Source organism: Apium graveolens, chromosome 9 (genome assembly GCF_009905375.1).
Source record: "Apium graveolens cultivar Ventura chromosome 9, ASM990537v1, whole genome shotgun sequence".
Lineage (NCBI taxonomy): Eukaryota > Viridiplantae > Streptophyta > Magnoliopsida > Apiales > Apiaceae > Apium > Apium graveolens.
Window position 1 is genome coordinate 187,911,591 of NC_133655.1, and position 72,089 is coordinate 187,983,679.

The following is a 72,089-nucleotide window of genomic DNA, read 5'->3' on the forward strand; positions in this document are numbered from 1 at the left end:
TCTTATTTTATTAAATTAAATAGAATGACTGGCCGAAAACTAAACCAACAGAATTTTAATATTTTGGCTTTACTGAAAATAAGTTTTATTTAGAAAAAGTGTTAAAGGTAATATGTCTTGGCTAAAAAGATAATTTGGTTAATTATTATTAAGTATAATTTTGTGGGTTAATACCTTGATGTCTTTGGTCCATGGTTACGGTTAAGTGCATGAGTTTTTTGTCTGTGGATTGAACAAGGGTTAGAAAGTCTGTTGTATCAATGTTCATGATTAAGTTATGACAAGTATGTGTATGTATGTTTTTTGCATTCTGTACATAAATTTGGTTCCAATGTGATACACATATGATATATGATTAAATTTGGTATCTAAGCATGATCTGCATTTTTCCTGGTATCACTTTGGTTGTCCGATTATTAATTTGTTTTCTGTTTTGTTTTACTAGTGCCAGGGCAGAGGGCAGAAGTTGCCTGGAGAGATGGTGGAGGAAGATGGAGACAGCCATCAAGTGTAGTTCTAATTTATGTTTTTATTGTGATATTTGATATTGTCTTTAAGAACTCTTGCATTTTGGTGCAGTTTTCTAGTTTCGTTGAAGTAAATTTCTGAAGAATTTGATGTGTGGTTGTTTTAGATACTTTTGGTTTTGTAAACATTAATATTTTTCCGGTGCTGGAGCTGAAGTAAATGCTTTAAGTTAATGTTAAATTTTCTTGTTTTGTGCATTTGAATTCATTGCTCTTTGATTATCTGTGTTTTAAACTCTTTAATCCGATTTAGAAAAAGTGTGTTTTCATGTTTTTCGTAGCACTTTGCTACAATGGCTTTTAGATACATTTGTATAAAAATCTGTGGTCAAGGCATTCACTCTTCTATGTTTTTTAGCACTCGCCAGTTTTAGGCAATTTTGGCCGGAGTTATGGTCAAATATGTACATTTGCAATACTAGGATGGTTAAACCGTCCACTTTTTTCTTTAGTGGTTCAGTGTGTATTTTGGATCTAACTTTGATGGTTAGACCATGAATAAGCCTTAACATATCCCATGGAGTATTCAACACTGTTTAAAGATTTGAAAGGAACTTGTTTGGATGTTACAGGTTGCATTTGAGTTGTCATGGAAACAGCGTTGCTGAAGTTGTCATTTGGCCTAAATAGGAAAATTAAGAATATATCTCAACCTGCACATAAAGATGGGAAAGCTAACCAGAAGGATAGTTGTACGAGGGACTAATGCTTGTGTTATTTTATAAGTAACTTATAAGTTGAAAAGTGTAGGTAATTTTCAGCTTCCAAGGAACTTATACGAGTTGTTAAACATGATATATTAATGAGTTCATACACTAGTTTACCTACTTTTGTTCTAAAAGTACGTTTTTATCAATTAATGAAGTCATTTCAGTTCGATGACTGGAAACAGCTCAAATTGAAAAGTCTATTTTGTCTAAATATTCTTGCCTCATTTTCTGGATGAACTTGATAGGGATAGCTGATACTTTATGTCTAAGGGCTGCACTTATCTTATGCGCAGTGGTTTTAGTGTGCCGATCATTTATAATTTTCTTTAATCTTAATATATTATGTGAAGAACATTAATGTTTGTCTTACAAATTGATATATGTTTTTAATCTCAGTAAGATATATTTCTACAAGGTTTCGTTTTTTTTTTGCAGAACTTGATTCGTCATACAGCCGCAGCTTCTGCGACAGCTTGAAATGTAGTTGTACAAAATCTCGTGGCAGCTCCAACCAAGGTGTTGGTAGATTCTAGCAATTTTTTTGGTTTGTGGGGGGTCATGAAGTTAACTCTGAGTTTGTATATCTACTCGATCTCATTATAAACAAATACCCAGAAACCTTTGAGCACTTCATCACCATAAACAATAAATTGTGTACAATGAACAACTCAGAAATGACTTCACCAAACTCTCTATGCCTAGGTTGACACTGAGATGACCGCTGAGTGCAGCCGTGCAGGAATGTATTTGCCGGCTTGCAGAAACTTGAGTTTACTGTAAGTTGGCTTGTCAGCCGTCTGAACTATATAGAACAGGTCCATAGTTTCACAGGTCTCATTCACTGAGCTTCATGCAACTGACTGTTATCATATTGATGATGTTAAAAGTACATTGCAGATTCGTATTGACGATACTAAAACTAAATTGCAAGATCTGCAGACTCGATCTTGGCTACATTTGAGATGATTTATTCTCTCGTTTTACTTATTGATAGTACATATGGCTGGCTCCTAGAAGGCGTAGGTCCGGACCCTGACTCCATACTCCATCTAGTCCCGCATGCTACTAGTCCAGAGTATCTGTTCCCGGTGGCCCAATCCTTGGAAGCCCCAGAACCCGAGGCACATGCCCAAACGCGTGATAAACACAGCTGTCATTAATCAATCATGAAAATAATCAGGGCACGTGTTTAAAAATCCTTAGAACATTTCTCGGCCATTCCCATACACGTGTAAGGCATCCACCCCAGTTGTCCTCCGCTCCTAAAATGGACACTACTATTCAAAGGTATCAACCCCTACACCCCATCCTACTATTATACACATACAGTCACCTTGCATTCCTATCTATTTTTATCTCCCCAAAAATCAGTTTTTACTCTCACACCGAGGCGCCCCTGGACACAAACCCCCTTCCAATATTATACAACAGCTATATGGCGATAGTGAAGGATCCTGGCGCTACGTAGAAAGAGCAGCCTGCACCCGGGAGTCATTTATACTCTTAACTATTTTCTTCTAATTGTCACAGCTATATGACTCATTATTTCAAGTTGCCACAAGATATAAAGAATCAATACTCTGGGGATCTACTTGCTCATTGCCAACAAACCTAATAGCTTGGTTCATTTACTCAAAAGGGGCCACAAATGTAACGGATAGCCTTAAGATCAAAGAATGGTTCGGTTTCTTATATTTGTAGGCAGATAGAGAGATAAAAGTGATGATAAATGCAGTAATATTTTATTTCATGTAGTAATGAGAAATTATTATACCACTCTCGTATCTATTAAATGTTTTTCAAACTTATTAAATGATGTTTTGACTATTGTTGTTGTTAGTTATTTTTAGTATTAATGCTAACAATTATATGTTATCAAGTGGCTTATATTATTGACTTAATTTTAAATTTACTTTAATAATAATAATTTATTATATAAATAAAATAGTTTTGAATTTAAGGCTATTTTGAAATCAATACTAATATATTTCTTTATAAAACAAAGATGTTTTATTAAAATTATATATTTTAAGTCGATAATTTATAATTTAAATTTAAGATGTTAATATATGCAAGTTCAAGTTTATACCGATAAAAACTTTAAATACAATATATATAATACTGTCTCATAATAATTTAATATATGTTTTCTCCAACATTTTCCTTTATATTTACACTTAATTAATTTTTCTATTATAAATGTAGGTTGAATTCTTATTAAATAAAATATAGTGTCGAGAGAAATAAATTATTTTGATAAATATATTTAGTAACATTTTTAAGATTGAGCATCCCCAACCTATTATATTATTTTGGTTTAATTTTTACACCAAGATAATATAAAAATTATACTATTTTCAAATTTAACACCAACCCACCAAAACAAAGATAGATTATTATATTACTAAATTACAAAAGTTAGGTTAAAATAATAAAGTGATTGATAAAAATGAAAAAAATTATTTTAATAAAAATGTAAAATGATAACATAGAAATAACAAAAACTCTATAAATTTTTAGTGTTGCACCAAATTTGATGTAAGTTTTGACGGTATAATTTTTAAAGTTGGGTGGGAGAAATGGCTTACACCAAAATATTGTAAAATTGGGTTGGGGATTTGGTTATATGATACTTATCGCTTAGACAAACAAATAAATATAATATACAATCAATAAATAAAAATCACCCCTAGACTAATTTGCACAAAATTTTAATTAAATAATTTGAACAAAAATTTAACAGGGTAAAGAGAAATTTGTAAATACATTTTATCGTAGTGAAATATGATATAGATAAAAAGTTTAACTTTTTTAAAATTAAAATTCTATTTATAAATAAATTCAAAGTTTAACATTTAATTTTGGACAAATCTCGAAGTGTTTTGACCATTTAACAAAAATAATATTTTTTTTAAAAAAAAATTCTTAATAAAAGTGTATGATTTATACTAAATCTATAAAAAAATTAAAATAATTAATTTCACTATCCATTCAAAATATTTAGAATGAGCTAGAAAAGTCAAATGATAAATTTTTTATAAAGTTTAAAAATTTTAAAAAGAAAGGAATTAACAAATGGTTTTCGTTTTAGATTGAAGTTAAAAAAACAAAATTATTCAATATATAGGTGAGTGAAAGTCGGTGGAGTAGCATAATATTATTCAAATGGTTAAATTAGTAATCTCTTCATTGAGCAAAATTTTACTGCATTTAGCAGTCATGGAGATGATAAAATATAAGTTAGAATCACAAGGCTTAAGATAACTTGAAGCTCGTAACTTAAAATAGTACCGTAGCAGAGATCTCGATTTGTGTCGTTCAATCTTCATTTGCTATATAGGCTCCCCAACGAAGGAGAGTCTTACCGATTTGAAGTTGTCCAATGAACTCCTCTAACCACCTTCTAAGAAATCTCAGAGCTGTATTGCATGTTAATATGGAACGTGAGCATCAATATGGACTTAAAGATTTTGCAATGTTTTTGACTTACATGGTGATGTGTTCTAGCAACATTTCTTTGCTTCCTATATCCGTATATTCATGACCGACCTAATGAATCTCAGACATTGTTATGCAAATTATAGATTTCCATTTTGCAGTTGGTAAATCTCTTCAGAGAGCTGTATTGCATGTTAATACACGTATACAATGATACATACAATTACACTGACTGTTTCTACATACTATTTGCACTACTGAAACTAGGTACTAATCAATGGATGGCTTCTAGGTAAATAATAGACTATTAACTTTCAAATGAAAAATAACAGAATATGAGGGCATTTAACTGCCAAGCTTAAAAGCATCTACAAATAGCCCTAAACAAACACCCGCTTTCCAGTAATTTATCATCATTATCAGAGATTGCTGCTGCCCTGTAGATGGAGAAGAGGGTTTCCGATACATAAGCATACCAATTCCTTCAATGGCTGCAACCACTACTCCTGCAACCAGCACATCCCAGTCGCCAGTTTGCCCGAGAATCGTGGCTAATGCGTTTGCTGTGTAAAAACCGAGGAGCAAGAGAAATATCTTCATTGGGAATTTCTTTCTTGTTGAATTTAACTTTTCCAGTAATTGTCGCCCGCCTGCACTAACCAGCCTACCCAACCTAGTCTGACCTAAACCAGGGCCATCATTGTTGGAACTTTCTTGGCCGCCATTACCAGGACTGCCTGTATCTAAAGCAAGAGCTACTTTCCAGTCATGTCTTTTCGTATGAGAGCTGCTACAATGTGGAGATAGTAGAGTTGTCACTGAATAACAATTGCTTTCAGTATCAAGACTATTTAGGAAAACTGAAGTTTGAGCAATACCTACATATATTACAAGATTATTTACAATGAAAAAATCAAATTTTAATTTAGATATATGGATCATAATAAATTTGGGCTGAAAAGAATTGTCACCAACCAAGATAAGAAAGAATAAGGACAACTGACACCAAAGGGATCAGATGATGGCTCAAAGATTAATTATCAGATCCATATACTAATTTCACTGGTAAATAATTACATAAATAGTAGAACACGTAACAATGTAACTACTTACTACATAGAGGCAAACAATAAAATCTACAAAAAAAAACTATAGAGAGGATCGAGTCACCTTAATATGCAAATTAAAACCTAAACTCTGTCTAGACATCTGCATGCTAAATTTCTAAAATTGCATAAATTAAATGAAATCGCCCAGACTCAAGGAGTAAACTCTTGCCTAGTTATAAAGAAAGTAATTCATACATCAAAATAAGTTGTAAATGCTTGAACATTCATTTTTCCTCAGTCCTCTGATGAGAATCCAGTGTACAATAATATTCTCATGAATAAATACTTTTTAAATCCAGTTTTAATATTTACCTCTTTCGCAGAAAGGAGACAGATTTGTTTCCTGGGTTTGAAGCAGGTCTGCTAACACATCCATAAATCTGCTTCTTTTTCCAATTCAACACTGTATTACAGTGTCTGACGATGTGAAATGAAGCTTGAGGAATTTTATTTCCCTTAAAAGGCAAGGACACGTGCAGCATGATGAAATCGATACTATAGACCACAAACTGTAGAAGATACACAAAATCACCGAAAACCATTGCAGATTATATATGTCATACGTGCTGAAGATGTTTCATCAAATTGCAACATTCAGATAATTAAAAAACTAGCATGCCTTGCAATTTGAAAGCTAGAATTGTTTTTCAGCTACCATGTCACAGTTTGATGTTGTTTTCTGATGCTACTGACTTTACTATGGGAGATTCGAAAACAGCAGAGTAGTTATAAAAAAATCAATTATATGCAAATGAGTTAATGGAATCCTTCAACCAAGAAGCAAGAAAACCCAATGACTTTCTAATGATAGTTTCACGGTAATAAGAAGGATTGAATATAAGACTGTTTGGCTCATCTTGAAAAAAGTTTTTGTTACTTAGAGTAATTAACGAGTACAAAATTACTTCAAACTTTTGACTATTAGATACTTCAATTAAGATTTTGGTTTTTTTTTTAATAATGCATGATTTTACCAAAAAAGTAACTGAATTTGTTTATTGTGGGAATGATACCGACTTTCCATTCAAATCAGATTAGAGCGGAACTTATTCACTAAAGCGAAGCACTTCTAAGTCTATTTTATTTTTAGGTAATAAATTGTTAACTGAAAACAGATTAATAGAGTTTTACAAGTTAATTTAGACTTCTAAATTGATTTGAGCAACTAAAAAACGTTTAAAAATAGGCCCATGTCTGGCCAATGTGTCAGCTGACAGTTAAGAAATACAAGTATCCTACTGTCAAAGACTCAAAGGAATTGCAGATAGCAGATGTTTAAATAAACCACTTAAATTTGGATAGAGTTACTTCATCAAATGAATATACTGCAAGTATAACACAGACAAGAGCCAAGAGCTACAATAAAGAACACTTGACTATAGCCATGATTCGATCAAAATCAATGACATATGTAGCATATTAATATAGGGAGGATGCTGACCAGAAGGAAGATGATTCCAACTCCGATGCATTCACTTATATTTGAGAAGACAAGAAAGTGGTGTATATGGGATTCCTTTTCACAGTTGTAATCCTATAGATTAAAAGATCCATGCGTTAGAAAATAGCACAATTTGTTGAAAAGTACTTCCAGATTTACAACCAGGTTCAGAAGTATCACCATTATTAGCAAAAAAAATTATGTGCACATATGTCTATCTCTATACAGTAAATATGTGCATACAGCAATTGGTTCTCGAACATATGTACAAAAAAAGTATCCAAAAGATTACAACATAACTCTAACTATGTTTTATATAATGTGCTTGACAGTAGTAGCCCAAAACTGTTGCTCTGTCACTAAAAGCATAAACCAAAACAAGAAGACATCCTATATACCCTTCATTCTTCAATCTTTAATTTGACATGTGCAGTATGAAGAAAAAAAACACAAAAAGTGAAATATGTTAATGACAAATCACATAAAGTTTTGCATAGTGCACATGTCAAAGATTTACAGTATTAACTTCCTCAAAAAACATTATCTCAAACATCAGGTATCTTCATTTCATGAATTTTTAAAACTGTCCCACACTGTACATTACCAAGTTGATGGTAAGACTGAATTCCAATCCCATGCTCAAAGATATGAAACATCTTACAAATACAAAACTAATTTACAGGCCTTGCTTGAGCCCTTGTCGCATAGCTCAATAGGCTGGTAATAAATCCATTAGACTATGCTGGAAGTCTTGACTCTTGAACCCAAAATTAGTCGAACTATATGTTTAAAAGTATCATTTTTTTTCTCGTATCTACTACCAACAAGAGAACATTGGTGGACCCGAACATAGGATGATGCAACAATAAAAAAACAACAATGTGTTTCTTATCCTTCACCTTTTTCCCGCCGTCTCAGTCCAATTATATATTGATGCATCAATATTAATCCAGCTAGGAGAGTAACAATTCAATCAATTTACACTGACCAAAGCATTTTAAACAATTATCTACAAAACCAATAACATTTAAATAGTTTATCAGCATATCGTTTCATTGAGTAGCACATACACAATGTTACAACTAAAACATTACATCCCTATCCATTTCATGAGGCTGAGATTAAATATATGTACACATATTAGAACAGTGCAATAACAGTGACAGCATTATATCGAAAACCTGGAGTACACTAACATTCTCAAGATATAAGCACACGTATCGATAACCCATTACACACACAACAAAAAACTGAAATTCTTGAATCTTGAAATCTAAAATTGGCACCATAATAATGTAAACAAGAAGTCTTATTTAAACAAGACAAGCTAATAAAAGCTATGATAACGAATTAGAATTAGTTAAAGTTGATTAGAATTGGTGAAAATTGATGAAATTTACAAAGATTGAGTTGAAAAGTGAGTACCTGAGGAATGCAAGTAAAGAAAAGAGTTTGCAAGTGTGTTTTGTTTCCAAAGGCCTGCCTTTTTATCTTTTTGGGCAATTGGTGCAAATTGGCAATTGGGGCTGATAGCCCAATCATAAAAAGAAATGGTTAGATTCACGTATAGGAGCATCTTCATATGCTTGGGAAACCTAATTTTAAAAATATACATAACATATAAAAATAATAGAACACATGTTAGGTAAAATTTTAAATATCGAGAAAAAAATACGCTAAATATGTTAAATGAGTGACCATCATCTATATCAAGATCACTTCAATTCCCTCTAAATATTACTTATTTTCCCACTACTGTACACTTTCCCGCTAGATATGTTGAATGAGTGGCCAGCATCTGGCCGGTCAGTCTCTTTCCTTTAAGACCCTTCGGCAAGGGTTCTTTTGCTTGACTTTGCGAGGCAATGTGAGCGAATATGCAAAAAATACAAACAGTGTCAATTATTCGCCACAGTTCCGTAGCCCCATACCATTTATTATGTGCATCATGGATATCGTCATAATTTTTTTTATTAGCACAAGATAGGAAAAATATTGCATCATCGCCACCTACTACTACATGACCAGGTGGGTCGAAGCCAAGCCACTATCCGCTATAACCGAAGAAGCGGACAAAAAATTCTTCCTTGAGCAAATCATTCTAAGGTTGGGAATCCCGAAGATATGACTATTCATTGGAAATAAATTCTGAAAATTTATGCATCACTCCGGGGTCCAACAGAAGTTCAGTTCGGTTGCACATCTACAAGGAAACGAGGCGATCGAAGCGGCCAACAAGATAATTTTTCAAGGAATCAAAAAAAGGTTGGGCGAAGCCAAAGGAAGATGGGCCGAAGAGTTACCCTGGGTCTTATGGGCCTACCGAATGACACCCAGATCTTTCATCGGGGAAACTCCCTTCAGACTGACATATGGAACAGATGCCCTGGTACCGGTCAAAGTGGGCCTAGAGTCTTATCGAACAGAAGTCTATAATGTGGAAGTCAATAACTTCGGATTAAGGGCAAACGTAGACTTACTAGAAGAAGAGAGGAAAGCTGCTGACAAAAAAACATAGAGTACCTGCTGCAGGCTGCCCAACACTATGATTCGGAAATTAAGAAAAGGTCATTCGGTGTTGGTGACTTAGTCCTACGGGAATTAGCTGCATCCATGCCAATAAGACAAGAGAAACTTCAGCCGAACGGGGAAGGACCTTACAAGGTGATTGAGATCATTCGACCAGGAACCTACAGGTTGGAGACACTAGCTGGAGAAGCCATCAAGAACAGTTGGCATGCTAGTCGCCTTCGAAATTCTATCAGTAAGAAAAATTTCTTTTAGTTTCCATTTTTACTTCATATTAAACTCTGCGAAATGTGTAACAATCAATGAAAATGAACTTCCTTCGCATAATTTAATTACTTGAAATTATGAGAAACTGAGCGGGCGAACGAGTTATATCTAGGGGCAATCCCGAAGAAGATAAACCCTTCGTCTGCCATATTTGATTTGCTTAGACAAAAGGGCGAATGTTCATTAACTAAGGGTAATCCTAAAACGAGTAATGTCCTTAGCCCTAAGGTTGTAATAATATTATAACCTGAATTAATAAAACCAGGACGAATGAAGAATGTTTAAGGGAAATCCTAAAAAAGACATTACCCTTCGTCCTTCCCTTGATAACTTTTGTCACTGTTAAAAGCACATAATTAGCGAAGGAACGAAGAAGGTCTTGTTTAGGGACGATCCCGAAGAAGACAAACCCATCCTCCTCAAGTCCAAATTTTACACTTAGATACTTTTACAATTAAATCCTAGGAGCGAAGAAGGTCTCGTCTAAGGGCGATCCCGAAGAAGACAAACCCTTCCTCTCCCAAGTTAAATCAGACACTTAAAATTTTATTTAATTTTTTTTAAGTACACTTTTTGATCGACAGAACGAAGGAGGACTCGTCTAGGGGAAATCACAAAGAAGGCGACTTTCTTGTTCCTTCGCATAAAAAGACTAATACTTCAGTCTTAACGGCCCAAGGTCTCCCTTCAGGCTTACAACTTGACCCCTTAACACTTGGGGCCGAAGGTGATTATTACATAAAACTACTAAGGCAAAAGTAAAGCCAAAGATGCAGTGAACTAAAAGTCGAAGACGCGGTAAAGAAATGCAAAATTGCTAAGGCAAGAGTAAAACCGAAGATGCAATTAAACTATACAAAACATTAAGGCAAAATTAAAGTATGATAGAAGTAAATATGCTGATAAAGAAAGATGCAAATAAAATTACTACATAAATTCGGCCGAGGCGAATAAAGTACAACGCCCGAAGACAAATAAAGTACGAAGCCCAAAGGCAAGAGTACCAGTTACAAACAAAATTAAAATTACAAATTACATGTTTCTACTAGAGGTCCGGGTCCGAAAGGTCCTCGTGCTCGCAGGAGGAGACGGTTAATGGCTCCTCATCATCGGTACGACCGACGGGATCTTCAAGTGACTCGTCAAAGAGCTGCTTGTAGTCCCAGCCGAGCTCATGCGCCTTCCTCAGCACATGGTTAGCCCCATAAAGGAAGCAACGCTCCTCAGTAAGGTCCAACGCGTTCTGCTTCTTCCGAAGCTCCCTTCACGCCTTCTTCAGTTGAGAATTTCGCCCTTCAGTCCTCCTATTGACCTTTTCCAAATACTCTTTTGACCGCTGCTTGTTGCCAATCAAGACCTTCGCCGGGCCATTCAGAGTTTCATTCTGTTGTTGGGCCCTAGTACCTTTAGTAAAACTAAACCCATCAAACTTAGTGTAAACAAGAGCATTCACATGATCATAATCATACTTTTGGGCAAAATCTTCTAGGTCACGAAATGACAACAAATCACTATCAAAGTCTGTAATAACCTCAGTTTTACCCCCCCCCCCAACATAAGTAATATTAGGAGGGGGTAAAATCACCATGGTGCTGAAGATACAGAGTAGTAGACATGCTGAAAAAACCCACAAAATAATATAGAAATGTATATATACCCATATGAACGTACTTACAGATAGATTCAAATGCTTATAAGTTGCATAATACCTATGCTAGAGGTAAGCAGTAGTTGCGTATACCCTTAGTATAGGGGACCCAAAGGTGAACATTTTCTAAACAGGGAGTCGATGTTCCCGAGTATAATATATATATATATATATATATATATATTTATATATATAGATATAGTTTTCAAAACTATTAATCGAATAAGGTTTATTCGATAACTTTATTTTATTTAATGAATATTATTTTGAATATTCATTCGAGGACTTATGACTCCGCTTCTTTTATTAAATAATATTCTTTATTTTATTAAAGAATAATGTTTCGATAATCAAACTTATTTTTGATTATTCAAATAAAGATCGTACTTTCGTATAAGTATATCTTTGGTAATTTATTATTCATTTCAAGTATAAGTTTTAAAACTTCTACTTCAATTATTTTTATAAGGATTATCCTTATGGGAATATTATTTAAATAATAATATTCAGATATTTTCTAATATATCGGGACTGATTTATTTCATTAAATCAGCATTACTCCAAACATTCTTAAAAATGTTTTCGAGTCTTCAAAATGATTTTAAAAGTTAGAGCAAATCCCAAAACTCGTTTTCAAATTTAAGATCTTCCTTTCGAAGGGGATTTAAATACTCGCTTTTAAATTAAGGGATCCGGCTTTGTGGTGTATTTTATATTCACAACGAGGTTGCTGTTTTGATAAATGAATTGATTACTTACCCAACATTCGGGAAGTAAGTCCATCTAATTGAGTCGGCATAAGCGACATGCCGGGGTACGGTCTATCAAAGTGTAAGTGGCTAGGTGGCAGCCCATCAACGCGTAAGAGGCCGGGTGGAGGTCCAACACAAGGTCCTAATGAGGCCAGGGTGATGACCGGTGGGGGATTCATCCATCTACTAGTATAAAAGTTTACTTATTGGTATCTTTGCCTGATCAGCAAGATATCAGGTTTATGCCAAAATTCTTTTCTTTCCAAAATTCATTGGATATTGCAACTCTGTTCATACTTTACATGACAGAGGTTTTCAGGAAATGTATGAGAGATATATATGGATATATATATATATCGGGACTTAATGAAGTATCTCGTAACTTCATTTCATTCAATAATATTTCAAAGATCGAATCTATGCAAGTCTTATGTGGTAGTCCCACCTATGTGATGAACTTTGAAAACTTATTATACTTTGAACGGTGATAGTTCAAGTAGTTTTACAAAAAGATATAAGTATAGTGAAGTAATTGGTAACTTCATCTTCCTTTAAGCTTATATCCAGTAAGTAATTACCATATACTTGATAAAGGTTTCTAGTAAGTTATCCATTTAGATACTTGCATTATTGTTTACACTATATATTATCTTGCGAGCTGTAATGCTCACTCTTGCTTCATTTCTTCATCACACAACAACAGTTAGGAAAGATGGCCAGACTCAAGCAGACCCAGCGCAAGCGCGTGGGAAGCGTCCCGCGTCTTCCCGTTGATATCGTAGCTGCTATAGCTGCAGAGGTAGATCTATTGTAGATCATGCATTCTATTTTTGGGAATCAATTATATATAATTATAACTTGTGGTAGATAATGGAAATTAACTGTAAACTTATCAAGTAATCATTTTGGGTTGTAATAACTTTTAAATTGTGGATTCAAGGACTTGTACTTATTTCAATTTAATCTCTGAGACTATAACGTGTTGTGGTGTTTGTTAGTGTGGGGTCACAGCATGAGGTTATTTATTATTAATTAAGTTAAGTGATATTGTGGAAAGAAAGACCGTGAAGACCCGGATCCCCGACCCCGGATCTGGGGGTGTTACAGAAATTTGGGATCAAGTTCAAGTGCTATGTAAGGGAACTGAGCAAGTTCGAGAAAACAAGATGCAACTTCTCATACAACAATATAAATACTTTCATTTTGAAGATGGTGAGTCCTTGAATGATACTTTCAGTAGATTTCAAAAGTTGTTAATGGAATAAAGTTGTATGGAAGAGTCTACCTAACCAAGGATTCCAACCTAAAAATCCTAAGGTCTTTACCAAAGGAATCGAAGCCAATGCAAGCCTCACTTAGAAATTCACAAGAGTACAAGGATTTTACTCTTGGGAGACTTTATGGTATCTTGAAGACCTATGAGCTTTAAATGGAACAAGATGAAATGATAGATAATTAAAGGAAGAAAAGTGGATATATGGCATTGGTAGTTGAGCATGAGAGAGTAGTGGAGATGAAGGTTGAAGCTGTTAAAATTATATCAAGCATAAATGTTTGTGAAGGCAGCTCTGAAATGAGCATGGGAAAAGGGTTGATGGCTGAAGATGAAGAATGTCCAAGCCAAGATGATATGTAATAACTTTTAAATTGTGGATTCAAGGACTTGTACTTATTTCAATTTCATCTCTGAGACTATAACGTGTTGTGATGTGTGTTAGTGTGGGGTCACAACATGAGGTTATTTATTATTAATTAAGTTAAGTGATATTGTGGAAAGAAAGACCGTGATGACCCGGATCCCCGACCCCGGATCTGGGGGTGTTACGGAAATGGTATCAGAGCCAAACATTATAAACCTCAGAGATGATGCGACGATATAATAATAAACTCACAAAGATAATAAGAACTCTTGCCAAGTTCATAGTCAGACTACTTAAAGTATCACTGACAGTTAAAACCCTTACGGGAACCGCCGCCCTGCAGATCTCAATCTAGCGACGGGCACCTGGAACCACACTGCTGCCGCCTTATAAGTATCATGATAGTAACTTAGCTCGTTTAATGTGTAGGCACATGAGATAGAGGACCCAGAGATGTTCAAGCGTGAGCATGATGAGGCACTGCTAGATGCCGAGGATCAGGATGAGCCTGAGATGGAGGAGGAGGAGGAGGACCCCTCAGAGGAGTCAGAGACGGAGGTTATTGCGATTTGAGATTAGGAGGACCCGGATGAGGTCCTAGTAGCTGAGAAGCATGTCGGAGCTATGGTAAAGTACACTGGTACCCCTTTACCCTCACTCCCGGTGGTCAGAGCTCCTACCCCTCCACCACTATCTTGGAGACCCTATGATGACAGCTCTGAGACCCATACTCCCGAGCTAGGCAGACCGAGGAGGAACCCCTAGCGGCTCCGGATTCACCACCTCTCGACCCTGCCCATAGGCAATCTTTGTTAGCTCACGGCTATGTTCAGGATGTACTGAGGACTCGAGTGGCTGTTGCTGAGGCCCGGCTGGATGAGGTCAGGAGGGAGTTGGAGGTGGAGAGGGCTGGTAGGCGTGCCCGAGCTCATGAGGCTAGAGCTACCATACCCCGATCCCTGGGGAGGGAGCTGAATGAGATAGAGCTCACGGCCCGTGCGAGACTCCGATCACTCCAGGGGGACAGGCATGGCAGGATCTCTAGGAGGCAGGCTGACTACATTTTCCGTCGTGCGATGGAAAGTGTGTGGGAGCTGACCCGCTCCGGTGTGTGATTCAGGACCAGTGATGTGGTAGTCTAGTCGTCTAGTTAGTCGAGGCCATAGTGAGAGCCAATTTTCCGGGATAGTTGACTTGTATATAGCATCCCTTTCTCTGACTAGACAGATAGACTCTTGTATATCACTTTTGGGCAGATGACTGTAGCACTGTTGTACTTTGGACCAGATCGAACTATGTATTTCTCGCATTATGTATATATTTGTTTCCTTTCAATCAGTTCCTTAGTGACGAGATCACTATTTTTATCGTTATTATGACTGCACTTCTTATTAGAACTGTCATAATATAATAGAATTGCGAGATACATTCTCCCCATTATAGAAACTGTGCAAGGTACAATTTTATGTATGATTGTGACCTAATGTTGAATTTTCCCAAAAATTTATCAGTATCATGCCGCCAAGAAAGATTTGAACTAGGGCGAACCCTGGATCCGAGGACCAGGGAAGCCATAACCAGGACGGTAGGAACCAAGAACACAGTGAAGAGGAAGATAAGGATTTTGTTGAACAGGATGACTTCCTGTATGAAGAGGAGGAGGAAACATTTGATGTGGAAGGATTTGAGATAGAGGCTGAAGAAGGAGAAACTGAGGTTGAGCAACCAGTACCAAACCCAGACATGGATCCCATGGGACAGTTCATGCAACTACTAAGGCAGAACTTGGAACGTCAACCCAACCCACCCCCTCAAGGAAATAACAATGATGTGGCAAACTCTTTCAGGGCTTTCAAGTCCCTTAAGCCCCTGAGTTCCACGGATCAGCCGACCCAGTTGAGGCAAGGGCATGGCTAAAGGAAATGGAGAAATCCTTTGAGATTCTGAGTACCGATGAGGCACAGAAGACTGTATTTGCTACCTACCTTCTGAAAGGAGAGGCCAACTACTGGTGGGAGGCCAAGAAAAACATGGAGACATATGCTATCATAACCTGGGAGAGGTTCAGTCAATTGTTTTTGGGAAAATATTTCTCAAGGTTTATGGAGAACCAGATGGAGCTCAAGTTCTTGGAGCTAAAGCAGAATAACTTATCTGTAGCAGAGTACGAAGCAAAATTTACTGAGTTATCAAGGTTTGTGCCGGAGTTTGTGAGCACCAAGGAAAAGAAAGCTAGGAGGTTTCAGCAGGGACTGAAACCGTGGATTCAGAATAGGGTGGCAATCCTTGAGCTTACTGATTATGCCATTCTGGTGCAAAAAGCAACAATTGCAGAAGCCGGAAGTGAACAGATGCAGAAGGAAAGAGAGAAGAAGGGAATAAAGAGGAAAAGTATAAGCATGGGTGGAGGTTCCACAGGAGGGAGCTTCCCAACTAGATTTAATCGAGGAGCAGTGTCCCTACCGGGAAAGAGCACTGGGTTTAAGCGGCCAATGAGTGTGAATGTGAGCCAGAGCGGCCAGAAGTCAGGAGGGTCCTATTCCAACCAGTCTCGACCCCCATTACCAGCCTGTAACACTTGTGGAAGGATGCATACTGGGGAGGTCACTATTCGGACAAGTGCACTTCGCCAACCCCCATTACCCGCCCAACCACCACTTGTCATCAGTGTGGACACCCGGGTCATTGGAAGAGGGAATGCCCCATGAACAAACCAGCAGCTTCGGGAGCCAGCAGGGCTGCCTCCAATAAGCCACCTACCGCGAGGACTTTCAACATGACAGTGCAAGATGCTATGAAAGACTCAGATGTGATAGCAGGTACCCTTTCTCTAAATTCAATCAGTGCAAATGTTTTATTTGATTCTGGAGCAACTAAATCTTTTATATCAAAGGACTTTGCGCATAAATTAAGACTTAAGGCTGAACCCTTGATAGAACCCTTACAAGTGGAAATAGCAAACCATAAAATTATTCCTGTTAACCAGATTCACCCCGCCTGTGAGTTAGGCATAGGGGAACAATCTTTTAGTGTTGATCTGATTCTTTTTAAATTATGGAAGTTTGATGTAATTTTGGGAATGGACTGGCTATCTAGCGATGATGCTCAAATAGACTGTAAGGGGAAGAAAGTTAAGTTGAATATTCCAGGGAAGAAAGAAGTCATATTTAGAGGAAAGCGGCAGACGTAGAAATTTTTGACCATGGCTCAGGCCAATAAGATGCTACGAAAAGGAAATGAGGCTTACCTAGCCTATGTGATGGACACGTAGAAGGAGGTGCCCAACTTGCAAGATATTCCGGTAGTCAATGAATTTGAAGATGTATTTCCACAAGACTTTCCGGGATTATCACCCGATAGAGTGATTGAATTTGCTATTGAGTTGGCCCCAAGAACGGCGCCAGTTTCAAAGGCACCTTACCGATTAGCCCCATTAGAAATGAAGGAATTGGCTACCCAATTACAAGAGCTTTTGGATAAGGGTATGATAAGACCCGGTGTATCTCCGTGGGGAGCACCAGTATTATTTGTTAAGAAGAAAGATGGGAGCATGAGGCCGTGCATCGACTACCGAGAGTTGAACAAGCTAACTATAAAGAACAGGTACCCGTTACCCAGAATAGACGATCTGTTTGATCAGCTAAAGGATGCTGTTTACTTCTCCAAGATTGACCTGAGAACTGGATATCACCAACTAAAGATTAAACCCGAATATTTTCCCAAGACTGCGTTTCGTACCAGGTATGGGCACTATGAGTTCTTGGTAATGTCCTTTAGATTAACCAACGCCCCAGCGGCTTTCATGGATTTAATGAACATAGTATTCAAGAAGTACTTGGACAAGTGTGATATAGTTTTAATCGATGATATTTTAATCTACTCAAGGACCGAGGCAGAACATGCAGATCATTTGAGGATAACTTTAGGAATACTCAGAGAGGAACAGTTATTTGCCAAATTCTCGAAGTGTGAATTCTGGCGGAATGAAGTACAGTTTTTAGGACATGTGATCAATAAAGAAGGAGTATTGGTCGACCCCTCCAAGATAGAGGCGGCCTCAAATTGGGAAAGGCCAACCACACCCACAAAGATAAGGAGTTTCATAGGATTGGCCGGCTACTATCGTAGATTTGTACAGGACTTTGCGAAGATCGCAGCCCCTTTGACACGACTTACTCGTAAGACAGAGAAGTTTGAATGGACTGAAAAATGTGAGAATAGTTTTCAAGAATTGAAGAAAAAGTTGGTAACGACCCCGGTATTGGCATTGCCAGACGGAAAAGGAGATTTTGTGATATATAGTGACGCGTCGCACAAAGGATTAGGGTGTGTGCTTATGCAGTACGGTAAGGTGATTGCGTATGCGTCGAGACAACTAAAGGAATACGAGATTAGATATTCTACTCATGACCTTGAGCTCGCGGCAATAGTTTTTGCCTTAAAAATTTGGAGGCACTACTTGTATGGAGAGAAGTGCGAGATTTTCACAGACCATAAGAGCCTCAAGTACATATTCACGCAGAAAGAGCTCAACATGCGCCAAAGGAGATGGTTAGAACTAATCAAGGACTATAATTGTGAAATTCTCTATCATCCAGGGAAAGCCAATGTGGTGGCTGACGCCCTTAGCAGGAAGGAAAGACTCAAAATGATAATGACATCGGAGGAATTGATAAGGGATTTCGAGAGAATGGAAATAGAAGTAAAGGTAATCGGAACCGGAACTGAAAAGCTGTTTGAGATCTCGATGCAGCCAGAGTTATTGGAAAAGATTAGATTGTGCCAAGAAAAAGTAATGAATGAAGGCAGAGAGTCAATGACTGGAGAAGAGATCCATACTGAGAGAGATGATAAGGGGATAATGAGGTATCCCTACAAGATTTGGGTTTCGAATGTTCAAGAACTTAAAGACGAGATTTTGGATGAAAGCCATAGTTCAAGGTATTCCATTCACCCAGAAAGCACCAAGATGTATAGGGATTTGAAGGAGTATTACTGGTGGCCCAACATGAAGAGGGACGTAGCAGAATGGGTAAGCAAATGTTTGACTTGCCAAAGAGTAAAGGCAGAGCACCAGAGACCTAGTGGACTTTTACGACCCCTGGAGATTCCCGAATGGAAATGGGAACAGATAGCCATGGATTTTGTTGTCGGCTTACCAAAGACGAAAGCCAATCATGATGCTATATGGGTAATTATAGGCCGACTGATAAAGTCAGCTCATTTCATTCCTATCAATGAGAGATACACGGTCGATAGACTGGTGGACATTTACCTTAAGGAAATAGTGACGCGACATGGAGTCCCAGCGTCTATTGTCTCAGACCGAGACCCCAGGTTCAACTCCAGATTTTGGAGGAGCTTTCAAGAATGTGCGGGGACCAAATTAAACATGAGTACCACTTACCATCCCCGAACGGATGGGAAAAGTGAAAGGACCATTCAGACACTAGAGGATATGTTGAGAGTCTGTGTAATAGACTTTAAAGGAAGTTGGGATGATCACTTACCGTTGATCGAGTTTTCTTATAACAATAGCTTTCATGCCAGCATCGGAATGCCGCCTTATGAGGCCCTGTACGGAAGAAGGTGTCGATCTCCCTTATACTGGGATGAAGTAGGAGAGCGGAAGATGCTCGGACCCGAAGTGGTCCAAAGGACCAAAGACATAGTGGATCTCATTAGAGGATGGCTGGTAGCAGCCCAAGACAGACAGAAGAAATATGCGGACCTAGCCCGAAAGGACAACGAGTATGAAGTAGGGGACTTAGTACTGCTAAAAGTATCCCCTTGGAAGGGATTAATGAGGTTCAGAAAGAAAGGGAAACTAAGCCCAAGATACATTGGACCTTTTGAGATACTAAGATGGATTGGGAAGTTAGCTTACGAGCTAGCCTTACCCCCGAACCTACAACAAGTTCATAATGTGTTCCATGTGTCAATGCTAAGGAAGTATCATCGGGATGCCAGACACATAGTGGAGTACGAGCGGGTGGATATGTAACCAGATCTGACTTACGTGGAGAAACCAGTAAAGATTATGGATAAGAAGGAGCAGGTGCTTCAGAACAAAGTGATCAAGCTAGTAAGAGTGCTATGGCAGAATCATAATGTGGAAGAATCAACTTGGGAACTAGAGAGCGCAATGCTAGAAAAGTACCCCCATTTGTTTTTTATTTGATTCCGGGACGGAATCCTTTTAAGGAGGGGAGACTGTATTAACCCCAAAATTTTGGACTTTTTGTAACCCTTATGAATAGTGATTTTGCTGATTATGCTGAATAAGAAAACTTTTCATGCCACACTTTGTAGAGTGTAAGGCATATATCATAGCCTATTTGTATATTCGAGGATTTAACTCAACTCAAATAAGAATGTAATAAGTAAATAGTGGATCTACCGTCAAAGAGATCTCAAAAAGTAACATCTGTCAAAGGATTCAGAAACAAAGTTCATCTACAGACTTAAGGAATTACTTCACTGGAAGAAGTTCAAAAAAATTGATCAAGCCTCAGTGATATAAATCAAGTTTGTGGATTTAATCAAGTGACAGAGATCTCGTCAGGGTATCAGTTAATTATAGGGATTTAATCTGAAGAAAATCAATTATCAAGTCAAGACATGAAGAAACGTCACGGAAGTTAGTCTCTCATGAACCATACAGTACATCGAGTGTCAACATTGAAGTGGGGGAATTGATTCATAATTCTCAGTGATTTTCAGAAGATTTTCAGAAGAATGGTTGCTGCTCAAGATTAGTATTAATTCTCTATTAATTAATTAAGTCATATAATTTAATTAAGAAAATAAATTATATATTGCAAAGATTAATTTATTGATTAATTGAAGTAATTGATTAATTAATTCTGAATTAATATTAAGAATTTTTCAGAAATGATTTTGAATTAATATTCAAGATTAAATCAGCAAGACAAATATTTGAACTGGTATGACAATTGGATTGTCATATCGAAAGTCTTTCCAAGCCATTTTAAATAGTCTCACCGAAAGTTACACTGGGAGGAGAATTGTCTTGGTAGTTCATTCTGATAGTCTTGCTAGTTCATTCTGATAGTCTTGCTAGTTCATTCTGATAGTCTTGCTAGTTCATTCTGATAGTCTTGCTAGTTCATTTGATAGTCCTACCGAAAGTCTTGCTAGCTGTTGGGATTGTCTTGCTGAGCTCAGGATTGTCTTGCCAGTTCATTACAGTTTTGTTGAATGAATTAAAAAGAAGAAAAGTAGCAGAGAACAAACACACAGAACATAACTCAAGAACAAAAAAAAACAGCCGGAAGAAATATTTTATCCTTCATCTGCAAACTTCAAGATCATAATTTCTAGTTTGTAAAGTTAAATCCAATCAACTAGAAATCATTCTCTTGTTCTTGTGTAACTATCTAGCAGATCAAAATCCCTAGAACTTAATCTCAAATTGCGTTTAGCATTTGAATCTTTTTATTGCAAAAATAGAAAAAGTTCATGTCGAATTTATTCTAGATTTGTGATAATTAATTTGAGATTAATTCCTTGTAATCGATACAGTTGTTGTAACACCTTTCAAGTTTAATAATATTCTTATTTAACTTGAATTTTGTTTCACATTTTTATTCCGCATTTAATTCAATTATTTGGTATTATTTGTATTCAACCCCCCTTCTACAAACACATTGGGACCTAACATAGAGGTTCTTTTATTGTTATTCTGAGATCTTATTAGTACTCTATATGGTATATAAGTGTATGTAAAGATCGTCAGAATCCAAATTCGAACACTTTGATTTTTCCTGAAAACCCACCAGATACAGAAAGAATTAAGTATAAGGTAACATGATTAAAAGGATTTTAATTCAAGGATTATAAGAGAGGATCATAAAAGGAATATAAAATATTGAGAAAGGTTTAAGGGAACCTAAGTAATGAGATCCCGGGTGTGATCCCTCAAACGATAAGCGAGAACGAAAGTTAAGCGAACCGTATAACAGATCAGCGATCATTAGCCAAGTAATTAGGAGTTAATCAAAGAGGTTAATGTATGATGATGTCATCACACCAACAAGAAGAAAACAAGTGTGGGAAGATGACATAAGTGGATGACATAAGCATGACCAAATAGGAAGGATTTGTTGGTTGATTATAAGCCACACAATTTTTACCATGGTAACAATTTAATTAAACAAAAAAAAGGAAGCAACCAAGCCAAAAACAATTCATAACACAAAAAATACAAGTTGACTTTCATTTCCAAGCAAAGAAGCTCGCGGCCCTTCTTCTTTTTCAAAGAAAAGAAAATCCAAATTCAAGTTCCAAGCTTTGATAATTAGTGAGGTAATTATCCAAGGTGCCTTGTACATAGATATAGATATCCTATGAATCTAAGCTTCCATTTCCTTCACAATCTCTTCCAATAATTTATGGAAGAAGAGAGTGAATAGTGTTTTCAAGAACTTGAAATTTTGATCTTGTGTTTTTGTTTAGATAAAGCTTTAGTAAGAATTTCCAAGGGTTGCTTCAAGCTCCTTAGTTACTTTTACTCACCAAGGAAGGTATAATCTCATACCCTAGCCCTACTTTTGTATATTTAGAGTTTTTATGATTGATATGGTTCATGAGAAGCATGATTCTTGTATACTTAGAGTGTGGTTGGATTTGTAATAAGTTTGAAGTTGTAAATCTTGATTATTGGTTAATGAACTTAAGTATAGCTTTTAGTTCATGATTGAGAGTAGTATAAATTGGAAATCTTGAGATGTTGAGGCTGTTGTAGTAAAGTATGGATGGATTTTGGTTGTAGTAATGATTGTGGGTTGATTGTGGATTGATTTGGAGTGGTATAAATTTGGTAAACGCGTAAACATAGCCGTCATAATGCCCAATTTACCTTAGACTGCTTTGTTCTTAACATCAGGACCCGTGAACTCACTGTTAGGTTTTGACCATTGCCATGATTAGATAGTTCATGTTATGAGTTTCGTTTTGATATGTGGTTCGCTTGAATCCGATGTACGGTTTAGGAGAAACGGCCGTTTTAAGTAATGGCGTTTCGCGAACGAACCATTACCCCCTCGCCTTACTTTAAAACCTTGGTTAAGGCCCTTAAATGACTAATTGGGGTATGAAACAATTATGTAAAGTGGATTAGGCAGTTGGTAGGGTACTCCCGAAAGAATCGCCTTAAAATTCTTAATGGTTAATTTATTAAAAATGGTGGAGCCGAGGGTACTCGAGCGACTTAAGTGAATCGTTAAGCACAAAAGCGAACGTTAGGGTCTAATTGGTTAAAGTATAGATTCTTAAGCGACTTTGGTTTAATTCCAACTTATATATTGTTTATAGGTTACCAGACTCGTCCCAAACCTTTTATCACCCCCAGTCGCTCAGGCAAGTTTTCTACCCGTTATACTGTTGTTGTGATGTATATATGCATATGCATTATCTTATGATAAGTGCATGATTGTTATTAGCAAATATTGCGATATATTGGAGCATGCTGATATGGTATATATGCATGCCTGTTTCGTAATCTTGATATCTAATTGTTGATTCAAATACTTATAAGTTGCATAATACCTATGCTAGAGATAAGCAGTAGTTGCGTATACCCTTAGTATAGGGGACCCAAAGGTGAACATTTTCTAAACCGGGTGTCGATGTTCCCGAGTATAATATATATATTTATATATATAGATATAGTTTTCAAAACTATTAATCGAATAAGGTTTATTCGATAACCTTATTTTATTTAATGAATATTATTTTGAATATTCATTCGAGGACTTATGACTCCGCTTCTTTTATTAAATAATATTCTTCATTTTATTAAAGAATAATGTTTTGATAATCAAACTTATTTTCGATTATTCAAATAAAGATCGTACTTTCGTATAAGTATATCTTTGGTTATTTATTATTTCTTTCAAGTATAAGTTTTAAAACTTCTACTTCAATTATTTTTATAAGGATTATCCTTATGGGAATATTATTTAAATAATAATATTCAGATATTTTTTAATATATCGGGACTGATTTATTTCATTAAATCAGCATTACTCCAAACATTCTTAAAAATGTTTTCGAGTCTTCAAAATGATTTTAAAAGTTAGAGCGGATCCCAAAACTCGTTTTCAAATTTAAGATCTTCCTTTCGAAGGGGATTTAAATACTCGCTTTTAAATTAAGGGATCCGGCTCTGTGGTGTATTTTATATTCGCAACGAGGTTGCTGTTTTGATAAATGAATTGATTACTTACCCAACGTTCGGGAAGTAAGTCCATATAATTGAGTCGGCATAAGCGACAGGCCGGGGTACGGTCTATCAAAGTGTAAGTGGCTAGGTGGCAGCCCATCAACGCATAAGAGGCCGGGTGGCGGTCCAGCACAAGGTCCTAATGAGGCCAGGGTGATGACCGGTGGGGGTTTCATCCATCTACTAGTAGAAAAGGTTACTTATTGGTATCTTTGCCTGATCAGCAAGATATCGGGTTTATGCCAAAATTCTTTTCTTTCCAAAATTCATTGGATATTGCAACTCTGTTCATACTTTACATGACAGAGGTTTTCAGGAATTGTATGAGAGATATATATGGATATATATATATATATCGGGACTTAATGAAGTATCTCATAACTTCATTTCATTCAATAATATTTCAAAGATCGAATCTATGCAAGTCTTATGTGGTAGTCCCACCTATGTGATGAACTTCGAAAACTTATTATACTTGGAACGATGATAGTTCAAGTAGTTTTACAAAAAGATATAAGTATAGTGAAGTAATTGGTAACTTCATCTTCCTTTAAGCTTATATCCAGTAAGTAATTACCTTACACTTGATAAAGGTTTCTAGTAAGTTATCCATTTAGATACTTGCATTATTGTTTACACTATATATTATCTTGCGAGCTGTAATGCTCACTCTTGCTTCATTTCTTCATCACACAACAACGGTTAGGAAAGATGGCCAAACTCAAGCAGACCCAGTGCAAGCGCATGGGAAGCATCCCGCGTCTTCCCGTTGATATCGTAGCTGCTATAGCTGCAGAGGTAGATCTATTGTAGATCAGGCATTCTATTTTTTGGGAATCAATTATGTATAATTATAACTTGTGGCAGATAATGCAATTAACTGTAAACTTATCAAGTGATCATTTTGGGTTGTAATAACTTTTAAATTATGGATTCAAGGACTTGTACTTATTCTAATTTCATCTCTGAGACTATAACGTGTTGTGGTGTGTGTTAGTGTGGGGTCACATCATGAGGTTATTTATTATTAATTAAGTTAAGTGATATTGTGGAAAGAAAGACCGTGACGACCCGGATCCCCGACCCCGGATCTGGGGGTGTTACAGAAATTTGGGATCAAGTTCAAGTGCTATGTAAGGGAACTGAGCAAGTTCGAGAAAACAAGATGCAACTTCTCATACAACAATATAAACACTTTCATTTTGAAGATGGTGAGTCCTTGAATGATACTTTCAGTAGATTTCAAAAGTTGTTAAATGAAATAAAGTTGTATGGAAGAGTCTACCTAACCAAGGATTCCAACCTAAAAATCCTAAGGTCTTTACCAAAGGAATTGAAGCCAATGCAAGCCTCACTTAGAAATTCACAAGAGTACAAGGATTTTACTCTTGGGAGACTTTATGGTATCTTGAAGACCTATGAGCTTTAAATGGAACAAGATGAAATGATAGATAGTTAAAGGAAGAAAAGTGGATATATGGCATTGGTAGTTGAGCATGAGAGAGTAATGGAGATGAAGGTTGTGTTGGATTTTAATCCCAGCGGAAGCATGATAAAAACACTTTTACACATATAAAATCCAAATAAAAGCATATAAATCGTGATTAAAACATATGAATCGATTACTAACCTCTAATAGCGATCCAAAAGCAACGATCGGAGATCCTTAGCAGCTGCTCCTCAAACGTGAAGCACTCCACCGGTATCCACCAAGAAAACGATGCTAAGGAGGAGGAGGAGGAGGTGGTGGAGAGAATTAGGTTTTTCTAAAAATTTTGGGTTAGAATGAAAATAGGGTTTATAATAGTATATTTATAGGCAAAATTTTCAGCTGAAATTTTCCCATAAAATATTATTATTATTAACCCTTTATTATTCACATTAATAATTAAAACACCTTTTAATTATTAATCCTTTTTCTAAACACTTTAGAAATAATTCTCTCTCTTGATTTAATTTCCAAAAATTAAATTCTTAATTAATAATATTAAGAACTTTTCCTAATTAATTTATAATCAATTAAATCTCATTTAATCAATTATTAAATTTGCCAATTAATTATTTATTTCATAAATAAATAATTATTAGCCATTATTAATTAATTCCTCCACCATTAAATCATTCTCTTTTATGGTGTGACCCTGTAGGTTCAATATTAAGCTAGTAGTAGAAATAAATAATAATAAAACTATTTTATCATTATTTATATAAATTCTCTAATTTATTAAATATGATTAATTAATTAATCATATTTATTCTACATCGTGAGGGATACTTCTCCGCATATCGCGACTATCCGGATAATATGAATTCACTCCAAGAACCTATTCAGTGAATAGTTACCGTACAATTAACTCCTTCTACCCTCCAATGTCCTGATTAAATACAAGGCATGGATCTTGTGTCAAGCCTATCTAATTTAATCATTTTCTTTCCCATTTACTATGCTTAGTTCTATGTAAATTAGAAACTCCTTTCTAATTTCATTCACTCTGGCCAGAGATTCCTGAACTAGCATAAGTGGATCAGCCTTGAATATTCTCTTCCTTCACTGGAAGGGGTAGATCCTTTATTGATCATACACTATCTTCGTGTACAAATTCCTATACCCAGTAGAGCCCTAACAATTGTCCCCGGAGACTAAGAACTAAATCAAAGCATAGTTCAGTGTACACAAGATGACTATGATGACAACAAGTCTAAGGATACTTGTACAACTATCACTTTGTGAACAACTGCTGACACGTGAGTGAACTCCATCAGTTGTTCAGGTATGCGAGTCATGTTCAGTGAACTTATTCTATAATAAGCACCTACATACTAGCTATAGTGTCACCACACAAATATCTATGAGAACAGACATCCTTCATAATGAAGCAAGCATAGTATGTACCGATCTTTGCGGATTATTAATTACCAGTTAGTAATCCTATGACCAGGAACTATTTAAGTTTAGAGTTATCATCTTTTTAGGTCTAACTATTATGATCTCATCATAATCCATAAAAAGCTTTACTCTAAACTATGGTATATCTTATTTAAACACTTAAATAGATAGAGCCCGTAATAAAAACAAAACAAGTCTTTTATTAATATCAATGAAATCAAAACAGATTACATAAAAAGTTATTCCTAAATCCTCATACATGGTTGGACTTAGGACATATCTCTTTCAATCTCTCACTTGTACTAAAGCCAATCACTCTGGTATCTAATACCCATCATGTCTTTATGACGATCAAAGTGACTTTCAGAAAGTAGCTTTGTGAGTGGGTTTGCTATGTTGTTATGTGTGTCAACTCTCTTTCAATACTAGAAATGTTACCGCGCTCCCACTAACCCTTTTGTAGACACATGGTTCATCTACATTTTTGATAAAACTAAACTCTTTGATTGTCTCATCAAAATGGATGTTCCATCTACGAGAAGCTTGATTTAAACCACATATGGTTCGCAGCAGCTTACTCACTAGGTTTTCATTTCCCTTGGAAAGAAAACCATCTGGCCATTTGCCAGATATCATAGTCGTAGTAAGCAGCAATCGCAAGCAAAATCCGAACTGATTTTAACAGGGCTACAGGTAAAAGGTTTCATCAAAGTCAATCCATTGCCTTTGTTTGAATTCTTTTGCCACAAGCCTGGCCTTAAAGGTCTCCACCTGGCCATCTGCTCTAATCTTTCTTTTGTATACCGTATACATAGATTCCATTTCGGATTTTATGGCACTTCGCCATTTCTCTGAGTCAACACTACTCATAGCCTCATTATAGGTCACAGGGTCATCTTCATCGATAATTGGTAACTCATTGTCATTCTCAATGACAAGGCCATAATACCTCTTAGGTTGGTGAGACACTCTCTCTGACCTACGAATGGGCTGTTCCAAAGAAGGTTGTTTAGTCTGAACAGGTGTTTCCACTTGATCCGTAGTAGTTTGTGCTTCTTGAACTTCATCAAGTTCAATTTTGCTCCCACTGTTTCCTTCAAGGATAAACTCCTTTTCCAAGAAGGTAGCATGTCTGGAGACAAACACCCGATGATCGGTGTAAAAGTAATACCCTAAAGTCTCTTTAGGATATCCCACAAAACTACATTTTACGGATCGAGATTCCATCTTATCTGGGTCAACTTTCTTGACATAAGCTGGACATCCCCAAATCTTAACGTGTTTAAGACTCGGTTTCCTTTATTTCCATATCTCAGATGGAGTTTGAGGAACAGATGTGGAAGGTACCTTATTCAGTAAATATGCTGAGGTTTCCAATGCGTAACCCCATAGGAATACTGGAAGATTCGCATAGCTCATCATGGACCGAACCATGTCTAACAGAGTTCGATTTCTCCTTTCAGATACCAATCTGGAGGAGTCCACTGGGAGACTATACACTTTTTTTTGAGATAATCCAGAAACTCTCCATTCAAGTATTCACCACCTCGATCTGATCGAAGAGTTATAATACTGTGTTTGGTTTGTTTCTCCACTTCATGTTTATATTTCTTGAACTTTTTAAAGGCTTCAGACTTGTGTTTCATCAAATACACATATCCGAATCTAGATCTATCATCTATGAAAGTAATGAAGTACGAAAATCCACCCATGGCTTGCGTAGACATTGGTCCACATACATCTGTGTGTACCAATCCTAGCAAATCTGCAGCCCTCTCTCCATGTCCACTATATGGAGATTTGGTCATTTTACCCAATAGACAAGACTCGCATGTAGGATATGATTCAAAATCAAAGGGGTCTAGTAACCCTTCCTTATACAATGTCCGAAGTCTATTTTCACTAATATGACCTAGCCTACAGTGCCATAAATAGGTCAGATTTTCATCATCTCATTTTCTTTTATTAGTTTATTCAATCTGAAGTAAATCATGCTCTACGTCACATACATACAGACCATTATTTAAAATTCCACGTCCATAAAGAACATTATCTCTAAGGATAGAACATTCATTATTCTTAATAATAAATGAAAAACCATCCAAATCCAACATAGGGATAGAAACAATATTCCTCACAATAGAGGGAACGTAATAACAATTATTCAAAATAATAGTCTTGCCCGTAGGCATATGTAAACTAAATGATCCTACAGATATGGCCGCAACCCTTGCTCCATTTCCCATACGTAGAATCACCTCATCTTTTTCAAGATTCCTACTTCCCTTTAGTCCTTGCAACGAATTGCAAATATGAGAACCACATGCGGTATCTAATACCCAAGTAGAAATTTGACCTAGTGACATATTAACTTCGATCATGAACATGCCTGAATCAGAAGTGGTAGTCTTACTACCCTTCCTCTTCTTCAATTCTGCAAGGTAAACCTTGCAGTTTCTCTTCCAATGCCCTAACTTGTTACAGTGAAAGCATACAGCTAAATTAGGATCAGTCAACTTGTGAGCATCTAGTATGCTCCTGAGTGATAGTGCAGAAGACATAATATAGTAAATCTGTAAATGATAAACACATAACAACACTTAGCAAATATTCAATTTCATTCCAAAACACTATATGAATCGGGTCTTTATTCATAAGTGGCTCCCACTAGTTTATCTAATTTATTCAACCCCCTATGTGAAAAATTAAGCATTCATAATGCTAGTGGGAATAGGGATCCTACACTCCATCACACAACCTCGGCTGTGGCACGAACCACCATATAATGTTCAATAGGCAGACAACTCTTGTCAATTACATCTTATGTTATTCCCTAATCAAACTTTAGCCTCTTGAATACTTGAGTCACGGCTGTGGCACGACAAACTCAATATTCTAAGTCAAGTTTAACCCAACATTCCGTACAATTGAATCAGTCTCCAACGGCCCATGGCTGTGGCACGTACCGACCTTTAGATTCTAATTCAATGTACACATCTCTATGTAATAGACAGGTATTTCTTATTTCGAAATCAAAGCCCTCGGCTGTAGCACGAACCGACAATGATTTAAAAATAAGAACTACTTTCTATCATGTTGGAAGGCTATGACCGACACAAGCCCGTTGTATCATTGGCCAATTACTACTTGATATTATTTAATTTTAGAGGGATTATATTACGTTACAATCATAATCATATTATAAAGAGATTCTTCCTTTTAAATTAAATATTTCAAATCAATAATCAATAATCAGATGATTCCCAGATCGGGTGGAGCATTGTCAAGAGGCGTCACTTAATAACCCTTTCTTACAGATAGAAATCTGTTGTTGACAGAATCATCCTTTCTCTCATATTGAAAATTCATATTCAATTACGTGTTTCATAAACACAAGAATCTCATGATTGTATTTATAATATTATTATTAAGGTTATGAAACAATTTCACTATACTAGATTGTCTAACAAACGCCTTATTTTAATTTAAGTTCACCTAAATCTATCATCGCATGATAAACTAAGCATATATCACATATATAAACATGAATAAATGACAAGGTAGGAATGTTATATGATCTAGCATATTGGTCTAAGCATTATACATCTCTATGTATCACATGAAGCATTTAAAAGCAATTAAAACAGTCAAAAACAGCTTTAAAACACTTATGTTAGTTATAAACAGTTCGAAACAATTTCTTAAAATATCATATAATATACCATTAGAAGCGTCTCGAAAAGACGAATCCAACGGCACCAAAAACGCCCAATTCTGAGCTCCCACGCGCCCTCACGCGCCCCGAGAAGGTGACTCACGCGCCTCCACGCGCACAAGCGCTGTCAGGCGCGTGTAAGGATCTCGACCACGCGCTCCCACGCGCCCACATGCCCCACGCGCTCAAAACCCTGTGCTGACATCAGCATGACAGCATCTGATGACGTCAGCATGACGTCTGACCGTTGGCCAGCGCGTGTCCGGCACGCGCCGCGCATGGCCCACCAGCGCGTGAACTCCACGCGCGCATGGTAGACGCGCGGTCCTCCCCTCTTCTTTGAGTCGCCGCCATCTTTTTCTTTCTCGATCGCCGTGCTGTTCTTCTCTTTCCGTGCCATCAGACAACAGCAGACGACACAGCAGATATATATATACATACTAACAATTTATATATATATGATTATTTAATTACGAATTTAATTGCAACAACTTCAAAAATTCATAATAAATAATCTATACATCATAAAATTATAAGAAAAATACCCAGACGATCTACAACACTTGTAGAACCCAGATCAATATTCAAAATTTTTCTGAGAAACGATTTCTCATCAGTCATAATTAATCCATAATATAACTTGTAAAAATCATAATTAATTCATACAAGCGCATAAAATTCTGAAATTTTTACCACAGATCTATATGCATACAACATGTGCTCTGATACCATTGTTGGATTTTAATCGTAGCGGAAGCATGGCAAAAACACTTTTACACATATAAAATCCAAATAAAAGCATATAAATCGTGATTAAAACATATGAATCGATTACTAACCTCTAATAGCGATCCAAAAGCAACGATCGGAGATCCTTAGCAGCTGCTCCTCAAACGTGAAGCACTCCACCGGTATCCACCAAGAAAACGATGCTAAGGAGAAGAAGGAGGTGGAGAGAATTAGGTTTTTCTAAAAATTTTGGGTTAGAATGAAAATAGGGTTTATAATAGTATATTTATAGGCAAAATTTTCAGCTGAAATTTTCCCATAAAATATTATTATTATTAACCCTTTATTATTCACATTAATAATTAAAACACCTTTTAATTATTAATCCTTTTTCTAAACACTTTAGAAATAATTCTCTCTCTTGATTTAATTTCCAAAAATAAATTCTTAATTAATAATATTAAGAACTTTTCTTAATTAATTTATAATCAATTAAATCTCATTTAATCAATTATTAAATTTGCCAATTAATTATTTATTTCATAAATAATTAATTATTAGCCATTATTAATTAATTCCTCCACCATTAAATCATTCTCTTTTATGATGTGACCTTGTAGGTTCAATATTAAGCCGGTAGTAGAAATAAATAATAATAAAACTATTTTATCATTATTTATATAAATTCTCTAATTTATTAAATATGATTAATTAATTAATTATATTTATTCTACATCGTGAGGGATACTTCTCAGCATATCGTGACTATCCGGATAATATGAATTCACTGCTTAGAATACCAAGAACCTATTCAGTGAATAGTTACCGTACAATTAACTCCTTCTACCCTCCAATGTCCTGATTAAATACAAGGCATGGATCTTGTGTCAAGCCTATCTAATTTAATCATTTGCTTTCCCATTTACTATGCTTAGTTCTATGTAAATTAGAAACTCCTTTCTAATTTCATTCACTCTGGCCAGAGATTCCTGAACTAGCATAAGTGGATCAGCCTTGAACATTCTCTTCCTTCACTGGAAGGGGTAGATCCTTTATTGATCATACACTATCTTCGTGTACAAATTCCTATACCCAGTAGAGCCCTAACAATTGTCCCTGGAGACTAAGAACTAAATCAAAGCATAGTTCAGTGTACACAAGATGACTATGATGACCTCAAGTCTAAGGATACTTGTACAACTATCACTTTGTGAACAACTGCTGACACGTGAGTGAACTCCATCAGTTGTTCAGCTGTGCGAGTCATGTTCAGTGAACTTATTCTATAATAAGCACCTACATACTAGCTATAGTGTCACCACACAAATATCTATGAGAACAGACATCCTTCATAATGAAGCAAGCATAGTATGTACCGATCTTTGCGGATTATTAATTACCAGTTAGTAATCCTATGACCAGGAACTATTTAAGTTTAGAGTTATCATCTTTTTAGGTCTCACTATTATGATCTCATCATAATCCATAAAAAGCTTTACTATAAACTATGGTATATCTTATGTAAACACTTAAATAGATAAAGCCCGTAATAAAAACAAAACAAGTCTTTTATTAATATCAATGAAATCAAAACAGATTACATAAAAAGTTATTCCTAAATCCTCATATATGATTGGACTTAGGATATATCTCTTTCAGGTTGAAGCTGTTAAAATTATATCAAGCATAAATGTTTGTGAAGGCAGCTCTGAAATGAGCATGGGAAAATGGTTGATGGCTGAAGATGAAGAATGTCCAAGCCAAGATGATATGGATAAAGTTGATGAGCATCCATCCTTTTTGTGTAGAAGATTTGCAAAGCTCAAATTTAAGAAATATTTTGGAGCTGCAAAGTCGAACAGAAACATGGTTAACAAAACCAAATTCAAATGTTTCAAGTATGGACTGAGTGGTCATTTTGCAAATGAGTGTAGAAAGTCAAATTCTGAAAAGAAAAGATTTGAGCCTGCTGATTATAAAAAGAAATATTTTGAGTTTCTCAAACAAAAAAAAAACGCTTTCATAACTCAAAAAAATGATTGGGCAGCTGATGGAGATGATGTAGATGAAGATATGAACTATGTCAACCTTGCTCTCATGGCCAAGTCAGATGAAACAAAGATTAGCTTATCTACCAACCAGGTAATCACTACTAATCTTGCACAGCTTTCTAAAGATGAATGCAATGATGCTATAAATGATATATCTACTGAACTGTATCATTTGCGTGTCATACTTAAATCACTCACTAAAGAGAACACTAGAATTAAATAGAATAATGTGTTTTTAAGTGATAGAAATGTTGCATTGGAAACTCAATTCATTGAGTTTGAGAATTAAAAATTCAGTGTAAGATTGCTAAAAATAAGTTAACAGAATCCTTGAAGAAAGAGGAAATTCTTAGAAAGCAGCTTGAATGGGAGCAAGAAGTTATTAATGCCTGGAAATCATCGAAGGATGTTAGTGCACATATTTCCAAAGTTCAAGGTATTTAATCATTCTGTGAAGAATCCTGGAAGAAAGACAAGAAGAAGCTGAACCAAGAGTTAGTTGATGGTTTATCAACGAAGGTTGAATCAGCGAATGATGAAGCTTATCCGTTGAATGACAAAGCTCATTCGTTGAAAGATAAAGCTCATCCGTTGAATTAGAAAAAGACCATTAGCAAAGGAAAGATAGAAAAGCTGAATGAGAAATATGGTTCAGTTACAAAGCATTTTGTCTCGGGAGAATCAAGCAAAACCAAAGATGCATGGAAAGTGAATGTAGGACATCTGTCAATCAAGATATTGAATGACATGCTGGAAAAGATTGAGGTCAAAGCAAAATCTAAAAGGAAAACAAACAAGAATGGGAGGTAGGGATTAACAAACATAACAACTACACACCTGATAAGTATGCAGAAAAACATGTGTAAAATATGGTAGTGTTATTTATTTTTCTACTAATTGTAAGTCCGTTATGAATGCACCCATTCCTGCACCTCCTTCCTTGCCTAACATGCCTATGTCACCTATGCATGTCATGCCTGTTACGCCTCCACAAAACTTACTTCCATATTTTGCTAATTTGTCATTTGCTCAAAATCCTTATTATGTTGCATTTAATATGCCACAAATGCCCTATAACATGCCTATCTGGAATAACATATTTGCACAACCTATGCCATATCATGTTAATAACAATGTTCTTGATAATTCTCAAACTAATCATGGGTTCAAAGACCTACCCCCAAGATAAAGGTTGATCTTGAAGTACCTGAGTCTAGTGGTGGAAAGTCCAAGAAAATTAAGAAGAAAGCTAACAAGGCAGGATCCAAGGAAAAATGGGTATCAGAATCAACTTGATTTGATTTTGATGTGTGCAAGAAAAACAGAAAGTATGTATGGTATTTGGACAGTGGATGCTCAAGGCATATGACTGAGATTCCACCTTGATCACAGAGTTTAAGGAAAGAGATGGCCCTAGCATTACCTATGGAGATGACAACAAATGATATACTATGGGATATGGCTTGATTTCAAAAGGGAATGTCATCATTGATAAAGTTGCACTAGTTAATGGACTCAAGCACAATTTTTTGAGTGTCAGCCAACTATGTGATAAAGGAAACTAAGTTACCTTTAATTCTGAAACCTGTGTTATCACTTGCAAAAAGGAAAGCAAAGTAGTTCTTACTAGAGTAAGAGAAGGTAATGTGTACTTGGCTAACTTCAACTCTACAAATGCAGACTTAATCACTTGTTTTTTTATCAAAGCAAGTCAAGATGAAAGTTGGCTATGGCACAAGAAGCTATCTTATTTGAATTTCAAGATAATGAATGAATTGATCAGGAAAGATCTTGTTAGAGGCATTCCTCAAGTTGAATTCTCAAAGGATGGACTGGGTGGTGCTTGTCAAAAAGAAAAGAAAATGAAAGCATCATTCAAAAGGAAGCTTGAAACAACAATTGATGAACCATTACAACTGTTGTATATGGATCTATTGGGACAAGTCAATGTATTGTCAATTTCCAAGAAGAGGTATTGCCTATTGATTGTAATCTTATCCATCATAAAATTAAAGGAGATCTACTCTCTTTTTTTAACTATTCATTCTAATATTTGGGGTCCATTAAGACAACCAACACAAGATGGGTATTGGTGGGTTTTCTTCTCCGTTGAATGCCATTCTCGACTTAGTTGGGTGTATCTTCTTAAACACAAGAGTGTCCATACACAGGTTAATGCTTCTGTAAAATTCTTTGGAGCGATAATGATACTGAGTAAGAAGGTCAATTTAAATCTTATTTGGTAAAATATGGTATTTTTCATCAAACTACATGTGTGAAAACCTCTCAACAAACGAGGGTGGCTGAAAGGAAAAATTGGTCACTTAAAACAGGTAACATGGTGTCTTATCTTAAGTATCTTAAGGGCAAGGCAATCATGACTGATACATATCCTTTCAACCATTTTCCCAAGTGTTTAATAGTTCAAAATACCATTGTCCTTTGTCCATGCACCTTCCTCTCATCCATTGTCTCTTCAGTTATTTGGGAGAATATGATTTATTCATAACAATACTTCATCACGGAATAAACTTGATTCATGTGTTGTTCGCTATGTTTTCAATTGTTATTCACCAACTGAAAAGGGATATAAATGTTACCATCCTCCCTCACGTCACATATTTGTCAGTCATGACGTTACCTTTTGGGAGTCTATCTCTTATTTCTCACGAGGCTCCTCCAGGAAATTAACCGACATATAATTGATAAAGAAGCTACAAATGCGTCGCTTTCATTCATCAATGTGCCTATCTAAAACAATAATCAAAACATATAATCTAGACGTCTACATGTGTGTAGTGAGCTGGGTGATGTACATAGATTTAACTAGTTAGATTCGATAATATTTTCTATTTAAAATTTGGCTACAAAAAAAGAATTAAAATCACACAATGTTCGTGAATTTCAATGGTACACTAATGAAATGGGGAACCTCTCGTACTCTAGCATTCACTCAAATGAAATGGGGAACCTCTCGTACTCTACCATTCACCCAATCTAGAATTCTCATTGCAATTGGCGTAGTCAAAAGGGACTATAAGTAGTTTGGCTTTGATCCGAAAGAAAAGGTAAAAAGATCACGGTGTTGATTGTATACGTCGATCATATCCTGATCATTGGCAATGATACATGTGAGATTGTGAATGTTAAAGGAAGACAAGCCTCTAAATTTGAAATGAACTTGAGAAAACTACGGTATTTCCTTGACATTAAAGTTTCTAAAAGTCCGGGTGGTATCTTTCTTTCACAACGGAGGTATACACTTGTACTTTAAAATGAGACATGAATGTTGAGATCTAGACCTAAAAATTCTCCTATAGAAGTAAATCATAAACTTTATGAAGATACAGGTGACATTGTTAATAAATTTCATTATCAAAGATTAGTTGGAAGACTGATCTACCACTCACAGACAAGACCAACTTAGCATATGGTATGGGAGTTGTAATTAGATCATGCATGATCTTCGTCAACCTGATTTGGATGCATTCTATATGATATTAAGGCATCTTAAAGCTGCTCCTAGAAAGGAAGTGTTGTTTACTAAAAATAATAATCTAGAGGTTGAGAATTTTACAGATGTAAACTAGGCTAATTGTGTGGACAAAGGACGTTCCATATCAAGATATTATACATTTGTTGGAGCAACATAGTCACTTAACGAAACATGAAGCATCTGGTGGTTGCATTATCTAGTAATGAAGTAGAGTACCGAGATATAGCTCGAGTTGTACGTAATTACTAAGAATTAGATTGCTTCTAACAGAATTGGGACTTCTATCGACCACTTCGATGAAGCTACATTGTGATAACAAAGCAGCTATTTCCATTGCACATGATCCATTTCAACATGATCGAACCAAACAAATAGAGTTTTATCGACACTTCACCAAAGGGATGATCAAATATGATATCGTCGGTATTTAATTTGTAAGAGTATTTAATTTCTAAGAGCAAAAGATTAAATTATTTATGTATAATCAAAGTTTAGTTGGGGATCAGTGATATATATAATTATATATACACCAACTTGGGGAGGGGGGAGTTATGAGTATTAAGATTATGATGTAAGCATTATGAGGTCATATGGTTACATCTTCATTAGGTCAGATTACTGTACAATGAGTAAGGAGTGAGTTTATTTCCTAAGAGGATGTTGTTTCCTTGTATTAAATACAACTTAATACACTCTTATATTAATTAAAGAAACAATAAAAGATTTAAAAACTATAAAAGCACAAATTTAGATCACCAAATCCTCGTCCTGATTTTAAACCAAACATATCACAGTTTCACACCTTCTTTTCAAAAAAAGAATAAATAAACAAAATCAATAAGCAAGAAGCACAACAATGATTCGAGAGGAGGCATAATGGTGTCAAATGCTTTAAAAAGCACCAATTTTTTATTGAAATAGAAAATAGCAATAATCATGTAATAACAATAGAAAAACATGCAGAAACATATTAATGCATGTAATTGTCCGATAAGAGTTTTAAATTAACAACAAAATAACCGTGGCTGATTGGGGAAGTATACCACTCGAAGTCTGCCCGTCATTTTTATATAGTGACAAGCACCACCTTTTCTTTGCACGTGGAGAATAGTACTAAGCCATAAACTTCCTCCAGTAAGAAATATTACTGTTCTGTAATTTTTAATTGATGCCGTCAATATTATTCCGTATTTCAAAGTTTAGCTGGAACTGAAAAGGGAAAAATGTTAATGTATTGTAATTGGTAAAAAATTCATATTTCAAAATAGTAGATTTCTGCATGAAAGTAAAATAATTGCAAGAGAAAAAAAAAGATGAGACCCAGTCACTAGAGAAGACAACTAGGTATACTTGTACAACAAACATATCTCCAAATATATACTCACGGCTGGTCGATGTCGTAGGTGATATAAGTATTGCATCACACGGAGAGAACACACACCGGAATCACTTGGACACTTCAGATATGAAGCAGACTGCAGACCCTGTTGTTGAAGCTGTTTTCGAAACTGCATGTGTTGCTGCTCTTGCTTCTGAACTGATGCTTGAACCTGGGGATTGGATGCTTCAAACTGCAAAGAATCTTTTATTTATAATAGTTGATCTATAAACTGCTGTAGCATAATATATTCCTGCTTACTATCCAGTCGGGGTTTCTTCTGCATAGGTGAAGCTGGTAAACACATGTAAGATTCTGCATTGATGCTGGCACTTCTCTGCAGATTAGGACCTCTAGAAAGTACTGAGTTTGCATCAGTAACTAATGAACTTTCCTTAGCACTAGTCCCCAGAGCTTCTTGCCATGTTTAGTATTGTATTACTAATAAAATTAATCTACAAAGAAACCAAAAGACTAAAAGAAAATTACCTCCTAAACATTTCCATCAAACAAATAGCAGAAGTAGGTCTAACGATACACACATCAGAAAAAATCCAATTTTAAAACAACCTCCAAGTTATAACTTCAACCAATATTAAATACAATTCTAAAGTTGTAATAAAAGATCTCAATAGGATAATATCCAGTATAACTCGGCAATTATTCTACAATAAGCCTAAACAAATAAGAAGCCAATTTATCTTTTAAAAATTGAAAAAGTCTCGAAAACGAAAAGGTTCATTAAGCCTAAACAATTTGGTTATTGTTGAGGTTTTGTTGTGAAAGAAAAACTTCAATTCATGAACCTTTTACTTTCCGAGACTTTTTCAATTTTTAAAAGATAAATTGGCTCTTTATTTGTTTAGGCTTATTGTAGAATAGTTGTCGAGTTATACTGGATGTTATCCTGTTGAGATTTTTTATTGCAACTTAGAATTGCATTTAATATTGGTTAAAGTTATGACTTGGTGGTTGTTTTAAAATTGGGGATTTTTTTCTGATGTGTGTATTGTTAGACCTGCTTCTGCGATTTTATTGATGAAAATGTTTGGGAGGTAATTTTGTATTGGACATTTGTCTTCTTTGGAGATTAGATTTTTTTTAGTAATACAATACTAAACATATCGATAACTCTGGGCCAGTGCTAAGGAAAGTTCATTAGCGACTGATGCAAACTCAGTACTTTCTGGAGGTCCTAATCTGCAGAGAAGTGCCAGCATCAATGCATAATCTTACATGCATTTACCAGCTTCACCTATGCAGAAGGAACTCTGACTGGATAGTAAGCAGGAAGATATGATGCTACAGCAGTTTATAGATCAACTGCTGCAAATAAAAGATTATATGCAGTTTGAAGCATCCAATCCTCAGGTTGAAGCATCAGTTCAGCAGCAAGAACAGCAGCAGCCTCATCAACAGGGTCTGCAGTCTGCATCATTTCTGAAGTATCCAAGTGATGGCGGTGTGTGTTCTCGCCGTGTGATGCAATACCTATATTACCTAAGACATTGACCAGCGGTGAGTATATATTTGGAGATATGTTTGTTGTACAAGTAGACCTAGTTATCTCCTTTGATGACTGAGTCGCATCTGTTTTTTCTCTTGCAATTGTTTTACTTTCACACAGAAACCTACTATTTTGAAATATGAATTTTTTTCTAATTACAATAGAATAGTGTCTTTCCCTATTCAGTTCCAAATAAACTTTGAAATACAAAATAATATTGACGGAATCAATTGAAAATTACAGGACGGTAATATTTCCTACTGGAGGAAGTTTGTGGCTGAGTACTATTCTCCACGTGCAAAGGAGAGGCGGTGTGTCTCACTATATAAAAATGGCGGGTAGACTTTGAGTGGCATTCTTCCCCAAGCAGCCATGGTTAGTCTGTTGTTAATTAAAATGTTATCGGACAATTCCATGCATTAATATGTCTATTGCATGTTTGTGTTTTGTTGTTATATGATTATTTTTGTTATTTTCTATTTCAATAAACAATTGTGCTTTTTAAAGCATTTGACACCATTTCTGCCTCTTAGATCATTTTGTGCTTCTTGCTTACTGATTTGGCTTATTTGTTTTTTTTTGAAAAGGATGCGTGGAACTGTGAAATGTGTGGTTTAGAATCATGACAAGGATTTGGTGAGTAAATCTATGTGTGTGCTTTTGTAGTTTTTGAATATTTTGTTGTTTCTTTAATTAAGAGAAGAATATATTCAGTTGTATTTAGTACAATGAAACATCCTCTTAGGAAATAAACTCGCTCCTTACTCATTGTAGACCTAATGAAGATGCAACCATATGTCCTCACAATGCTTACATCAAAATCTTGATACTCATAATCGCCCCCCCAGTTGGTGTATTTAGAATTATATATCACGCATCCCTAACTAACCTTTAGTTAATACGTCAATTATTTGATCTTCCGCTCTTACAAATTAAATATTGATGATATCATATTTGATCATCCCTTTTATCAAGTGTCGATAAAACTTTATATGTTTGGTTCGATCTTGTTGAACTGGATCATGTGCAATGGCAATAGTTGCTTTTTATCACAATGTAGCTTCATCGAAGTGGTCGATACAAGTTCCATTCTGTTAGAAGCAATCTAAGCCTTAGTAATTCATGTACAACTCGAGCTATTTCTCGGTACTCTGCTTCAGCAATGGATAATGCAACCACCGGATGCTTCTTATTTTTCCAAGTGACTATGTTGCGCCAACAAATGTACAATATCTTGATGTGGAATGTCTTTTGTCCAGACAATTAGCCCAGTTTGCATCTGTAAAACTCTCAACCTCTAGATTATTATTTTTAGTAAACAAGACTCCCTTTCTAGGAGCAGCTTTAAGATGCCTTAATATTATACAGACTGTATCCAAATCAGGTTAGCGGAGATCATGCATGTATCTAATTACATTTTCCATTGCATTTGCTAATTTGGTCTTGTATGTGAGTGGTAGATCAGTCTTCCAACTAATCTTTGATATTGAAAATTATTAACAATGTCACCAGCATCTCCATAAAATTTATGATTTGCTTCTATAGGACAATTTGTAGGTCTACATCTCAACATTCCTGTCTCATTTTAACATACAAGTGTTTACCTTCGTTAGGAAAGAAAGATACCACCCGGACTTTTAGAAACTTTAATGTCAAGGAAATACCGTAGTTTATTCAAGTTCATCTCGAATTTGGAGGCAAGTCTTCCTTTAACATTCACAATCTCACATGTATCATTTCTAGTGATCACTGTGTCATCGACATATACAATCAACACCATGATCTTTTTACCTTTTCTTTTTGATCGAAGATAAACGACTTAAAGTCTTTTTTGACTACGCCAATGCCAATGAGAATTCTGGTTTGAGTGAATGCTAGAGTATGAGAGGCTCCTCATTTCATTAGAATGAATGCTAGAGTACGAGAGGTTCCCCATTTTATTAGTGTACCATTGATATTCACAAACATTGTGTAATTTGAATTCTCTAGTTGTAGCCAAATTTTACATAGAAAATATTATCAAATCTGACTAGTTAAATCTATGTACATTACCCGACTCACTACACACTGGTGGACGTCTAGATGATAAGTTTGGATTATTGTTTTGGATAGGCACATTGATGAATGAAAGTGACGTCTTTGTAGCTTCATTATCAATAATATGTAGGTTAATTTCCCCCAGGAGCATCGAGAGAAATAAGATATAGACTCCCAAAAAGTAACGTTATGACTGACAATTATGTGTCATGAGGGAGGATAGTAACATTTATATCCCTTTTCAGTTGGTGAATAACAAATGAAAACACATTGAACAATACATGAATCAGTTGGTAATATGTTCTTGATGATTCTCAAACTAATCATGGGTTTCAAAGACCTACCCCCAAGATAACGGTTGATCTTGAATTACTTGATTCTAGTGGTGGAAAGTCCAAGAAAATTAAGAAGAAAGATAACAAGGCAGGACCCAAGGAAAAATAGGTACCAAAATCAACTTGATTTGGTTTTGATGTGTGCAAGAAAACAGAAAGAATCTATGGTATTTGGACAGTGGATGCTCAAGGCATATGACTGAGATTCCACCCTGATCACAGAGTTTAAGGAAAGAGATGGCCCTAGCATTACCTTTGGAGATGACAGCAAAGGATATACTATGGGATATGGATTGATTTCAAAATGGAATGTCATCATTGATAAAGTTGCACTAGTTGATGGACTCAAGCACAATTTTTTGAGTGTCAGCCAACTATGTGATAAAGGCAACTAAATTACCTTTAATTCTGAAACCTGTGTTGTCTCTTACAAAAAGGAAAGCAAAGTAGTTCTTACTAGAGTAAGAAAAGGTAATGTGTACTTGGCTGACTTCAACTCTACAAATGCAGACTCAATCACTTATTTTTTATCAAAGCAAGTCAAGATGCAAGTCAAGATGAAAGTTGGATATGGAACAAGAAGTTATCGCATTTGAATTTCAAGATAATGAATGAATTGATCAGGAAAGACCTTGTTAGAGGCATTTCTCAAGTTGAATTCTCAAAGGATGGACTGGGTGGTGCTTGTCAAAAAGAAAAGAAAATGAAAGCATCATTCAAAAGGAAGCTTGAAACAACAATTGATGAACCATTACAACTGTTGCATATTAATCTATTGGGACCAGTCAATGTATTGTCAATTTCCAAGAAAAGGTATTTCCTATTGTTTGTAATCTTATCCATCGTGAAATTAATGGAGAAACACTTTTGTGTTTAATGATATCATATTTGATCATCCCTTTTATCAAGTGTCGATAAAACTTTATATGTTTGGTTCGATCTTATTGAACTGGATCATGTGCAATGGCAATAGTTGCTTTGTTATCACAATGTAGCTTCATCGAAGTGGTTGATACAAGTTCCAATTATGTTAGAAGCAATCTAATCCTTAGTAATTCACGTACAACTCGAGCTATATCTCGGTACTCTGCTTCAGCACTGAATAATGCAACCACTGGATGCTTCCTATTTTGATAAGTGACTATATTGCGCCAATAAATGTACAATATCTTGATGTCGAACGTCTTTTGTCCAGACAATTAGCCCAGTTTGCATCGGTAAAACTCTCAACCTCTAGATTATTATTTTTAGTAAACAAGGCTCCCCTTTTAGGAGCAGCATTAAGAGGCCTTAATATTATACATATTGCATCCAAATCAGGTTAGCGGAGATCATGCATGTATCTAGTTACATTTTCCATTGCATATGCAAATTTGGTCTTGTATGTGAGTGATAGACCAGTCTTCCAACTAATCTTTGATATTGAAAATTATTAACAATGTCACCAACATCTCCATAAAATTTATGATTTCCTTCCATAGGAGAATTTGTAGGTCTACATCTCAACATTCCTGTCTCATTTTAACGTACAAGTGTATTCCTTCGTTAGGAAAGAAAGATACCACCCGGACTTTTAGAAACTTTAATGTCAAGGAAATACCGTAGTTTACTCAAGTTCATCTCGAATTTAGAGGCAAGTCTTCCTTTAACATTCACAATCTCACATGTATCATTTCCAGTGATCACTATGTCATCGACATAAACAATCAACACCATGATCTTTTTACCTTTTCTTTTGGATCGAAGAAAACTACTTAAAGTCTCTTTTGACTACGGCAATGCCAATGAGAATTCTGGTTTGAGTGAATGCTAGAGTACGAGAGGTTCCTCAATTCATTAAAATGAATGCTAGAGTACGAGAGGTTGCCCATTTCATTAGTGTACCGTTGACATTCACAAATGTTGTGTGATTTGAATTCTCTATTTGTAGCCAAATTTTACATAGAAAACATTATCAAATCAGATTAGTTAAATCTATGTACATTACCCGACTCACTACACACAGGTGGACGTCTAGATGGTATGTTTGGATTAGTGTTTTGGATAGGCACATTGATGAATGAAAGTGATGTCTTTGTAGCTTCACTATCAATAATATGTCGGTTAATTTCCCCCGGGAGCATCGAGAGAAATAAGAGATAGACTCCCAAAAGGTAACTTATGATTGACAATTATGTGTCATGAGGGAGGATGGTAACATTTATATCCCTCTTCAGTTGGTGAATAACAAATGAAAACACAACAAATAACACATGAATCAGTTGGTATTATGTTCTTGATGATTTTCGAATTAATCATGGGTTTCAAAGACCTACCCCCAAGATAAAGGTTGATCTTGAATTACGTGAGTCTAGTGGTGGAAAGTCCAAGAAAATTAAGAAGAAAGCTAACAAGGCAGGACCCAAGGAAAAATGGATACCAAAATCAACTTGATTTGGTTTTGATGTGTGCAAGAAAACAGAAAGAATCTATGGTATTTGGACAGTGGATGCTCAAGGCATATGACTGGAGATTCCACCTTGCTCACAGAGTTTTAGGAAAGAGATGGCCCTGGCATTACCTTTGGAGATGACAGCAAAGGATATACTATGGGATATGGCTTCATTTCAAAAGGGAATTTCATCATTGATAAAGTTGCACTGGTTGATGGACTCAAGCACAATTTTTTGAGTGTCATCCAACTATGTAATAAAGGCAATTAAGTTACCTTTAATTCAGAAGCCTGTGTTGTCACTTGCAAAAAGGAAAGCAAAGTAGTTCTTACTAAAGTAAGAAAAGGTAATATGTACTTGGCTGACTTCAACTCTACAAATACAGACTCGGTCATTTGTTTTTTTATCAAAGCAAGTCAAGATGAAAGTTGGCTATGGCACAAGAAGCTATCTCATTTGAATTTCAAGATAATGAATGAAAGGGTATCATATGCATTTCGGACACGGCCGATATAGTGACTAAGCACCGACACGGTTGAGTATGTGTCCGACACAGCTGAGTACGTGTCTAACGTTATGTGGTGTGTCAACAGGAAAACAGCTTGGGACACGTCTCCGACACGGGGCAGACACGCGACCTGACAAAGCCTAGGGCTCGGCCCACCCAAAAAAATGCCCAATACCAACTGACTTTACCCTAATTGTGTGCATTCTCATATTTTATATTTTTAACTCTATTTTAATCATGATTTTACTACATGTAGAAGATGTGGAAGAAGAACAACAGGATTTAGAAGCGGTGCACGAGGGTATTTGCGGAGAACATCTGGTCGGTTGGTCTTTAGCCTTTAAGATCCTTAGGCAAGGATTCTTTCGGCTGACTTTACGTGCAGATGTGAGCGAATATACTAAGAAGTTCAAACAGTGCCAACTATTCGTGATAGTACCGAAGCAGCCTTTAGAAGAAATGGCTTTGGTTCTTAGCCCCATACCTTTCACAATATGGGCCATAGACATTATGTGAATCCGACCTACCATTACGAAGCAGGAAAAACACTGCATCATTGAAATCGACATCCCCGTGTCCCCATACCCGTATCCTGTATCTCTGCATCCGTGTCCATGCTTCCTAGATGATAAAAGAAGAGAAGTGGCATGTCTATGAACTCCAAGAGCTTTATAGTAAACGAACATTGCCTATTTTATAGTGATATAATTCTAGGAAACTAGAATTTTCAATCACATATAATATATTTCATCAATTTATATGTTTTTATGTGCAAGATTTTGACCATTCAAGAATATTAGTTCCATCAAATTTGTGACTCACATACGGAGTACTGTGAAACCCAAATTTATTACTATGTATAGTAGTGTTGTTTGTGGCTAACGTGTCAACCATTTTTGCCATATATATATTCGGAACAAATCAAGTACTCAAATGACTTGGCTTTAATTAGCTATGGAAAAATAAATGATACTATATAAATTGCGTACTTCATGGTATTTTTATGATAATAGCCTTGAAAGTAAAGTTGCTTATAACAATAATTAAATAAAGCATGTATATATAGAAAGAGAATTAGATGAGAGATTAAGGTTTTAGATCTGAAAACGAGTACCAGGTACAAGGTCAAAAGAAGCAGACATGACTCCTTTAAGAGATTTCACCAAAAACCGCCGGATCTGGTAGATTCATTCATAAAAAATCGGATACTTCTTCTTCATCGCTGGAAAAGTCGGAGGTTATCGGAGTATTCGAAATTGAAGCTCTCTGGAAATAAAAAAATGTTTTACAGACAGATTACAGTAGACTGGATGATATAAAAGATAGAGAAGAAGAAATGGACGGTAAGGAATTGAAAGCATATTGGAAAATGAAGAAGACAATGATGATATACATGTATATGTGTATATAAACAAATTATATAATGTGTTATAATGTATCTTAACTTTATTTAGTCCAGATTCATTTATTAATTTGATAATTACAAACCAGTTTTCACCAACCCATTTTTCCCTTTTAAATTTATATAGTATTATTATATTTTGTTACCGTGTTTACTATATTTAAAATATACAATTTAGTTTAGCAATTTTAAAAATCAAACAAATTAATATTTTTTTCACAAAATAATAGTAAATAATAGTAATGACTAACAACTATTTTTTTAATTCGTATTATATAAAAATTATATAATTATATTTTAAAATTTGTCATTTCCTCATTTTCATGTCCGAAATTTGGATGATGTCACTATGTCTTGAATTTTTGAGATTCCAGAATTATATATGAGTCGTGTCGGACACCCGAAACCCGAGTCTGGGTAACATAGGTGTTTGGTCAGTGTTGCATGGTTCAAAGGCCGACCCATAGAACCAGTTCATACATACCGGAACACAGTACCCAATTTGGTCCGGTGCAGGCTCCAGTTCGTCAACTCCGGAAAATCATTTGTACGACCACGAACTATATCAAAAGGTCTAAATAAGATAAAACATAATTAACTTATTTAAGTTTTTATTGATTTCGTGGTCATTTCATTTATGTTGATTAAATTATGTTAGTCAACAAAATCAACAATTTTTTTTCTTTACATAGTTAGAGATTTCTTTTCTTTAAAATAAATCTTTTAAATTAGTCAACAAAATCAACAAAATTTTTAATTATGATTAGATACTTTATTTCTTTTTATCTCCTTCTCTTGCTAGTGAAAGATAATTTTCTTGTCACAGCTTACTAAAAATTCTCGTTTTATCAAAAAAAATCTCCGGTTAGTTTTTATATTTTTATTAATTTACTCTTTTAATTTAATTGACTGCTATAAATTATTTTGAAAGAAATTTTTTTCTCAAATAAAACTAATATATTAATTATTATTATTATTATTATTATTATTATTTATTAATCTTGATTTCTCGATTAGTACATTCTACTGATTAATTCCCTACTTGAGTTATTAAAACTAGCCAAAACAAGATTTGCTTCCTATTATATTTTGTTGAAAAGAGTAGCCAAGTGTACCGAGGCACTTGCCACCATTTTAGTTTTAATGGATTGGAAAGAATGTGCGAGAAGTTGCGACTTGGTTACAAAAAACTTTAGAGAAGAAAATGTTGCAATAATCGGGGATGAAGAATTTTGGGATGAGGTTATAATATTTTAGACAAAATAAAGCATTTAATAATTAATTTTTGTGATGGAGAGGGACCTAAGATTGGAGAGATTTATTTTAGAATGGATTGTATGCTTGGTACAATTACCGGTGTGATGAAAAATAACCTGCATGCTAATGATCATCAAAAAATACAAAAAAAAAATTGGTATGGCATTGAGAGAAAATAAACATTCATATGCATTATCTTGGTTTTAGTTTTAATCCTCATTTTTATGATCCAAGTTACTTGAGGTTGGAAGCTCCAACTGGTGTTCCTAGACGTCCTCCAAATTAAGATTTGGAGGGTGTTGATGAGGTAATGACATCATTTGAAAAGATAGGCGAAGACAATAATGAAAGAAAGTTCTCGTCTGAGCAACTCTCGAGATTTCAATCAAAAGAGGGAATTTATGGGTCATCGACAGCTAGAAATGATGTTGTGACATTAATCTGATTTCATGGTGGTCCACTTGTGGTTCAGAGACTACAGAGTTAGCTGAAATTGCACTCAAAGTTCTCTCAATGCCCATTAGTAGTTTATCTGAAGAAAGAGTTTAGAGCACATACTTTTATATTATGTAAAAAGAAATAGTTTGATTGCTACAAGGGTTGATTAAATTAGTTTTTATCCATTCCAACGTTCGCATTATATCTCACTGCTCTGAGTGTTATTGAAAAAGACCAACAAGTGGGATATTGATCCATAGAATACTTTATCGAAAGATTCCGTTGTGAGACTTGAAGATTTGAACTAGGATTGAAGAAAAATGTGTTACATTTATATTTGAAGTTTTAATCTCATTTTTGGAGACATATTTTTAGCTTTAATTTTGAATATTGTATTTCAGCATATATTATATTCTGAAAATTCAAGTATTTTAGTTTTTTTCTCGTAATTTCAACAAATATTTTTGATATTATTTCAATCTTTATGTATAATATATTAGTTAAAAATATTAAAAATGGGATGTTCATTTCGACCCACGAACCCGATTCACGACTCGTGATACCTGATTCATACAAACTAAAGTTATATGTACTACACTCGTACCACGTTTCGGATAGACCCGCGATTCGTTCAACACCGCTTCTGGTACATGTGGCCTTTGTATAACTCCAGGTCACGGTCAAAATCAGTCTAAAGATCTAATCGGAATGAAAATTAACATTATGCTTCAAGTTTAGCAAAGAGGCATTTTATATACGAGAATGAAGTGGAAGAGGAAGTACAAGAGTTTGGATTTGAAGGAAATAATACAAGTTATGAAAATGATTTGAATGAGGATTTACTAATTACAATGATTAATGAAGTTCTAATCACTAACAATGTTGAAAACTTGAACTTAGCTATGAATTTTAACTAAATCTTGATGTTCGATTTTAGGATTGTCTTTACCGAAGAAGTGTGATTTAATATTTTATGAAGTATAAATTATGCTATTTTTGCCCTTCGAAGTGTGATGCAATATTATGCATAAACCCAAGTAATATATTTTAAGGACAAACTTGTGACATATGCGCTTCGCTTCAAGGCCTAGGCTCCATGGAGTTTTGTGCCTTGATGCGCATAACTCTTTAGACACCAGACTTAAGTTAATTAATTTACATTTGCATTTATGGTTGGACTTTATCTTTCCCTTTTTATTTTTAGTATTGTTTGTAATCTATGAGATATCCATATTTTTCAAGGGATAGGGCAGTAGTTTGTTGTTTGCAATTACCCACTTGAACATGTTCTTCCATCCAGGTGAACTAGTCAAATGCATATCAGCATCATATTCTTTGTTTTTATGTTTCTTGACACACTTTTAAAGCAGCAAATAGCTACAAGTCTATATAGTAAATTCTCGATAAATAACATCAATAAAACACACTAGAAATTAATATTTTAATATAGATTTTTAGTCCTAACATTATAACAACAGTATATATTTACCTCGATTAGAAATAATCTGGTTAAAACAAAGAAGTTTTCCGGACCCGATGTTACTAATTTATAGAAGTTTCACTGTAGCAGACTTTATGATATAACCCCTTTAGTGATATTTTCTTATTATCTTCAGCGTAATTATTTTCTTTTCCCGGATAAAGAGTAGTCCTTTTACCTTTACATTTACTACTTGGCTCAATAAAAGCTAAAAAATCAGCATGTAACAATGATTTACCATACAAATTACACTATGCACATATAACCTTTTCATTAAGTATTACTTTTATTAGTTGCCAAAGGATAGTTGAATAATTTGTGCATGATGCACCAATATGATTCGATTAGTTCAAAACTTTTTGATGGTTTTCTTTTTTACAGAGGCATCTTTTGAAGTGCTTCCTCGACTCAATGAAATTAAGTTTGACAGCGGTGTCATCGATGAACTTCTATTTTTGGACTTGCCTCGCGGATGTAGGCTTTCTACTGTAATAATGACGTTGGAGTATGGTAACCATCTTTTCATGATCTGATCGAAACCATCTCTTTATTCAAAGTCATATCACAAAGCTAAACAATTTCATAACTTTTTGATATTCATGACCATCATTTATTCGATCTGTTATTAATACAGCAATCAAGATAAACACAATATATACATATATATGTATATATCATTTGATTTCAAAAAATTAATGAAAAAACTTTATAGATCTATCCAAATGTCACCCGATTTTACTGCATACACGCTCGCTAGAGTACCTGAAACACGACAAGGAAAAGAGTAGGTAAGTAACAATGTCCGAGTTAATGAAATTTAACGATCACTAATGACAAACACATAAACTAAAAGTTAACACCAAGTCCCCAGCAGCGGCGCTAAAAACTTGTTAGGGCTAAAACACGCGCTAATAATTCACGCACGCGTTCGCAAGTAATATATAATTCTTTCTAGTTCGTTCCCACAGAGACTAGTTTAGGTTAACTTTGTGATTTATGCATTCATGCAACAATGATATGGTTATTATTTAATGCTAAGACGAATAACAAATTGGGTTGATTATACCAAGATAAACTAAGAGCTTATACTAAAGAACATTAATTAAGAGATTAAGAGAGTTGAATACTATATGACACAAACATGGGATTCCAACTTCATTAAATACTTCATTCCATAGCCTTTTCATTCTAAACCTTAGCATGTAATGGTGATGATACTAATCAGATAACACGAAACTGATAAACGCCAACTTTCGTTGTACGAATAACATACTACCAGACATCCACAAAAGAGATAGAAGCTGAATAGACACCAAATATATTGAGACCCTATATGTCTATAGAATTTAACAACATAATGGTTTAATGAGCATGTTATCTATCGAGATTACATAGGGCAAGTAAGATGGTTAAAATTACCTACGAATCATGCATAACAAATACATGAACCTATGCTAGTATGGCAAGTTCTAAATCCTTAAATTCACTTTCGCTTCATTAAAGATTAACACACTACCTTATAAGTTCGCGATGCTCATAAGACGAATAAGTACAAACAATACTAGGTTATCATACAATCACCATACACTAAGGCATCGAAACAATTTAACTAAATAAATTCATAAATAAATCTGCTAGAACCCCACAATAATGATTAGCCCATAATCGGACTCATCATCAATGTGGGTTCCGATGGAAGAATGGTATAATAAACATAGTCTTTATACTGAATAAATAATAAACCAAGTATAAAACAAGAGTATAGGTTCACGAATAAGAAAACTAGCATCCAAAGTTACAACTTAAAACAAAGAATCACAAGTATAAACTAGATCCTCTCCGCCTAAGTTGAATTGTGCTCTATGTTCTTCTTACGCCTTCTCCTTAAACTCTGGTACGTCTTGTTGTGAAAAACGACCTTAGGTTATGTTTATATAGCAGCCTATGTAGAGTAGAAGTGCAACGAATCAATATTCCATGAGAAACAGAATTCAAATTTCCCGACCTAGTGTGTTTCTATTCTTTTGGCGCGGGCGCGCTGACTCTCTGGAAAAACTTCTGATTTCTTCTTTTCTTGCTGATTTGAGTTGGTCTTTTCACGAGCCTTTATTCTAGACACCATCCTAACACCATATTAGCATCAAATAAATGCCAATTCACCTGTATTCCTGATAAATGCCTGAAATGCAAAAACACTATAAAACACATTAAAAACACCAACAACTTGAGTACAAAAACACCAATTCAAAGTTTTATGGAGCGTTATGAAGTGTCATAAATGTCACTCAACAGGGGTCAGGAATCTGGGTTTTCATGGTCTTTCTTTCCATTAATATCACTTAACTTAAATTAAAATAAATAGTTGTATGTTGTGACCCCACATAACACACACACCACAACACATTATAGCGTCAAAGATGAAATTGAAATAAGTAAAATTCGTTGGAATCCATAAGTTAAAAGTTATTACAAACCTAAAATGAATACTAAATAAGTTTACTGTTCTTTGCCATTATCCAACACAAGTTTTAATTATACATAATTTGATTCCCAAAAACTGAATGCCCAAACTATAGATAGATCTACCTCTGCAGCAATGGCGGGTAAGATATCAGCAGGTAGATGCGGGACGCTGCCCATGCTCTTGTACTGGGTCTTCTTGAGTCTGGCTATCCTTCCTAAATGTTGTTGTGTGATGAAGAAATGAAGCAAGAGTGAGCATTATAGCTCGAAAGATAATGTATAGTTTAATCAATAATGCAAGTATCTGAATCGATAACTTACGAAAAATCTATATTAAGTGTAAGATGCTTACTTACTGGATATAAGATTAAAAGATAAAGTTACAAAATACTCCAATATACTTATACCTTTTTAGAGAAACTACTTGAACTACCACGGTTCAAAGTATAATAAGTGTTTAAAAGTTCATCATATAGAAGAAGTTACAAGATAAAACTTGTATATAATCAATCTTTGAAATATCCGAAAAGAAATAAAGTTACGAGATACTTCATTAAGTCCCGACACACACACACACACAGATATATATCATACACTCCTTGAAACTCTCTGTTATGAAAAGTATAAACAGAGTTGTAATACCCAATAAATTTGGAAGGAAGAAAAATTTGGCATAAACCCGATACCTTGTTGATCAGGAAAAGATATCAATCAAGTCACTTTCTCTACTAGTAGATGGATAAATTCCTCGCCGGTCATCACCCTGACCGCATTAGGACCCTATGCTGGACCGTCACCCGGCCTCTTACGCGTTGATGGACTGTCACCCAGCCTCTTACACTTTGATACACCATACCCCGGTCTGTCGCCTATGCCGACGCATTTAGATGGACTTATTTCTCAAATGTTGGGAAAGTAATCAAAAACTCTTTTATCAAATCACCAACTTCATTACGACAAAATTACACCACAGAGCCGGATCCCTTAGGTTTTGAGCGATTATTTAAATCCCCTTCTAAAGGGAGATATTAAATTTGAAAACAAGTTTTAGGATCTGCTCTTACTTTTTAAAATCTTTTTGAAGACTCGAAATATTTTGAAAATGTTTGAAGTAAGGATGATTTAATAAAATAAATCAGTTCCAAAATATTAGATAAATGAATAATATTCCAATAAAGAATAGATTTTATAAAAATATATAGAGTAAAAGTTTTGAAACTAATACTTGAAATGAATAATAATTAACAAAAAAAATACTTATACGAAAGTAAAATCTTTATTTGAATAATCAAAAATAATGTTTGTTTATTAATCAAAACTATCGAATAACCTTATTCGATTATTAGTTATAGAAAAGTATTTATATATATATATATATACACTCGGGGGCATCTCCTCCCGGTTTTAGGAAAATATTTAACTTTGGGTCCCCTATACTAAGGTTATACGCAAATAATGCCTATCTCTAGCATAGGTATTATGCAGTTTATAAGAAATTAAATTGATAATGAAATATCAAGATTCCAAAACAGGCATGCATATCTATATCATATCGACACGCTTCATTATATCGCAAGATTTGCTAATAACAATCATGCACTTATCTTAAGATAATGCATATATATATATATACATCACAACAACAGTTATACGTGTAAAAAACTTTCATGAGTGATCTGGGTGGAAATAGGACTGGTGTGAGTCTGGTAACCTATAGACAACATATAAGCCAGAATTAATAAATGGTTGCTTAAGAAACTAGACATTATACATGTAGACCCTAACGTTCTCTTTTACGCTTAACGATTTACATTAGTCGCTCGCGTACCCTCGGCTCCACCATTTATATAAAACTAATCATTAAATATTTTAAGGAGAATCTTTCACAAGTACTCTACCAACTGCCTAATCAACCTTACATAATTGTTTCGTATTCCATTTAGTCATTTAAGGGCCTTAAACAAGGTCTCAAAGTTATGTGAGGGGTTAGGGTTCGTTTGCATACTCTTCAAGCTGCTTTTTATAGACTTGTCAATCCAGCTGTTGGATTGTTTGTTGATTAATTATCTTGGATATTGAACTGATCTGCAACTCTGTACTTTGAGATTGTACTTCGAGATCTCCAGTTTGGGTCTATAGAACACTTGACATCTCGATAAGTATAATGACTTATCGAGATCTCTAGTATCCCATATTTGATATGGCTTGTAGATGTCTTTAGTTCTCTATAAGAGAATTTTGAGCTTTCGAGATCTCTCGTCTTCACATCTTCACTTTGACTTATCAATAACTCTTAGTTCACTAGTAGCTTTTTGATTTGTAGATATCACAAAGTTCTCTAGTCAAAATTTACCTTGTCAATGTCTCTGAGTTCTGTAGTGAATTTTGACTTATCGATATCTCTGAGTTCTCTAGTGGACTTAGACTTATCGATAACTCAGATTTCTCTAATGAATGTAGACTTGTCGATAACTCTGAGTTTTCTAGTGAAGAAGTGGCTTGTCGATATCTCCAATCTTCATGTCTTCAATTTGACTTGTCAATATCTCTGAGTTCTCTAGTAGCTTTCCTGACTTCTCGATAGGCCATTCTGGAGTTCTTGAATGACTTCTCTATAACATTAAATCCGTGACTTGTAGAGACCTTGACTTAAAGTATTTTTCCTAAAATAAATTTAATCAACTCCAAGCTTCTTCATAATTCTTCTGAGGCATGATCTTCTTGATCTTCTTCCAGATAGAATTCTTAGGCTTGACACTGTTTATAGAAAAAGGCTCCAGTCTGCTTCTTTGGCATTTTTACACACTTTAAATGTTACAAGTACAAAATACATATTAAGATAACAATACAACTTACTTAGGGTTGGCCCCAAGTTTAGCTGATCACCAAGGATAGCAATTCATTAATCTCCTCTTTATATCAGATGTCCATTTGGCTTGCTTCATATTTTGATCAGGGATATCTTTGACATCATCACTAATATTTTATACGTTACTTAAAACGGTCGTTTCTCCTAAACCGTAAATCGGATATAAGCGAACCACATATCAAAGCAAAGCTTACGACATGGTCTAGCTAAAAATGGCAAAGGTGAAGTTTGGTCAGTGAGTTTTCTGTTCCGAAGGTCAAGCACAAACAGTCTATAGGAAAACGGGCATTATGACGGCTATGTTTACGCGATTTCCAAAATTTATTACACTAAATTCTCAACAAATCATCAACAATCACCAACACACCAATATTTCTCTTAATTAATACTAACTCAGTCAAAACTTCCAAGATTATCAACTCATTCAAAAATTAACATAGATCCATTAACAAATACCCTTATAAATCAATCAAAACTAACTAATCTTACATGGATCATGCTTCTCCTTACTAACTTAACCATAAAACTCATCAAAACTCAAAGTCAAAGCTAGAATTTTAGAAATTATACCTTATTGGATTTTAATAATAGCTATTAAGCCTTGAATGACCCTTGAATATCCTTACTCTAGCTTAAACCTTCCAAGAAAACAAGATCAAACAAATTAGTTCTTGAAAAACACTATTCATCATCATTTTTATGATTTCTTAAAAAATATTGGTATGGAATCGAAGGCTTAAACTTCTAGAAAGTGTCTAACTAATCATAAGGATGCTTAGATAATTACCTTGCAAATTATCAACAAGTGGAGCTTGCCTTTCAATTTTTCTTCTTTGTCTTCCTTAAAGAAACCGAGAGCTTCTTGATGAAAAATGGGGGAGAAATGTTTTTTGATTGTGTTTTGATGAATATGTGGTGATTAAAGGCTTGGTTACTTTTAACCTTGGCTTAATCATGGTCAAAAATACTTGGCCACAATTCAACCAAGCTAAATATCTACTAACCATGCTTACCTCATCATTCCTATGTCACTACTTTGCCATTTGTCACATTCTTATGGCTTGATGAAATCATATTACTCTAATCCTCTTGATTAGTACCTAATTATTTGGTTAATCTCTTTGTTATTTTCATAAGAATGATCCCCGATCGCTTATTTACTTTACGGTTCGCTTATCTCTCGTTCTCGTTATTCGTTTGAGGGATCATATCCGGGATCTTATTATTTGGGCTTCCCTAAACCTTTCGTAATATTTTAAATTATTTTAATGGTCCTCTCTTATAATCCTTGAATTGAAATCCTTTTAATCATGTTACCTTATACTTAATTCTTTCGGTATCCGGTGGATTTTTTGGGAAAAATTAAAGTGTTCGAGTTCGAATTTTAACGATCTTTACATACACTCATTTACATTATGGAGTACTAATATGATCTCAGAATATCCATAAAAGAACCCCTATATAGGGTGGTCCGACATTTTTCTTTAATCAGCAAAAATTTACTATTCATAAGGATTATAAAAATTCCAAAAAATTGGGGTTATTACATAAATTGCATCGTGATTTGCCCTGGTTCTTGGAATCCTACCACAAAATCCATCGTAAGATGTTCCCATTTTCATTCCGGAATATCTAGTGGTTGCAGCAATCCACTCGAACGCTGATGTTCCGCCTTGACTCGTTGGCACGTATAACATATATTCACCCATTCCACTATTTCCTTCTTCATGTCTGGCCACCAAAAGTTTTTCTTCAGATCTCTGTACATCTTTGTACTACCTGGATGAATAGAGTATATGAGCTGTGGGCATCTCGTAAGATTTCATCTTTTAATTCTGCTACATTAGGTACCCAGATTCTTGAAGAAAATCGTAGGATTCCCTTGTCATCCTTCTGACTTGAAATCTCTTCTTCAGTTAAGCTTTCACTTCCGTGACTCATTATCTCTTCCTGACATCTTCAAATATTTTCTAACAATTCTGGTTGAAACATCATTACATAATTCATCTCAGTGGATTCTTCTGGAATACAAACTTCAATTTTCAATTTTTCAAATTCCTTGATTAGTTCTTCTGAGGAAGTTAACACGTTTAATCTTTCTGTCCTGCTCAACACATCTGCTACAACATTTGCTTTTCCCTTATGATAGTTAATTGACACATCATAATCCTCGATTAACTCTAACCATCATTGTTGTCTTATGTTGGCTCCTTCTGAGTGAAGATATACTTCAAGCTTTTATGATCGGTATAAATTTCACACTTCTCACCGTATAGATAATATCTCCAGAGTTTCAATGTGAACACAATTACAGCTAATTCCAAGTCATGAGTCGGATACTTTTGTTCGTGAGGCTTCAATTGCCTAGAAGTGTGACACCCTCCAAACCCGGGTCAGAAGTTTGGGGCCCACAACACACACACACACCATATTTAAACCTGTTTATAAATATAATAATATATGCAATGACCCTACTTACCATAATTAAGGATCGCAACAGTTTAAAGTATGTCCATAAGCCACAATCTTATTTATTACAAACATACCAAATCCCAAATTTATTTATCTTACATTTGAAGTCAAACTTTATTACAAACTTTTTAGCACACACCAAGTCACACAACTTCCACTAGCTTATTCCATTTCAACTTGAAAACCTAGCTGGCACACTCGACTGGGGATCATCGTCATTACTAGTTTCCTTCTTAACTGGAAAAGAACATCAACAGATTCACAAGAGTGAGCTAACTAGCTCAGCAAGTCATAATGACAACATTGATATTAAATAATGATCAATTGAAGTGATATAGGGAATCAAGTTTCCTGATAAGCAATGATTAGAATTGGATATTCGCTTTTATTTTAAAAATCAAGGTTAGGCTGCTGATCAGTCATGCACTAACCTCGAGCAAGGCTCCCAGCTTTGCTCTATATACTGAATCCAAGGCACACATTGGCCTAATATGACCAAGAATCTGGTCTGACCACGAATCTGGTCCATATTTAAAAATAATCTAATTCTATAATAATAACATGATAAATAATGTAATTCAATAAACTGAATCACAAATAATATTTATCTTGAAGCATAAGGTGATTCACAACACCAGGAAGGTATAACAAGGTAAATAAGAAGATTGACTTTTAATCCAGGCAAAGAATCAGAGTGCAGAAGACCAAGGGTGCAAAGGTTACAAGGAATGGTCTTCTGTTATACAAGGCATAAAGGTTCGTCTGATAAGCAATCTCATATCAAGGATCAGTATGTGGTAGATATGTATTTGTGGAGGAGTATCGGATATGTGTGGTTCGTATCCAAGAATTCAATAATCAATGGTTTACAAGAAATCAGGCTCACAACTCAAGTTCAATAAGAATCAGGGTTTAGGGTTAAGTACTTCAAAGTACTTGCAATATAGGATAGGAATTACTGGGAATAATTGCAACATAATGAAAAGAGTTCAAAAGTATTCACAAGTATATTACAAGAAAGTCCAGTGACACTTGCCTTATCAATTCGCTTTCACTTTACTAACACTCGTCAATTGGTTCCCACTCACTGACCACTTGCTTTCCCTGTCTACGTCTAGCTTCCTCTGTTAGACATCACATATACTCATCAACACTACTTTTAAACTCATTCTATTCGATACAAGCTTCTATCTACCCTTCATTTCACCCAAATCCGACGTACGGATTAAAAGCTACAGTAGAAACAGTCAAACAATGCACAAATAATCATTCTATACAGCAATCAGGTCGCATATAACATATAGCACGTAAGATATTCAATCCAAATAATTTTTTAAAGAAGATTTGGGGTCAAAATAATTTTTCAGGTATTAAATACGAATTTTTGAACATTTTTCGGAATTAAAATTGGACTCCGAATCATTTTATAATTAAATAATAGGGTTCGAACACCCGAATCTGAATTTAAAATAATTTTTTAATAATTATCGAGCCTTGAAAATAATTTAATATAATATTTTAAAGCTCGAAACTATTTTTCGGAATTTTTAAATCAATTTTAAATAATTAAATCTAATTAAATAATCAATTAAAATTAATTAATAACTTATTAAATTAATTAATTAATTAATATTTAAATCAATTGACTAATTAAATAATTAATTATCAACTAAAATTAATTAATTAAATAATTAAGATTTGTTTTAGAATAAAAATAATTGTCAAAATTGAAAATATTGATTTTTGGATGTTTAAATAAATAAAAACATTTTCTGAAAATAATTTGTAAAAAGAGAATATAACTTTTGTAAATTATGAAAACAGGAGTCTGATTTTGCAAGAATACAGAAACCTTGAGGGCTAAACTGCAAAAACAACATTTCAGAAATATTTTTGCAATCAAATGAATCAAAACCGGGTCAAACCCCGGGTCAAAATTGACCCGAATGGGTCACCCAATTTTAAAGAACACGGCGGCCGGAAAATAATCCGGCGAGGCTAATTCAGGTAAATACGGAACCGTTTGATTCGATTCTATGTTCCAATCGATCCCTCAACACAACAGCAACTCAGGGACGGGTTTAGTTCGGGTTTACAACCCATGGACAGTGTTTTCCAGCGAAAACAAACAAAATTCCGGCGAGATCGATTAAAAACTGGCGAGCTCAATTACGGGTTATCCAGGAATCGTTTGTTGCATAAATATACATGAATCAATTCCAAATCAAGCAAAGAACATAATTCAATCATCCAAATCGACTAATAACCCTTAATGAAGAAACGCCTAATTTTCAATCAAGAACATTCAAGAACATAAACCCTAGTTCTTCAATCAGAGAATCAAACATCATTTTAAGCATGTTATTGAACTCGGTTTTTGACATATAATATACCAAAATGACCAGGAAGAAAATATCTTCACGATTATGCCATCAAATCATATCAAAAACATCAAGAACAAGAAGTCATAATTTAATCCATAATTAATTCGAATTAAAATAATTAAATCAGAAAAATACCTTGATTTCCGGGCAAAAACAGATGGTGGATTCAAAAAGAGGTATTTGAGAGCTTCATTTTGATATATTGCACGCCCGAATTGGAGTTCGATAACGCCTTCGTTTGTATGATTGATTTTCAAGAATACGGTATTGTAATAGGTATTGTAATTAGCGTATCGAAAATATTGCGCCGGGTCGCGCACGGGTCAAACCGTAATTCGGATCGAAAAAGCCAAAACATGGAAAATGTCTGGAATTACCAGATTAGGTTAGGAAGGAGTTTTCAGAAGAGTTTCGGGTTATAAAAACGTAAAAGCGGTTGAGGTTGGACGATTCCTGACTTTATAAAATAATTTGTAATTTCATAATATAATTAATAAATTTATAAATCAATATAAAATCATATAATACTCCAAAAATTATTAGAAAAATACCTTAATTATCTATATTTTATTCTGGACATAATAAAATTAACATACCTAGGCTTTACCACATATAAACATCCACATAACCACACCAATCATCAAATATTTCATCAAAAATCACATAAAATCACATAAAAATTATTTATTGATAAAAAATAATTACACGTCATGTCCCGGATATTACATCCTCCCCCCTTAAAAGGATTCAGTCCTCAGAATCTCCTAAGTAAACAACTGAGGGTACTTTCCTCGCATATCACTTTCTAACTCCCATGTTGATTCTTCAACCTTTGGGTTTCTCCACAATACTCTTACTAAATTCATAACTTTATTTCTCAATACCTTTTCTCTCTTTTCTAGAATCTCTATTGGATTCTCTACATACGATAAATCTGCCTGAAGTTCTATCGGCTCATACTCAATTACATGCCTAGAGTCTGGATTATACTTCTTAAGCATCGATACGTGAAAAACATTATGAATATGCTCCATGTGCGGGGGTAACGCCAACTCGTATGCTACCTTGCCAACACGTTTCAAAATTTCAAAAGGTCCAACGTATCCAGGACTCAACTTCCCTTTCTTTCCGAATCTCGATAATCCTTTCCACGGTGACACTTTCAGTAACACTAAATTTCCTCCTTCAAATTCCATATCCTTTCTGGATTGGTCTGCATATTTCCTTTGACGATCTTGTGATACAATTAGCCTTCTCTGAATAACCTCAACAACTACCTTGGTCTGCTGTACCAACTTGGGTCCAAGTATCTTACGTTCTCCGACTTCGTCCCAATATACTGGTGATCGACATTTGCGTCCATAAAGAGCTTCATAGGGAGGCTTTCCGATACTGACATGATAACTGTTATTGTAAGCAAACTCCACTAAGGGAAAATGCTCATCCCAATTTCCTTTGAAATCAATGGCACACACACGTAACATGTCTTCGATTGTTTGGATTGTTCTCTCGCTTTGGTCGTCCGTCTGTGGATGATAAGTCGTGCTCATATTTAACTTAGTTCCCAAATATTCTTGGAAACTTCTCCAAAATCTTGAATTGAATCGTGGATCTCGATCAGACACGATAGACACAGGGACTCCATGACGCATTACTATTTCCTTTAAATACATGTGAACCAACTTATCTAGTGAAAATCTTTCATTAATAGGAAGGAAATGCGCTGATTTGGTTAGTCTGTCTACTATCACCCAAATAGCATCATGATTCGCTTTCGTCCTTGGTAAGCCAACTATGAAATCCATGGCAATGTGCTCCCACTTCCATTCTGGAATCTCTAGTGGCTGCAATAATCCACTTGATCCCTGGTGCTCCGTATAATGACTCGTGTAGTTTTGAATTATTCAAATATGTGATTATGGGAATTATTAAATAAATAAAATATGTGTATCGGTTTTAACCGCTATGTGTTGTTTGATTATTATCTATGTGTGAATTATGGTATACCGGGTTGTCCACGGGATTAATTGTTGAGTCGTATTGAATTATTTTCCAATTTCAAAAGTGGATTTAGTGCAAATTTAATTGCATAAATATTTGGAATATCTTTAAAATTGTTTTTATAGTTTTATAATTACAATAAATATTTTTGGGATTTTATAAAATTGAGAAATCAATAATTTATTAATTATTTATCTTTAAATGATTTTTGGATTATTTTTATTTGTAAAATCCATATTTAATTCTAAAATTCTTTAAAAATTATGAAACTCATATTTATTGAAGTTTGGAATATTCCAAGAATTTTAAAATTATTTTGGAAATTTTTGGGATTAATTTTACCCGCGCGTTGTTTCGTTTTATTGATAAAAGCGGGTATAAGTGGCATTCCAAAAATTATGTTAAAATTATGAAAATTACGTTTTTATTTACTTTGGGATATTTGTAATATTATAAGATTATTTTCGCGATTTTCTGAATTTGTTTTAAATGCAGCTCGGTTCGTTAATTGTGAAATACGGGTACAAACTGCATTTCAAAGATGCTTTAAAAATTATGAAATTTGTATTTTATTAGCTTCGGGATATTTGTAAAAGTTTAAGACTATTTCGGAATTGTTTCGATTAATATTTATTCGCGATATTGTATCGTTAAAGGGTAAAATTGATAGAAACTGACTAGCTAACAGGGGGGTACGTGTCAAAAGGTTAGACACGTGTTAGGAGCACACAAATCAGCACAATAAACACCCAACTTAATCTTATTTCCCCAGCTCTCTCTCTCATCTTCTCTCGCCCTTTTCTTTTTTCTTCTTCTTTCTGTTAATCTCCCTTTCCATTCTCTGTTCGTGAGTTCATGCTCTCGCTTCTCCTCCAGTTGCTTAGTTTACTTCTGGTAATTGCTAGCACTCCCGATTATTTCCCCCGTTGCTTGGATTACATTTACATATACGTATATATATAAGCTTTATGGGTGTGTTGATTTCTGGTGTGTGTGGCTGTCTGGTCGTCGTGGTTATTGCCGCCTCCTCGGGTTTCCGATGAGGCATGGCTGTGCTATGGTGCCGCGCATATATGCGTGTTTTCTGTGTATTGCTCTGTTGCCTTCTGTGTTGCTGCGACAGGTATAAGTGTGTTCGATTAATTTAAATACTCTTATAGTGTCTGCGCTGTGATTGCGAACTATTGGTAAAGTATTCGATGATGATTATATTATTTAATTTGAATAAAATTTTGATGATCAGTCGGAAATTTATTTTAATTATTCAAGGATTAATCGGTAGAATTTGCGTTGGACACCCGAATTTAATCGGGTACCCGCGAATTTTATCGCCGTCGGCAATAAGCCTCGGCGAGCCGACGGTGGACGGTGATGAATTTATTCTGAGTCCTAATTTTCTAAAACAAATAAAATGAGTCATGTAATTAGTTTCGTATGGGAATGGTTGTGGAATTGTGGAAGTTGGATTGTGATTTGTGTTATTGACGTCGATGATGTTTCGACGGGTAGTCCGATAAACAAAGGGGACGATGTCCAATTTCCGGAAAATCGAACTACAGAAATACGGGAGCGTATCCGAGGATTATCGGGACGTCGAGCGAGTATAAGTAAATACATATATGTATGTTATATACAGAACCTGATCGTATGTTGTGTTGTATGTTTTGTCCAAAACACAGTAACCCTAATTTCGTAAAATGACGAGTATACGTATTTTTCTGAAAAATGAACACTGGATCGATTTCGAGAATGTGAACCCTAATTGTTGTCTGTATTATTCTAGTATGAATAATTACGAGTCGGAATACGCTATAGTATGGGTAGATGGTTAGAGAGGATATGTCAAGCATAACTGGGTGTTTAACATATAATATTTCGACCCTGTAGGTTCTAGTCGGGAAACCGAAAGTGGACGTTGGACTAAAGATGACCTAGTAGACAGTCAACGAGCTCAGTAGAGTTTCAACAGAAAAACCTGAGTATCGAAGTCGAATCTAATGCGGTCTAATGGTTGAACGTTAAAGCCTGAGCAGCAAAGTCGGCTCAGAGTTGATCAGTAATAGTTGTAAAGCCCTATAAGGCAAGTACTTCTAATCCTTTTTCAAGATATAATGCAAATGTTTCTAAATTCTCTTATGAAATATTGTTAAGTATTCAAAATAGCTCTGTTTTATATTGCAAATACTTTGAATCCTTCAGCCTTGAACCTGAGCCACCTCATTTGATCTTTGAGCCGTAAGCCTTATTCTTTGTGAACCATTTCTTGTTGATTTACCAGACACTAAATCACACAAATATGATACTACTCCCCAAATGTATAACTACCAAACACCAAACACTGGAACACAAATTGTTTGAAAACACAGAAACTTTTATACTCCAGCCATTCTTTATAACATCAAAGAACTAGACCTTGAAAAATTATTATTTGTCTAATACCTGATCCTCTTACAGGCTGAAAACCGTTTCTTATACATACCCCGATATACCCCTGTGATACTCATGAATCGCATTACGCTTTTATACCAATGCTTTATGGCTGTTGATTATGATCTTGCTTATTGAATTACATTGTTTATTACACTAAATTGTTATAGAATTGGATAGTTTTCTTTATGTGGACCAAATTCGTGGTCAGACCAGATTCGTGGTCGAATTAGGCCAATGTGTGCCTTGGATCCAGTTCGTAGTGCAGAGCTGTGTGCTTCGCTCGGGGTTAGTGCGTGACTGATCAGCAGCCTATCCTTGTTTTTTTTAAACTTAAAATGAATATCCATTTCTAATGAATAGTTAAAAAAACTTGATTCCTCTGAATCATCTCTTTTGATCATTGTTTAACCTCAGTTATCGTTATCATGACTTGCTGAGCTAGTTAGCTCACTCTTGCGAATATTTTTATAAATTTTACAGTTGAAAAGGATATGGATGATAGTGAAGTTCCTCAGTCCCAAGTGCGGGCTAAGGTTCCAGTGTGAGTTGGATCGAGCTAGCAGGAGCTTCATTCGGTAGAGAGATAGTAAGATTGTAAGAATAATTTTATTATCAGTTGTAAGTTAAATTAGTTGGGATTCGGTACATTGTAATAAAAGTTAAGATTGTGGCTTGTTTTAATACTTTAACCTATTGCGATCCGTGGATGTGTAAAGCAGGGTCATTGCAAATGGTATCTTATATACAGGTTCATATATTGTGTATGTGTTGTGGACCCCAAACTTCTGACCCGGGTTTGGAGGGCGCCACAGGTTGGTATCAGAGCTACAGGTTATAAGTCACTGAAATAAGCCTAGATTGTCGGGATTGGGTAGAGAGTTAGGATTAGGAATAGGAAATAGAAAGATAAGACGTCGTGAGGATGAGTGAGACTATGTAGTAGGTCTCCGGCATGGTTCGTGTTGCGATTCAGGATTCTTAATTTACGACATGATTTCCAGACAACGGCAATGGCAGATCCTGATTTCCTTGTACCATCCGATCATTTGGAGCTTTCCGTTCAAGGACCGTCATCTTCTCTCGGATTTGATTTGTACCTTGTTCCTCATCAGTATTAACGGTACTATCTTCTGTTATGATAGTTGCACCTCTTCAAGCTATTCTACCACCTCTTGATATGAGACTACCTATTCAAGAATCTCCATCTATTTATTCTTGTTTACTGGACAATCGGCTGTGAGTGTTTCTTTTCAATTTACCCTACACCCTGTTCTATACCCATTTTAAAACTTATCCTATGAAGCAACAATACCTATGAGGATGAATTCGGGAGCTACAATAAATAGTGAGTACTGGAGATATAAATAAAGGTGAGAAGAAGTTTAGAAAGAAGATTCACGTGTTTCGAAGAATAGCTGCTACCAGATTAAATGAAGCCATTAGTGATTAGGCCACCTATGGCTAGCTTGTGGAATAGATTAGATGAGTTTTGAAAGAGCGTTAGAAAAGATGATGGATCTGGAGCTTTCTCGAAGTTTGATAATAGTGTTATGACGATATGATATATTTATAGTAATAAGGTGATGTGACATTAGCTGACTTGTTGACTATTGGATAGTCTGTTCCACTTAACGATTGCAAAGTTGTTAACGGGAATATTACCAGTATGGAAGCCTTGATGTGAAGCCACGAATAAGATAATATGCAACAACAGTTGAAGTTTTCATCGATTAAGGAAGGTAGTAGACCCAATGAAGGAGAGGAGATAAATGGAAGTGAATGGACCTTTGTGTGATCGTTTCTTTAACTTGGAATCTGGTTATAAGAAGGACAACAACCAACTCATATAGTAAGAACAACCAGATTTGTGATTTTCAAAAATTTTAAACAAGTTTTCGAAAAAGATTTTCCCTTACAAAATTTCTAAAAGCTTTTTTTGAATAAAATAAGTTTTAAACCTTAGTTGTCAAGTTACTACTTGAGTTTCTTGTTTGTTAAAAGATCGGGATTACCTGGAAGGATGTTTGTTTCAGACTTAATATTGTTAATCCAGAAAATAAAGTAACCCGCGATTATAAAGAAGTTGATTATTCCTAATGGTTTGACAAGGTTAATAATAGAACCGCGTACGGAGAAATTATTCAGCCAGTGGCAGAGACCATTAAGGTTTAAAGAATTCATTGATATAAAAGGAGCCTGGGCGTGATCGAAGAAGATTGGGAAGAGTTCCGGACCTTTCTAAAAGAAGAATATTATCAACCAAAGGATCGTTATGTTGAATGATTCGTGGTTATTCTAAATTAAAAAGAGGAAACTCGAAGTTATCTGGTAGGAACGCCATTATGATCGAATTGTTAATGTATCATACGTGTAGGTGCTATGTTAAAGGCGCAAGACTTAGCAAGTAAGAATCTACCATAATGCTTAATTTGCGAAGGCATTTTAGTGTACTTTTTAAAGTTGTTATATGACGCAATTGGGATATGATCGAACAAGCTCGAAAGATGAATACAAGTGAAATGTGGATGTGACCAATGGTATCGTTCTTGTCTTCAATATTGCAGCGTATATTCCTTTTTAATTCCTAAATAAGTATGAACTTCTTTTCTTAAATAAACTCCTTGCTATGACATCGGAAAGAAGGATATTGCATTCCTTTCAAATTTAATTGTTTCCCTCAAGTTTTGCTTTCTGATTGGGACAAACAGTGTTATGGTGAGACACTTTGTCCAAATGATGAAGAGTCGGGTGGGACGCCACCTAATCATGTGTTGTATGCCATATGGTATGAAAGACTGGCCATCTTAAGTACCAATGTGGTTGTCTCATTCATATCCAAATCATTATTTCTTCTTTTTTTTCAACTTCAAGGTTGTTGAATTATGAATCCTTCTAGTTATTTCATTATACCGTCGTTCTTTGCAAAAGTTTTTCAAAAAAAATTAACGTATTATGAACTAAGTGGACGAAGTTCCATCTACCTCTCATACATGGAAAGGAAACAAGGGTATATGGCGAGGATTGCAAATCACTAGCCCCAGTCAGGGATCCACTAAGAGCCAAGGGAATCTACTCCAATAAGGAGTATGTCTTCGAGAAAGAGAATTTGCGATTTTCCTGTAAAGTATGTTATTCAGAATACGGACGTGATGACATGGATGATTATGGTGAATATCTTATGCGTTAAAGTATTGAAAGATGTGGAAGCAACGTGATTGTTTATTTCCCCCAAGGTATTGTTGATAAAATAATGTACCCCATTGGATTGATAAAATTATGATAAAAGGACTAGCAAATTTAAGAACGCGTAATTAGTAAATAAGTAAGTACCAATGGTGGGATTGAGATTCCTGGCAATAAGTTTGTGAGGATTTGATATTATTTAAGATAGGAGGATTTGACATTACTCTACGGAATGGATTAATTATTTAAGCGTGATGCCTAGATAGACCGTCGTGAGGGAAGATAGTTCTAAATATGCCAAATGAGAATGTGACAAGGTTCAGAAGATGAAGGAAGGTAAAGAATTTGTTAACGATGATTTAAGCCAAGAAGTTACGGTGGTCAAAAGGTAAACACTATGGTGATTATGAATAGAAGTCGGGAGTAAACAGAATTTAAAGGTTTTATAGTAATTAATGAATTTCAAGACATGTTTCCAGACGAATTACCAACATTTCCTCCAGATAGAGAAATTGAGTTTATGATTGACTTAGCATCTGAAATGAAACAAGTGTCCAAGGCCCTGCACAGAATAACGCCAGTCAAAATGAAGGAGTTAGCAAAGTAGATGCAAGAAATTCTAGAAGAAGAAGCGATTAGACCTAGTGTACCCTATAAGGTGCACCGGTATTAAGTGTTAATAAGAAATATGGAAGTATGAGATTATGCGTCGACTAGCGAAAGCTCAACAAGTTTACTATCAAAAGCAAGTATCTGTTACCTCGACCCAATAATTTATTTGATCAAATGAAAGAAGCAAAGTACTTTTATAAGATTGATTTAAGACTTGGTATTTCACCATTTGAAGATTAAACCTATGGATATATCAAAGATAATTTTCAGAACTAAGTACTGTTCTCGTATTGTCATTTGGATTAACCAATATACCAGTAATATTTGAATTGGATGGACCGAACCTTTAAGGAATATCTGGATAAACTGTAGTTGTGATACTTAAAGTCAACAGGAGGACCATGCAAAGCATTTAATGATAACCGGGAAGTTGGAGAAGAAAGAAGTTGTATGAAATATAGTTCTTAGTATAAATAGTCAATGTGGAGAAGATCAAAGAGATTCAGTAGAAATTAAAGTTACTATGAATGAAAAGAGATCAGAAACACCAACAAAAGTAAGAAGTTTTATCATGGGCTGGTTACTATCGGAAATTTGTGCAAGATTTCTTGAAAGTTGTAATATCTTGGACGAAGCTAACCAGGAAAAGCAAGAAGTTTATATGAAGTAGAGAAGGGTGAAGAAAGTTTTACGGAGTTAAATGAAAGAATGGTTACAGCACCTGCTTTATCATTTTGAAAGTATCAAGGAGATTTGGTAGTTTGTAGTGATTCTTCTCATAAGGGAATAGGATGTGAGTTGTTGCAGCACAATAAAGTTATTGTATATGCACCCAGACAACCGAAACCTTATGAGCAAAAGTATCCTACCCATAATTGGGATTAACAGTAATAATATTTGTTTTGAAAGATTGGGAAACATGATATGTATGAAGAAAGGTGTAAGATCTAGACGAACCATAAAAGTTTGAAGTATGTATTCACGAGAAGAAGCAAATGTAGTGGCAAGCGATAAGCAAAAAGGAGAGAATGCACATAAAGACTGCATCATAAGAATTAACTATAGAATTCTAGGAGTTGGAATTGGAATCTAAAGTTCATAATCCAAAAGGAACAAGGATGGATAGTATGACCTTTTAGTTAAAGTTGTGAAGGGAAAGATAAGATGTCAAAAGAAATTTATGCGCCCAGGAGAACGATCACGATATCCCCAAGTTTTCTTCCAGCACTTGGATGCTATAAGTAGAAGGATTAAGAAATGAGATCCCACAGGGAATTCACAATATAAAGTATTTAATTTACTGAAGAAATGCCAAGATATACGGAAATTTAAAGAAAAATAGTAATAACCAAGTATAAGAAGGAAATTTCAAGATGGATTAGGAAGTGTTAGACATGTCAAAGAATTAAAGCGAAGTATTGGAGGCCTAGTGGACAAGGCAGATCAATGAGTGGTCTTACAAGTAGCGAATCGTAAAATGTACCCGTGATATTGTTGAAAAAAAATCAGAAGGAAAACAACTATACGTGAGTCTTCAAGAATGAAATTTTGACTAAGGTTAATAAAAGATTCTGAATTAATCCATTAACAACTACCTAAGCGAAGCCGTATGATAACAGATGCCTTATGCCGACAGAAAGGATTGAATGTAATTAAGACCACCGAGGAGTTAATAAACGAATTGGAAAGAGTGGAATCTGAAGTTCAAATACTTAAAGGTGATAATACGTGAATATATGAGATTACTTTTCAGCCTTAACTGATGGAAAAGAGTAAGAAATGTTTAAATGTTTGGAAACCAAGTTGAAAATGAGCACCGCCTATCATCCTTAAACGGAGAGTCAAAGTACGGAAGTGATTGAGGAAATGTAAGTTATGTTGAGAGGTTGAGTTTTAAGAAAACACAAGAATAATCATTTATCAGCGATGTCAGCTTCGGAATACCGCTTTACCAAGCTTCATGTGAACGCAAGTGTAGGTCCCCATTTTTATTAAGATAAAGTGGGAGAAAGAAAGTTGTCAAATTCTAAGTTAATTCAGCACACCAAGAGCGTAGTAATATTGATTGAAGCAGCTCGGAGTAGACAAAGAAAGAAGACGAATTTGTATCGAGAGAGAGTATGAATATAGAAATAGGACCAGTAGTGTTAGTAAAAGTTTCGTCTTGAAAGAGATTGGATAAGTCTAAGTAGAAAGGACAAGTTAAGTCCTAAATTTAGTAGACCATTCGAGGTATTGATAAATATAGATAAAGTTGTTCATGAGTTGATATTACTGTTATAGCAGTATGTACATATAATGTGTTCTGCGTGTCAATGTTAAGGTGATAAATATCAGATTCAAATTAAGCGATTAGTTAGGAGCCAATGAGCTCTTGTTTAAGTTTATTCTGCATATAGTGATCGATCCAAATTCTTGATCGTTAAAGGAGAGTTCTTGGAATGAGAGTATATCCATAGTAAGTACGTTTGAAACCTCGAGTAGTAGAATCTACTTGGAAGTTAGAGTTAGATATGCTTGACAAATATCCTCACTTGTTTAGTTAAACCAGATTCTGAGGACATAATCTTTTTAAGGGAGAAAGGATATAACGACTCGTGTAGTTTTGAATTATTCAAATATGTGATTATGGGAATTATTAAATAAACAAAATATGTGTATTGGTTTTAACCGCTATGTGTTGTTTGATTATTATCTATGTGTGAATTATGGTGTACCGGGTTGTCCACGGGATTAATTGTGGAGTCGTATTGAATTATTTTCCAATTTCAAAAGTGGATTTAGTGCAAATTTAATTGCATAAATATTTGGAATATCTTTAAAATTGTTTTTATGGTTTTATAATTACAATAAATATTTTTGGGATTTTATAAAATTGAGAAATCAATATTTTATTAATTATTTATCTTTAAATGATTTTCTGATTATTTTTATTTGTAAAATCCATATTTAATTCTAAAATTCTACAAAAATTATGAAACTCATATTTATTTAAGTTTGGAATATTCTGAGAATTTTAAAATTATTTTGAAAATTTTTGGGATTAATTTTACCCACGCGTTGTTTCGTTTTATTGATAAAAACGGGTATAAGTGGCATTTCAAAAATTGTGTTAAAATTATGAAAATTACATTTTTATTTACTTCAGGATATTTATAATATTATAAGATTATTTTCGCGATTTTCTGAATTTGTTTTAAATGCACCTCAGTTTCTTAATTGTGAAATACGGGTACAAACTGCATTTCAAAGATGCTTTAAAAATTATAAAATTTGTATTTTATTAGCTTCGAGATATTTGTAAAACTTTAAGACTATTTCGGAATTATTTCGATTAATATTTATTCGCGATATTGTATCGTTAAAGGGTAAAATTGATACAAAGTGACTAGCTAACAGGGGGTACGTGTCAAATGGTTAGACACGTGTTAGGAGCACACAAATCAGCACAATAAACACCCAACTTAATCTTATTTCCTCAGCTCTCTCTCTCATTTTTGTTCCCTGCGATTTCATCTTCTCTCGCCCTTTTCTTTTTTCTTCTTCTTTTTGTTAATCTCCTTTTCTATTCTCTGTTCGCGAGTTCAGGCTCTCGCTTTTCCTCCAATTGCTTAGTTTACTTCCGGTAATTGCCAGCCCTCCCGATTATTGCCCCAGTTGCTTGGATTATATTTACATATACGTATATATATAAGCTTTATGGGTGTGTTGATTTC

The 72,089-nt window shown here is 35.0% G+C and overlaps 2 protein-coding genes across 4 annotated transcripts in view; one reads left to right on the forward strand and one right to left on the reverse strand.

The window, feature by feature from the left end:
• LOC141684836 (uncharacterized) overlaps nucleotides 1-725 on the forward strand; it is a 5,687-nt gene extending 4,962 nt beyond the window's left edge. Inside the window, exon 3 of one of the 2 annotated variants that reach the window (XM_074489972.1) lies at nucleotides 452-725. In XM_074489972.1, coding sequence (XP_074346073.1) covers nucleotides 452-514 — 63 coding nt within the window. In that variant the 3' untranslated portion in view covers nucleotides 515-725. Of the gene's footprint in view, nucleotides 1-445 lie in introns of both variants that reach the window. The other variant, XM_074489971.1, reaches the window with a different exon arrangement.
• A 4,103-nt stretch (nucleotides 726-4,828) lies between these two features.
• Nucleotides 4,829-46,539, reverse strand: LOC141686847 (ycf20-like protein). 2 transcript variants are annotated; one of them, XM_074491936.1, is made up of 5 exons: nucleotides 46,497-46,539; nucleotides 8,651-8,751; nucleotides 7,226-7,318; nucleotides 6,097-6,293; nucleotides 4,829-5,462 (listed from the first exon to the last, which is right to left on the reverse strand). In XM_074491936.1, exons 1-5 carry the CDS (start codon nucleotides 46,522-46,524, stop codon nucleotides 5,021-5,023), a joined length of 861 nt encoding a protein of 286 aa, XP_074348037.1. In that variant the 5' UTR covers nucleotides 46,525-46,539; the 3' UTR covers nucleotides 4,829-5,020. The 2 variants fall into 2 exon arrangements, with proteins under 2 accessions (XP_074348037.1, XP_074348036.1); XM_074491935.1 differs by having other exon boundaries at nucleotides 4,829-5,465.
• Nucleotides 46,540-72,089: the final 25,550 nt, after the last annotated feature.

Bases quoted from the DNA above. Each gene is read 5' to 3' on its own strand.
- LOC141686847 (XM_074491935.1), bottom strand. From the start codon at position 46,524: ATGTCTGCTTCTTTTGACCTTGTACCTG. The intron at 7,319-8,650 runs GTACTCACTTTT...TTTAATCTATAG, and splicing joins TCTTTACTTGCATTCCTCAG to GATTACAACTGTGAAAAGGA. The intron at 5,466-6,096 runs GTAAATATTAAA...TCCACATTGTAG, and splicing joins GTCTCCTTTCTGCGAAAGAG to CAGCTCTCATACGAAAAGAC.